Here is a 72,089-nt window from a genome sequence, read left to right as displayed (position 1 = left end):
AAGAATGAGTATTCTGTTGTTTTAGGGTGGAATGTTCTGTATATGTCTATGAGGTCCATCTGGTCCAATGTTTCATTCAATGCTCTTATTTCTTTATTAATTTTCTGCTTCGATGATCTGTCTATTTCTGAGAGAGGCGTATTAAGATCTCCTACTATTATTGTATTCATATCAATATGACTCTTTATCTTGATTAATACTTTTCTTATGTAATTGGGTGCTCCCATATTGGGGGCATAGATATTCACAATTGTTAGATCGTCTTGGCAGAGAGTCCCTTTAAGAATTATGTAGTGTCCTTCTGTATCTCTGACTACAGTCTTTAGTTTAAAATCTAATTTATCTGATATGAGAATCGCTACTCCGGCCTTCTTTTGAGGCCTATTGGCATGAAAGATGCTTCTCCATCCCTTCACTTTCAGTCTGTGTGTATCCTTAGGTTCAAAATGGGTCTCTTGTAGACAACATATGGATGGGTCCTGTCGTTTTATCCAATCTGCAACCCTGTGTCATTTTATGGGCGCATTTAGGCCATTCACATTGAGAGTGATTATTGAGAGATAGGTTTTTATTGACATCGTGTTGCCTTTGAAGTCTTTCTGTCTGTAGATTGTTTCTATATTTCTGTTCAATGATATCCTTAGGATTTTTTCTCTTTTATAGGACCCCCCTTAATATTTCCTGCAGTGTCGGCTTGGTGGTTGCATAGTCTTTTAAGCCTTGCCAGTCTTGGAAACTCTTTATCTCTCCATCCATTTTAAATGTCAGTCTTGCTGGATAGAGTATTCTTGGTTGCATGTTCTTCTCATTTAGTACTCTGAATATATTTTGCCAGCCCTTCCTGGCTTTCCAGGTCTCTGTGGAAAGGTCTGACGTTATTCTAATGGGCTTTCCTCTGTATGTAAGAAGCTTCTTTGTCCTAGCTGCTTTTAAGAGGGTCTCTCTTGAAACATAATTCCCCATTCTAACGATAAGGTGCCGTGAGGACTTTTGAGAATCTAAAATCTTGGGAGGAAATCTTTCTGCCTCTAGTACATGAACATTGTTTCCATTCGTGAGATTGGGAAAATTTTCATAGACAACTTCTTCCACTATATCTTCTAGACTTCTTTCTTTTTCTTCCCCTTCAGGGATTCCAATAATTCTGATGTTGGAACGTTTCATGGCATCGTTTATTTCCCTGATTCTGTTTTCGTGGCTTCTGAGCTGTTTGTTCCAGGCTTCCTCCTGATCCTTTCTCTCTATCTGTTTGTCCTCCAGATCACTAATTCTATCTTCTGTCTCAGTTACCCTAGCTTTTAGAGAATTTAGATTAGATTGGAACTCATTGAGAGCATTTTGAACATCATCCCTGGTGGCTTTCAGTTCTGCCCTAACATTGTGAACATCATCCCTGGTGGCTTTCAGTTCTGCCCTAATCAATTCTGTTTGGTCATCCATGGCTTTCTCCAACCTAGCTATTGCCTGGATAATTGTTAGTCTGAATTCCTTTTCTGACATATTGTCTATGTCGATAGCCATTAGCTCTGTTGCAGAAGGCCCATCCTCTGTATTTTTCTTCTTTTGGGTATTCTTCCTCCTAGTCATTTTGGTAAGAGATGACTAAACAGATGCAGCTGGACTTATCGATTGTGGTGCAGTCAATGTGCACCCTGGAACGCTTCTGTGCAATCAGGATTCCCCACCCAAATGAGAGAAAAAAGAAAAGAAAAAGAAATAGAGAAGAAGAAAGAAAAAAAAGGGGGGAAGAAAAAAGGAAAAAAAAAGAGAGAGAGAGATAGGAAAAAAAGGGAAGATAAAAGAGAAGGCTCAGCCCAAATGGGCCACAAGGTAAGATTTGTGGAGTATACAAACAAAAACAGACAGACAAAAAGAGTAATAAAAGTATATGACAAGAGAAAAAAATATGTATATATAAGCAAAAAAAAAAAAAAGGGGAAGAACCTCATCAGAAAGAATCCCAAGTATAAGGTTTATATATTATCAGGACAAACACAAATTCACAGAAACACTGACAGAAGGAACAATTGGGAGAATGGTTATAGATTCTCAGTATGGGTGAGGAAGGTTATTTTGATTCTTCCTGAAGGTATCTTGATGTTTTTGTTAAGGGACTCAACTTTCCTAAGTTACAGGGGGATTAGAAACTGGTTTGCCTATAGGGGTAGCATTGATTGGGGAAAGGGGATTACCTTGAAGTTTAACTCTATATGTATAGTAGAAAATAAAAATTTAAAAAGAATAAACTAGACTAAACTAAGTTAAAATTAAAAAAGAATTAAAAAAATAGAAAAACAAAAGAAAAACAGAGGTGTATGTATCAAAAAGTTCAGGTTAGAAGGTTATTAAAGAATTTGATGTACTGGACATCTCAGTGTGATGGTAAATAGGTTAAAAAATTATCTGTATGTATAAAAAAAAAAGAACCAGAATATTGGTAAAGAGTTAAAAATAAAAGTTGTATTTATGAAGTAGTGGTGATTGTTCTCTTGTAGTCTTTTTTTTTTTTTTTCTTCCTTCCTGGTTGGTTTTCTGGGGGTGGGGCCTGCCACGTGGGTTTTCAGACAATGATGTTCCCTGAGTTAGGTCCTCCCGCTCTTCTCAAGGGGGTGAGCTCTTTTTTTTCAGGAAAGTGTTTTTTTCAGCCTTTTGTTCTCTGGGGGTTTTTATGTTCTTTCATCTGCTTTCTCTCATCTTGACAGCTTTTGATGGTTTTTGGAGGTTTAGAGGAGAGCAAACAGCACCCCAACCTCCCTCTCAGAGAGAAGCCTCAGACTGTTTTGCAAAAGCTGCTGGCAGAGTTGGTTCTGAGTCACTGTCCCTGGGGATGCAGGAGCTCCTCATTGTACCCAAAACCAGGGCAGCGGTGGCTGTCTAGGCAGCTCCAGACCGCCAGAGAGGTTCGGAGCAGAGATCGCACACTGAGATTTTCCCGCTGTCCTGGGCTGGGAATGTCTGGTTTTTCCAGCTGCCAGAGCTCCAGGCTAGCGCCTATGAGCACCTTTCCCAAGGGAGGGTGTGGGACGCGCGCGTTTCAGGATTGCCGTCTGGCCAGGCTCCCAGCCCCTCACGGGAGCCAGACCCCACTCGTTCTCGGGCGCGCTGGCGTTCAGGTGCACTGGCGGCTCAGGGACGGAGACCTGATTTCTCCGCCACACTCTCTCTGGCTCCGCGCCAGGGGAGGCTGTCCTGGGTCCGGGGACTTAGGTCCCTGACCCTAACCGCCCAGGTTCCCACTATTACCCCCCGCGATCCTTTGCTGTTTGTTTTTTGAGTGCTTTCAACCAGACTCCAAGTTAATGCTGGTCCCCAGACACAGAGCACTCTCGTGTTGGGGTGTTACTTTCCGATCGGTCACCTCTGGTGGCTCCCTCCCCCTTTTGTTTATCTTCCGATATCAGTCGGACGTTCCCAGTCTGCTTTACCTGCCACTGGCGTCTTCTGCTCCTGTAGAGATCCAGACGTGTATAATTCTCATCTCAGGCTGATTTCATGGGTGGTCGGAGTTCTTTGGTAGGTAATCAGCTCACTTTAGGGTACAGGTTGAAATGGTGCCTCCTCCTACTTCCCCGCCATCTTGACTCCCCCAGAGTATAGGTCTTTTACCTCCTTGCTTAAGTTTATTCCTAAGTTTCTTATTATTTTTGGTACGATTATAAATGGGATTGTTTTCCCAATTTTTCTTTCTGTTATATTTTTAGTGTGTGGAGATGCAATGCATTTCTATATATTGGCTTTGTCTTGAATCAGATAGTTTAAATCCTCCTGCTTCATTATTCTTTCTTAAGACTGTTTTAGCTATCCTAGGTCCTTTACATTTTCATAAGAATTTTGGAATCAGCTGGTAAATTTCTCCAAAAAATATCTTCTGGGATTTTGATAAGAATTATATTAAATCAATAAATATAATTAGGAAGAACTGCAATATTGGGTTCTTCCAAGCCATACATGTTGTATTCCTCTCCATTTATTTAACTCTTCTTTAATTTTCTCAGAGTTTTATACTTTTTATTACAGAAATGACACATATTTTATCAGATTTATCTCAAAATATTCAGTAGTCTTGAGCTATTATAAATAGCAATTTAGTTTAAATTTCTGATTGGTTATTGCTAGAGATATTATAGACATAATATTTTAACTGATAACTATTTTATTAAAGTCTTTGTTTTAATCCAATCATATTCCCAAGAGAATTTAAGGTAACATTCTTATAATGGCTTGACTCTGCAATGAATCTGATCAAACTGATTCACTTGTTCCAGTTGATTTATAGAATAAACACTCAAATTCTGGTCTTCAAAAGGATTCTCCTAGTGTGTGGTTGTCCAACTTATATTAAAATTTTAATTCTATTGAATAATAGCTCCTTCAGCTATTCAGCTACTTTAGAGTTGGCAAGTTATTAGCAAGTTATTCATTCTGGCTGGTCCATCAGGTTGAACTGCTACTCAAAACCTAATATCCTGTGCAAGTCCAATCAAGGTTGTCTTTTGGTACCACTGATTGGTAAGACCTGCCTTTAAAATTTGCCAAAGCAACATCTTTTCAAACTTCATGGAATATAACCCTGAAGACTCTATTGTGCCTAGTCATTTGAATAATTTAGAAAAAATGGGCCTTATTTATTTGCCCCCCCACCCCCCAATCTCACATGCAGAGGAGAGTTGGCCTATGGTGTAAGGTTAGAATGCAAATCAGTCTTTCACCTTTTAGAACAGATTGCTGCCTTGACCTTTTTTTTTTTTCCCCCTACACATAAAACTTAGCAATGCTATAAAAAAATCTTGTTGCTTTATGGAACTCAATTTTGAATTGTCTGCTAACTGGCCACTACCATCAAAATACTGTTGGCAAAAATACTATTTAAGAAAAATAGTTTGATGTTTGTGATAACCATATCCTGACATCAGTGTATCTCATCAGCAATTTATTATACTTCCACGTATGAATGTCTTCTGTGAGCTATTATTGAATCTTAAGCTTTGATTTCTAAAATTTGTCTCAAAAACTAGGCCTAGTTTTCTAAACTTTCTATAAAATTGGGCTTGAAGATACCCTTCCTTACATTATGCATTATAAATTATATATTATAAACATAATTTGAGTGGCAAAATTTTGCTGGAATTAAGAGCCAGGAATTCAATATTTGCCTCTATAAACAATAGAATATACTTATTTTTGTTGTTGTTATTATTGTTTTGGGTTTTTTAAAAGTGAGAGTGATTATGTATTTATACTCTCTTTTTGTCATGGTCTGAAAGCCCAGAACCACATTTCATACTCAAAATATCTTCCAATTTTCTGTGATAATAATCTTCTTCTAGTTGGTATTATATACCTCCTTTACTTATCTTTTTTTTTTTAAGATTTTATTTATTTATTTGACAGAGATCACAAGTAGGCAGAGAGGTAGGCAGAGAAAGAGGGGGAAGAAGGTTCCCTGCTGAGCAGAGAGCCCGATGTGGGGCTCAATCCCAGGACTCTGGGATCATGACCTGAGCAGAAGGCAGAGGCTTTAACCCACTGAGCCACCCAGGCACCTTCCTTTACTTATCTTAATGGTAACTATCTTATTGTATATGTTTTTATTGCATGTATCCCAAAATTCTTTTAAGAAATAGGGTATAACCAAAAGAAAATGTTTTAAAAAATCAACTCCAGTTGAGATCCATTTACATTACATCAGAACTTCTATAATATTTTTATTTGTAAATCACAAGTATTTCTTCAAATCTCTCATTACAGAGGCAACTCATGATATTTAAATTGGTAGGGAAAATAAGAAGAGATGGGCATGATCTGATCTTCAATTTGCATTTCCAAAGAGAAAGAGTTTTAATTCTATCACCATATGCTTATGTAACTAAACATTCTTATGTTCACACCAAAGAACCTAAGGCCAGAACCGATGCTAATTAATTTGTAGCTTCCAGAAACCTAGAATACTTTTATGGATGTAAAAGAGGATCAGTAACTTTTCCTGTAACAAATTTATTGTGCTCCTACCACGTGCCAGGCAAAGTTGATTTCTCTGGGATTATACCAGCAAATGAGACAGATGAAGAGTCCAGCTCCCAGACAGCTTACATTTTAGCAGAGGAAAACAGATGGTAGATTGATTAAATAAATACACATAATAGATTTTAAATTAAGCTAATAAGTCAAAAATAGTTTTACATATATTGTTAGAAGATGAAGGGCTATGAAAAGACAGCCCAGGGTAAGTGGGCAGGGAACAGGTGAAAGGAAGGAACACTACAATTTAAAACAGGACAGACTGGGTAGGCTTCATTATGAGGGCAATTTTGATATTTAAGATATTTATTGTTGCTATTTCAAAAGCTTGATAATTTCATAATATTTGCTATTTCTGTGTCTGTTTATTGATTTTTTTTCCTGGTTGAGTTCTATTTTTCTATTTCTCTATAACCTTTGTAGTTGTTAATTAGATGGTAATTTTACACTTTTTTTTCCCAAAGATTTTATTTATTTATTTGACAGACAGAGATCACAAGTAGGCAGAGAGAGAGAGGAGGAAGCAGACACTGCTGAGCAGAGAGCCCAACGTGGGCCTTGATTCTGGAACCTTGAGACCATGACTTGAGCGGAAGGCAGAGGCTTAACCCACTGAGCCACCCAGGCGCCCCAATGTTACACTTTTGAGTGAATTTTGTTGTCCTTTAAAGAGTGTTGAATTTTCCTGCAGACACAGTTAAGTTACTTGGAATAACTTTGATCCTTTTAAGGCTTCTGTTTAAGCTTTGAGAATAAAGGTTCAGCCCATCCTTTATGGTAGGGATTTATTAGCTCCACTACTAAAATGAGACCCTTTCTGAACACGCTACTCAATTATCTCTTGTATTTTGAGATCTTCTCTCTCTAACATTTTGGAATACAGACTATTGCCTGCTCTGTGGGACCTTGGGGATGTTTGACCTTTCCTCTCCTGTGGTTGTTTCCTTTGCCTTCAAGAGTTCCACCTTGCCTATGTGCAGATTCTTTCTCAGCCCAAGACTGGGGAGGACCTTCTTTGCAGAGCAGGTGTTTAGTTGGGTTATTTGTTTCCTTGGTGTGTTTCCAGATCTCCCCTGATCTCCACAGCTTCCTCTTGTGCGGCTCTCCCTCTCCAGCTCTTAGCCATGCACATTCCAAGTGCCTATCCTTCCCTCCACTATCATTTCTGTATCCCCAAGACAGCAAGATCTCCAGCCTGCTTGGATTTCCTCTCCTCCCCATGCCCCAGAAAACTGTGATCAGATGGTGACTTGGGCAGTCCTAGTGCCCAGCTTCTCTTCTGTAAGAAATCACATGTCTGTGTTATGTGGGATCCAGTGTCTGAAAGCAATTACTTCGTTTTTTCCTAGTTTTATAATTGTTTAGAGCAGGAGGGCACTTTCTTTAGAAGTTAATTCTTCGGGGGCGCCTGGGTGGCTCAGTGGGTTAAGCCACTGCCTTCGGCTCAGGTCATGATCTCAGGGTGCTGGGATCGAGTCCCGCATCGGTCTCTCTGCTCAGCAGTGAGCCTGCTTCCCTCTCTCTCTCTCTGCCTGCCTCTCTACTTGTGATCTCTTGCTGTCAAATAAATAAATAAAATCTTTAAAAAAAAAAAAAAAGAAGTTAATTCTTCGTAAGTGGAAACAGAAATCCTTTAGAATGTTTAAGGTAGTAGTTTGAAATTACCAGTATGACAAGATTTTAAAAACACTTCCTAAGCTACTGATGATTGAAACCACGAATTTTTTTCTCAGCATTTTGTGACCTTTTCTTTATTCCTGTATGAATTCTCAAGAAGACCAGAGCACACAGCATTGTGGAATACTTGAGGGAGAAGGGATCTTATTTTTATTTGTGCTGAAAATTGTCTGGATGAAAAATGTGAATATAAATGCTATTATGTGTTTTTTTAATGTGTTGTGTGTTTTTTCATTTACATTTATATTTACATTCAAACCACATCAACATAGGCTCCAAAGGAAAGCCTTTTCTCCCAAGCAAAAGAAAAAAAAAGTGTAACTTTTTCTCTAACTGTAGGAAAGTATTAAATAAATGAAATATTTTGAATGGCTGACTTGTGTCTCGCTAAATTCAAGGACACTCAAATCCTGCCCCAAGCAGTCCAGGCTTTCCCCTCACTTGGGGCTAAGTTCTTTAGACATTAAGAGTTGACTGTATGTGCCTTACCTTGGCAATGATGTCTGCATTTCAGAAGACTGTAAGATGTATTATTTCATAGGGATGCAAATCTTAGAAATCAGGCCATATGATTGTTTTCTTAAAAGCTTACTTTGAAGAATTCTTTTCAGGTTTTTTGGTTTTGTTTTGTTTTGTTTTTTTTCTTTCAGGTTTTAGTGCTTCTGTTTAAGGAACACCACAGGTGACAAGTAATTCCCTGGAACTCCTTCTGACCTTTAGAATAGCACAGAGACCACAGCATTCTATGAGGTGAAACACCGATTTTATCACAATGTTACTCTTTTAGAACTGAGAGAAATTGATTCTTCAGCTTCTTTTTCCAGGTAAGCCCTTTCGATGACATCATTCTGTACAGACAGTGATCATAGACGTCATTTTAAATGGTCAGTGTTTCATGACAAATTAGTATGAGCGTATTCCTCTAGCCAATGAGGAATAAAATATCACTGGTATATGTTGCCTTTTTTTTTTAATGGTTACTCATCATTATAATTCAGTCCCTTTTGTATTTTAAATGTTTCCTTTTTATAATGGTTCTAAAAATCATGGCCATTTAAGAGCTATTTTGAAATATCAATTTCTAATTCATATTAAGAAATTTGAAAAAAGCCTTAAGGATCCACATACAAATAAAGAAACAAATTTCTGGGCATATATACACACATACATAGATGTATGAAACTACACTGTGTTCAAAAAGGTGTACTGAGGGTGCCTGGGTGGCTCAGTCAGTTAAGCAACTGACTTTAGCTCAGGTCATGATCCCAGAGTCCTGGGATCGAATCCCGCATCGGGCTCCCAACTCAATGGGGAGTCTGTTTCTCCCTCTCACCTTCTCCTTGCTCATGCTCTCTCTCACTGTCTCTTTCTCAAGTAAATAAATTTAAAAAATCTTAAAAAAAAAAAAAAAGGTGTACTGAGACGTCCCCCAAAATTAGAAATGTAAAATGCTATTTTACTACTTTCCTAGGGCTATTGCAACAAAGTCCTAAAAACTGAGTGACTTAAAACAGAATTGTTTCTGTTGTGGAGGCTCAAAAGTCTGAAATCAAGGCCATTCTCCCTCTGAAACCTGTAGGAGAATCCTTCCTTGCCCCTTGCTGGCTCTCAGTGGTTTGACTGCAGTCTGTAGCATTCCTTGACTTATAGATCCATCACCCAGTCCTTGGTCTACACAGGGTCTTCCCCCTGTTCATGTCTTTCTCTGGTTCTACATTTTCCATTGCCACTTTTTTATAAGGATACCACTCAGCTTGGACTAGGGCCTATCCTAACAACCTCATATAATATGATTACCTCTCTGAAAACCCTATTTCCAAATAAGGTCGCATTCTCAAGTCCTAGGGCTTAGAACTCCAGCATATCTTTTTTGGGGGACACAATTCAATCCATAACAACTATGAAGTCATTTACACACACACTCACACACACACACACATGCACACACCCCTTTATTTTTTGAAAAAAAGCAACAAATAAGGTGATAAATCTAGGAGTAGTAGTAACATGCATTGAGTATCATTCCACTGAGCAGGAAGTATCCCCCTTAGTTCTATGAGGAAATCAGTGTATATTCTACATTTGATTTCATTGGACAAAACTGATGCATAGGAAAGTTAAATAATGTACTCAAAGTCACATGGCTATTAAGTGATAAAACAGGGAGTCAAATTAATATCTGTCTGAACTAAGAGTTCATGGCATTCTTAAACTACTTTTGTATCGTGAATCCTTTTGGTAGTCTGAGATACCTTTGGAACCTTTTTCAGAAAAATGTTTTTAAAGCATTAAAGGAAATACAAAATGAACAAAAAAAGTGCTATTGAAATACAATTATTAATTTAAAAAATGATAATATATTAGACTGAATCACACACAACTGTCATTTTTTTAGGTAGAAAATGTACAAATATTGACAATTTCATATGGTTCATCTGAATGGTAATATATGTGCTTCTTTACTAATAAGTAAGATCAAGTGATACATTTAATAGCTACCGGAATTTCAAAATAAGTATAATAATTTTTCACTATATTTGCCATAACTGTAATGTGATGTGAAAATATTTATGATTTCTGTTGGTGACAAACTATAGATACTGCTAATGCCATGTTGTAGGTTTTTTCCTGTTTTCATAATTGAAGGCGGTTATCAATTTCAGTTAGAGATAGTGAGATAAAAAGCATATTTTTCCCCTAAAAGTTCAGAGAGCCTTTGGAGGGCAGATGGAAAGTTTATGGAGTGCAGGCTGGGAATCCATACACTAAATTCTAGCCAATTTCAGGACACCCTAAGTGATTTTTGACTTTATAAAAATGCCTGAAAAGGAATTGAAGTGGACTTAAATTTATGTCTGTTTGTTTTTTTTTGGAAGACCAAGTTAAGACTCTTCTGTCTTTGGTTAGCCCGCAACAGCCATTTTTTACCGTATCATTTTGTTTATACCCTATGGAAAAAGTGCTGCATGGGGACTGACTGATGTTTAACTGAATATAGACATATAACTTTCACTGGTAAGATGTAAAGCAAACAAAAGGCTGCTTAAGATGTTTTAAATCCCCAGTATATGTTGTATTTAAGTTTGTAGATTTGCTCAGAGATCTTTACTCAGTAAATATGTGCGTACATAGCAACTCTTTCTCCAACGTTATATTCTTTAATTTGCTAGTGAGGGGGTAGAGGGATAGATGGCAGAGGAAAAGGAGTTATTAACAGAACAAAGACAGTGTGACATTAGGGCATCACAAACATGGTTGCTCATAGGAAGGAGGAGTTTTTTTAGGGGGGGGTCTCTCAACTCACTCCCCCATGGTACTTGTTAATGTTCTTTGACCTTCTTTGAGGTATTGACCCTCCTCTTAGAGAAACTGTCTGCGCAGTCACTGCCAAGTTTGACCGAGGAGAATGAGTGTCTCTTTAAGACACAATTTCATTTCCTCTTATTAAATACATTGGGTAAAGAACAGAATTAACCTAAGAACACTGGTACATTTGCAAGTACAGCCAACTGTAAAAGAAAGTGATAAAACAAGCAGTTTGTAAATTTTCTTTTTACAACACTCTTGTTAAACTAATTTAAGTGTCCTGCCTCCAGGAGCAGCTTAGAGAGGATACACTTTAAGTGATTGTTCCTAAATAGGTTATTATTTTAAATGGAGTCCTTTAAGAGTCACATATGTGGCATTTGGTTAATCCATTACATTTCCAATTAGAAACAAGTGCTTTTTATGGCAGGCAAATTATTTTATGTGCTCCACAGCTGCACTTAGGACAGAAGACTCAGCCCATGACATTCCTCTTGAAAAACATTAAGGGAAGAAATACCCTGTGCCCAAGGGTTATTAAGCTTCTTAAATCACTTCTGATCTGTGACAGAGTAGTCTCTTCTAATCCTATTTCTCTGAAAGAATAAACTTTGTATTCCACATGGGCTTGCAGGACTGAGATCATCTTTGCTACTAGTCTTTACCCATGTGTTTACTTTAATGACCCCTGCTGAACAGTTGAGCAAGCAACCTCTGAACTCTATCATTTAGCTAACTTACACAGCCCTGGCAGGATGTACCCTGAGCTGGGTGCACACTACATTGTTGACACTCAGATTTGATCTACTAATTAGCAATTAGAAAATCTCAAGTTTAGTGCTTTAGATTTTGTCTCGATTCCAATCTGTGTTCTATCACTCGTGGGCTAGATGACCTGCAATAAGTTATGTCCCTAAACTTTAATCTCCTCATGAACAAAATGGAAATAATAACTGTTTCCTTTATAGAATTAACATGAGAAATGAATGAGAATCTCTATGCAAAATGCTTAGAACAAAACCTAGACTCTCGCTGAGTAACTACTACCATTAGTATTATTAAAATATGTATGTAAGCCTACCCAGGCCCCACCTCAAAGTGGGTTGAAGTGACCCTGTTCAGGCTTCTATGAACAGAGCTTGAGGCAAAGAATTTCTACAAGATGCTCAAAACAATATCCGAGGCTTGAATTCCATGTTAAAATCCTTGGAGAGTGTAAGTTAAGCCAGAGAAGTTAAGATCAAACAGAGAAGTAGGCAGGTCCAAAGGGGAAATGCAAGACCAAAACCTAAAGATAGTTTTATCTCAAAATTTAGGTTATAAGACTGGTGGGATTAGAATGTATCTGGTGTGAGTTTAGCAGAAAGGAGTGCTTGGAGAATAGAAAGAAGGTGTCATGATCTGCTCTCATCAGAAACTGGCCAGTCAGTCTGGCTGGCTGGCTCCAGGTGTAAGGTAGAGTGGACAAAGTGGCAGAGTGTACCTAATCAGTATTTACTCACTTTTAAGTGCCTGTAAACTTCCAGGTTTTGATCCTCAGTCTAGAGATACATAGGTTCAAAGACATGGTTTTGGCCTTCGAGTATCTTAGAAGAGGACAGACATCAGTAAAGAAATAAAAACTTCTAACTCTCGGGTCACCTGGGTGGCCCAGTGGGTTAAAGCCTCTGCCTTCAGCTCAGGTCATGATCCCAGGGTCCTGGGATCGAGCCCCACATCGGGCTCTCTGCTCAGCAGGGAGTCTGCTTCCTCCTCTCTCTGCCTGCCTCTCTGCCTAGTTGTGATCTCTCTCTGTGAAATAAATAAAAAAATAAAATAAAAAAACTTCTAACTCTCTTGCCTAGGTGATGAGTAATCACCCAGGTGAGTAACACATTCAGAGGTGCAGATTTGAGAGTCGATAAAGCAGACTGTGTTTGGAAATGTTGAGTGTGAGCTTTCCATTGGTCATTCAGGACTTGCACATTGAGGGCTAAATACCTCACAGGAGCTTTGATGAGAGGCCTCAGTTTGGTGGAGTGTGTGACTCTTGATCTTCGGGTTGTGAGTTTGAGTCACACGTTCTATGTGGAGATTACTTAAAATCTAAAATAAAATAAAATAAAAAAAATTTTAAATGAAAATACATTTGAGCCCCTGCCTAGAAGGAAGTAGGTGAGAAATTTGGCATTGTTTTAGCTACTGATCTACTAGTATCTGGGAATATTTGAAAAGGTTAACACAGAAGCATCTCTTAGACTTATAGTGCATTTTTGAGTACAGATGTATTTATGATCTCATTCATTTTCAAAATCTCCTGAAATGGAGATATTCCTCCCAGCCGTGTGTATAAATTAGAGAATAGACTCAAGTAGATGAAGAGATTTTCCCAGCCTCGTCTAGAGTTTCAAAAAGGAGCAAAGAGAGTAGTTCCCTCATTTCATTCTGCACAACTTTTCCTGAATTTATATGGTTTGCCAAGTACCTGTCCACCCTTCCCAACCCCATCCACCACAGCCCTACCTTCTCTCCCCCCATTGCCCTTCTGTCACTTAGACTTCATCTCTCTCTGGTTTAAGTCTCCTCTCTGCAATGGCAGGAGAGCTGTGACACTCACAGGACACCAGTAGTAACAGTTTCCCTGAAGAGCCTCTGAGCTTAGGGAAAGGGATGTAAAGGTCCTAACTCTCCCTGGCAAGACCAGCTGTCAGTAATCTGTTGCCTGTTCTGTGGCCAGAGACGAACATTCAGACAGTTTTTCATATTACTCATGAGGTCCCTGACCTATGATGCAGTCTCTCTGCTTTATTCGAGCTGCTTTTAAAGTTAGATCATTAATGATATAATGAATATAACTGGGGTCCAGTTGTCATGAGCCATGCCTCATGGTTTGTTCACCATCTCCTGTGCAGGCACAGGGGGATAAATGAAGTAGCTTTGGGTATCCTATCCAGCAGCAGTTCTCAAAGTGGAGTTCCTGGAGAAGCAGTACTAGCTATTGAATTAAAAACTCTGACAGAAGGGTCCAGCAATCTGTGTTTTAATAAGACCTCAGGAGTTACTGATGCATGCTTTAATTTAAGAACCACTGGTACAGAGCTATACAATTCTTTTCCCATACTGTTTGGACAGAAATAGTGTTATGAATGTTCCCAGCAAAAATAGAATCCATCCATCAATGTAATGGTAAATTCAAGCACATTTTTATCCACATTATTACCACTCTGTCTTTATTTATTATCACCTTTATCTGAGGTAGCCTTTGAGATCTCTAATTTAATGTCAAAGCAAGCTCTCAGGACTGGTTAGTGTCATATGAGTAAACACGTAGTCTATATTAATGGCATTGAAAGTTGAACTGTGTGACATTTTGTTCCTCCTAATTTACCCTCATCTTATTGCTGTTTCCAGAAGTATTAAGTATATTTATTGTCTCTTCATGGTTAGAGTATGAAGGAAAAATGCCCAAAATGTTCATATTTATGTTCTAAGTAATAAAATATTGAAGGTTTTTTGAATTCAAAATAGCACCTTTGTTTATACTTTGAGAATTTTACATTACTTATAGCTTAAGGGGAAATTTGTGTTATTTAATGCCTCTTACTGTATTTCATTTCTTTCTAAGAGCAGAAATGATTGGTAGTGTATCAGAAGTTTTGATTAGTGATTTTTGGTAGTTATTTGGCACACATTGTTTTTTCCAAAATAATAACAAGTAGAACACAGAAAGCATTGTCTACTGTGTTGGTCCTAAAATATAAAATGAAGAGAGAGGAAAAACCACTTAGATTTTTAACTTCTATCTTCAGCAAATATTATAAATGATGTCTCTGTGGCCCAATCTTGTTTGTCTTTGCAAACAGTAACTTGGCAAGGAAATATTGTTCTTTCCCACTGATCATTCTTCACGCCCATACAAGTATATATGTGTATTCATGGGTTGAGTTCTAATTTTGGAGTTTCCTTGTGTTTGTAGGGACACGAACGACTGGTCTCTTTGAAGAGGTTGACAAAGGTATTTGTAACATTCGTTTCTTGATGTAGCCACCCTGCTTGCAGAAGTTGTTTATTTCCTTCTGATGACAGCTCACTCCATAGACTGCATCCGTATTAAGTTACATTTCCAGGGCTCCTTCAGGGTATTTTAAAATGCTCTGTTGGAAAACCTATGTTACATAAAAAGCTGGATGGTATACGTGAGGGACGTTTTGGAGCAGTCATGGCTGTCCGTAGATAGCCTGGCTGGAGCTTTTAGGAATCTGTATGAGTAGATAGAACTAACGTTGATGGAATGTGTCCTTAAACAAGTCACCTAGTAGGGCCACATTCGATTCCTTCAAGAACACTTTTAAAAAGGGATGACATCTAAATTAAATTACTTACAACCTGATGAACGGTACTCAGTACTGCAGAGGAAAGTTTGCGAGGAGGAAGGAGGTGCCACCACATGAACATTAAAAACTGAGTTTCAAGAAGAACGAGAGGAATAGGAATATTTATAGAGTCATGGAAGTTTTGGGATAGAACTTTCTAGATCATCTGGTCTAGATCATCTAGATCATCTGGATCATACTCATCCATTGCACACATGAGGAGTCTGAGTGAAAGAGAAGTCAAGTCCCTGCTTATGGTCATTTGCCAGTGACACAGGTTGAACCCGTTGATCCAGGGCATCCATACTCTCAGTTGTTCCCACTACCCCATTGATACAACATAGAACTAAAGATGATGCATGAACAGGAGGCAGAAAATAAGAGTTTATCAAGGAAATTAAGAAAGCTTGGGGCATTGAATTAGGAAAACCTAAAACCGGAATGTAAATTAGAGTGAGACTTACAGTAACAGGTAAAAAGTAGTTTATAATGGGGGTAAAACATAGTTTAAGAGGGTTAGGTGCCTTCTGCTCCCTTCTGCTTAGATCATGATCTCGTGGTCCTGGGACAAAGCCCTGGGTCAGGCTCCCAGCTCAGTAGGGAGTCTGCTCCTCCCTCTGCCTCTTCCCACCCTCCACCCCCCATTTGTGCTTCATCTCTTTCTCTCTCTCAAATAAATAAATAAAATCTTAAAAACATAGGAGTTTCTGGAGGTGGGAATAAACAAAAATCAGAATTGAACAATGCAAATACATAGAGTTGTGTTTATTTAAAGGCACCCCTCCCCTCTCCAGAGTATAGGAGTAGGCTGGAAGGCATCTTTATGGTGCTGAGGACTCAAAGGTTGTGGAAGCTAGGGCTGTGAGCTGTAGGGCAGAGGAACTTAAGCAGAGGGAAAACATCTAGAACATGACTGTGGGATAGAGGAGACTGGGTGGTTGCCAAGAAACCGGCACCATTCCTAGCAGCCAACTTTACTGAGGAGGTCAAAGGGACTCAAGGGAGGAGGTGGGGACAAGATGTTTAAAGAAGCAGCAGCAAGCGCATTTTTAAGTATTTCCTGCTTCTTTGACCCTACTGCAGCTTTCCCGCACTGTGTACTGGCCCAGCTATAGCCCTCTGGTCCAGCCTATTCTCCTACTGGCCATGGCATTCAACACCATTTTGGAACATGCCCTAACAACCTATGAAAGCATCAAGGTCCTCTTCACAGCCAGTCTTTTTCAACGGAATCCCTCAATCCTAAATCAATAAGTATTTGAGCTGGGTATCTGATGCATAGACCTGTAATCCTGATTGGAGTAAAATGATCTAACTTAATTTATTCATGTATGCAAATCATTATGGAAAATATCTCAGTAAAGAATTTTGTATGCAAAGAAATTTTAAAAAACATCAAATCGATAAACCCTATAGTTTCCAAATATGTGTCAGCTTGAAACCCTAAATGTCACTGTACCCAGTTTTTCCTTGACAAAAATCAGGGAGGGGAACCTTGTTTAGCAAAGACCTCATGAAACATTCTACTTGGCAGACCATGTCTCTTTGCAGATACACATCATTGGTTATGTTCTAAGAAGCAAGTTGGACAATATCTTGGAGCTCTTACTGATTTTTTTTTAGTGGTAGCATAACTCACAGAGATATTATGACTTGTTGGGCAGAGCAAGGTGATAGAGAATTAAGGATTAAGAGCAATTTTCTGTCAACTACCATTATCGTAAAGTTGATGAATGATTTAAGTACACTGACACTCCACTAGGCACCATCCAGAAAACACTCTTCTGTAGGAGCCTGTGTGTTCAGAATAAAATAATTTGGATGGTTTCGAGTTCTTAAACCTCTTGAAATTCTTCTGTCTAAGCCAGGAGAGTAAGGACCAAGTTCCTTTGTTCGGATGAATGGGTAAAGGATTTAGAACTGAGAACTCTGATTAGTGGAACTTCTGCCGTGGTCTTATCCCAGGATGAGCAAAGGGCTTGGATAAATGCGTGGCGCTGGTATATCACACTAAGACCCCTTTCCACTAAGTTGAGAACAGGACATTTTTCCTTTCCTTCTGATTTTTATATTTTCAGAAAAACAGATGTTACTAATAATTTCTAGAAGTTAGATGACCTTCTTAAGAAAAAAGAATTATGATCTAAATTTAAAATCTAAAAAGTTGTTTCTTCTCTGGTTCAAATCATGTTCACTGTTGTTTGGGTTGGTTTCCCTATCAGAGGCCCCAGATGAGAGAAATGATTTCTTAAGCCTTGGTTGGCCTCCTACTAGCTTCTAGCCCACAACAACACTTCAGTGGGTTTTACAAGCTTTTGGAAGTTTCTACTTTTAAAATTTGTATGTCACCCCCATTTGTATGGAAAAAAGCTTAGATTGGAAGATTGGAAACTATAGCCACAGTTATTCCATCAACTGTATTATGTGCAAGTGAAAAAAAAGCAAGAGTAATTCACTCTTCATTAGCAATTATTTACCTTTGCTACATTCCTCTTTCCCCTTTCTCTTTCCCCTCTCCTTCTCCTTGTAAGAATTAAAGCACAATTTTCATTACCTATGTGGTGCTTCTTAAAAAGTAAAGCAATGGGGGTGGCTCAGTGGGTTAAAGCCTTTGCCTTTGGCTCAGGTCATGATCCCAGGATCCTGGGATCCAGCCCTGCATCAGGCTCTCTGCTCAGCAGGGAGTCTGCTTCCCCCTCTCTCTGACTGCCTCTCTGCCTACTTGTGATCTCTGTCTGTCAAATAAATACACAAAATCTTTAAAAAAAAAGGGGGGGGCGCCTGGGTGGCTCAGTGGGTTAAGCCGCTGCCTTGGGCTCAGGTCATGATCTCAGGGTCCTGGGATCGAGTCCCGCATCGGGCTCTCTGCTCAGCAGGGAGCCTGCTTCCCTCTCTCTCTCTCTGCCTGCCTCTCTATCTACTTATGATCTCTCCCTGTCAAATAAATAAATAAAATATTAAAAAAAAAGAAAAGAAAAAAGAAAGAGAAGTAAAGCAATAAACCTTCCTTGTATAGCCTGAGTTAAGACTATGTGAATGGTGTCTTCATTGACATTTTACTGAAGTGTTAACTCCTAAAGCTGGGGCTGATAAAGACATCTCTTGGTTCATTTGAATGCAAACTAATGCTGGACACTTAAACTCTGATGAAAAGTAGTAGTCATATAGCAAACCACTAAGTTTTCACAAGGATGCATTTTTTCTTTTTCCTTTTTTTTAATCATTAAAATATACATAACATAAAATTTACCATCTGACCCGCTTTAAGTGTACAGTCCCACTGTATTGAATACATTTACACTGTTGTGCAACTAGCTAATACCATCTATCTCCACAACTCTTTTCCTTTTTTTTATAAAACTGAAACTTTGTACCCATTAAATAATAACTTCCCATTCTCCCTTTCCCCTGGACCCTGATAACTACCATTCTACATTCTATCTTTATGATTTTGACTTTTGACTACTCTTAACTATTTCATATAGGTGGAATCATACAGCGTTTGTCTTTTTATGACTGGCTTATTTCACTTAGCCATAATGTCCTTAAGTTTCATCCATAGTATAGCATGTTACAGAATTTCCTTTCCTATTTTAAATATGAGAATAGCACAATGTTACATTACTTCCAGGTGTACTGACAAAGTGATTTGACAAGATTATGGTTATGCTATGCTCACCGTAAGTGTAGCTACTACCTGTCACCAGGTAACACTTTTACAGTACCATTGACTAAATTCCCTATGCTGAATTTCTGTGACTTATTCCTCCTATAACTAGTAGCCTATATCCCCTCCTCTCCTTCTCCCATTTTGCCTATCTCCTTTCCCCCCTTCCCTCTTGACAATCATCTGTTCTCTGTATTATGGGTATGATTCTGCTTTTTGCTTGTTTTATTTATTTGGTTTGTGGATTCCACATGTAAGTGAAAGCATATGGTATTTATCTTTCTCTACCTGATTTATTTCACTTAGCCACATTGATCTATTTTTATTTTCTTCTTTCCAATGGATGTAGTAAGAAAAGCCAAGAGAGGAAATGTAGAGGAAAATCAAAATCACCTCTGGCAGGAAAATGTCACAACCTCATGCAATGATGAACAGAAATCGTAATAATTAATGATGGTGAAAATTGGCTGCTAAACTTTAAGCCCTTGGGTTAAAGCTAATTGCAAGCCAAAATGTATACAGAGGAACACAAATGTATACAGCTGATCCCTCAACTGTTCATTGACACAAATAAGATGTACAATGCTTTCCTGATGCTGGAATATTCTCATCCTTTTTAAGTCCATTTGACCCAGGACTCTAATGTTACTAATTATTTTCTAAATTCTTATTTGGAAAGTTTTAAAGATTTTCCCATTTTACTGGATACGGTTTTGCAAACTTGATCCACGAAAACTTCTGCAGCAAATAACTATATCCAGACTTTAACTTTTATGTAAGACATATGCCTTTCCTGGTCCTCCCCCAGTCTTTTACAAATCTGTAAATCACAGAATTAGAAGTAACTTCAAGTGGTTCATGTCTAGACTGTAGGTGGAAGTGGCTTGCCGAGATAGAACAGTAAGCCAGGATCAGGAAGGAGAAGACTAAAAATAAATGTCAGACACCATACAAAGAGCATGACCAGACTTTGAGTGAAAAGACAAGGTTTTATAGTCAGGTAGCAGTGTAGAATCAGGATAACAACAAAGATGAGGCAAGACACTAAGTGAGAAACTAGACAGGGTTTATCTGCTTCTATTATTCTGTGACCATTGCTTAATTCAGCTGTATTTCATAGTTCACTGTCTGCCATTTGAAATCAAGGACTTTGCTTATCCAAATTGGTAAGACTTAGGGCATGCTTTATATTACTGTATAAAATGGGAACAAAGTAAATATTGAATGAAGGACTGTGTCAAAAGTCAACTACAGGTATGGGCTCTTTATGCAGGTATAAAAATAAAGCACTATATTAAACAAGAACACATTCTCTTTATTACAAAACATTTTCTAAAGGAAAATCTCAACAATGAGGATTTTCTACTTTTTCACTTTATTAGCCTATCAGAGTTCAAAAATGCACAGCTGAAAATGGAGATTACTCTTTCCCAGTGGTTTTCATCCTTGGTGGAGGAAGAGTGGGATTCCTCATAGCTACATGAATCTCAATGAAGTAATAATAAAAACTTGTATAGGATTCTAACTTCTCCAAAGCAGAAACTGTATTGTATAATAAACTTGGCACACTAAACTCATATTGCTGAGGCCACTACTGATGAGTCTTCAAAAGCTTTCTGATTTATTTGAAGAGAAGTTGTCAGTCTTGGCAGAGTCTCTCTGATATCAGGAGGCAGGGTTCAAAGCCTACATTTAAGCTTAGAAAGGACTAGAAAGGACACCAAAAAAAGTCCAGGCAAGTTGTTTCAGTGTTTTCTGACCTAGTCTTAGCATTTCTTATAGTTAGAAAGCCATGTTTTACTGGAATGCTCTATTATTCCTGTGGTGACATAGCGCCAAACATGGAACCAGCAGGAAGATAGGGCTGGAAAGGATGGTTTTAAGTTCCTTCTCTCAAAAGTTAACTCACCAGAGTGATGTCAGTGGATTATTCTCAAAGGTTTGTGGAAACAAACGTGACTTTATATGTGGCAAATATGAGGAAAAAGGAGTAGTCTGGATACTGATATAATTGGCATATAATTTGTCAAATATTTATGCTATTAAAAAAAGATACATGGTTTCAAATACTGAACCCAATACATGATGCTTACAAAACAAATTTCACAGTGTTTTCAAATGAATAGAGTTCTTAAAAAAACAAATTCAGTAATTTTTGTGTTGGTAAAAGGTAGTCTCGTTTTTATTTTAAATTCCTTTTTCCCAAAAGTTTTAAATTCAAATACGATTGAGGAGTACTCAATCAAATAAGATTGAGGAGTAATTAAAATAAAATAAAATAAAATGTTGTTTAATTTTATTTTAAGATTTTATTTGTTTTTTTAAGAGAGAGAGAATGCGTGTTCGAGAGAGAGAGCATGAGCAGAGGGGGAAGGGCAGAGGGAGAAGCAGACTCCCTGCCGATCAGGAATCCCAACACAGGACTTGATCTCAGGACTCTGGGATCATGACCTGACCTGAAGGCAGAGGCCTAATCAACTGTGCCACCCAGGCACCCAAGAAGAATTTTTAATATAGACCATTAGGTGACCCTGTACATATGATAACAGAATTGGAGTTACACAAGAAATTTTCCATTTTTTTTTAATAAATCTGTATTGAAGTCCTTTTACCAAAGGACATGTTACAGAGATTTGTTATAAAATACTTCAGAAAAAAATTGGAGGGAGAACAGATAAAGCAAGTGAGGCAAAATCATGAAAACTGTTGAATTTTTGATAGTTTTCTGAGAATGTGGTTTATTTTTCTCTCTCCATTTGTATGTTTAAGTTTTTTTGGTAGTTTTTACTTAAGTGAAGGTCATATGACACCCATAAAAATTGAATGGCTTTAAGCAAGCCTAGTATGTGGCACAAAGTGGCTGTTTCATCTGTGTGCATAAACTGAATAAACTAATCTTTGACACAAATTGATATAAACACTTTGCTGTACTGGTTTAATAAAATCAACTGTTGTTTAAAAATATTTTCCAATGTTAGGGGCGCCTGGGTGGCTCAGTGGGTTAAAGCCTCTGCCTTTGGCTCAGGTCATGATCCCAGGGTTCTTGGATCAAGCCCTGCATCGGGCTCTCTGCTCCGCAGGGAGCCTGCTTCCTCCTCTCTCTCTGCCTGCCTCTCTGCCTACTTGTGATCTGTGTCTGTCAAATAAATAAATAAATCTTTTAAAAAAAAATTTCCAATGTTAGCTTAGTAAATAGACATAATTTATTTTTTCCTTCTCATCCATTTTTAAAACATACTTTTTCTTTAACCAAAACTCTTAATTACCTTCTAAGTCACTGAGATACTGAAACTGATGGCAAATCTTGGGCTTACAATTTGTGTATAAAAAATCATGAAACGTATGGGAATTAGGAAGAGCTCTAATCGGGTTAGGTCTTCACAGTGTGGCTTCATTTTGGAATGTTCTAAATTCCTAAAATATGAAAGATGTTCAAATAAAACATAAATGCAAAAATATTTAAAAAAACAAATGCATTCAAATAATCCTCCCCTTGGCCTTCCTATACTAACAGGTATAGGTTTTAACTCCTGACATAATTATTTTCTGGCACACTCACCTTAGATCTTTTCTGTAAGAACAAGATAAAGTATACAGATAAATAATAAAATAAATGTTTTGGCCAGCTAAGTTTGATATGTGATTATCAAATATTCCAGAACCATTGTCCAATTTCGAAGGTAGTGTTTCTCCTGTGGTAGTGTTCTTTTTCTTTTTATTTTTTTTTTAAAGATTTTATTTATTTATTTGACAGAGAGAAATCACAAGAGAAGCAGGCAGAGAGAGAGGAAGGGAAGCAGGCTCCCTGCTGAGCAGAGAGCCCGATGTGGGACTGGATCCCAGGACCCTGAGATCATGACCTGAGCCGAAGGCAGCAGCTTAACCCACTGAGCCACCCAGGCGCCCCCCCTGTGGTAGTGTTCTTATGCACTTTCACACCTCCTCTGACCTGTGGTTGTCACCTCTGTGGCGGTGACCTCTGTTCTGCTCAGTGGATTAGGTGTCTGTACTGTTACAATACATTGGCTTTGATCCTGAGATGCAAATGTTCTTGGCTAGGCACCATCCCTCTCTGTCTCAGAGTCTGATCCTTTGTTAGCAGCAAACACTCACTGCGGGCTTGTCACAATGATTTAGGAAAGGCATATTTTACCCAAATAAGAAGCTCAGTGGTGTAGCTGGAACTGATCAAAAGCCATCAGCAAGCTGACAGATTGCTTTTTATGCGAGATTGGCCTTTGGGTCTTTTGGAGGAAGAATCCTCTACATATACATGATGAAAGCCAATGCTTGGTCACAAAACTATGATCGTCAACAGAAAGGAAAAATGTTTATCCAAGTAGAAAGGTACATAGATGGGAATAAATGAATGTCCCATGATGAACAAATGATCCTTATAGATCCTCCCATTGAATATTCCATTTGTCCCCCACCTTTGGTCATTTATTCATTTACTTATTTATTCTTTCATTCTCTCTAATGGGAATTATGCAACATGCTGGGAAAAAAACAGAGTAAGAGAGATACTCCCTCTGCCCGCATAGAATTTACATTACAATGGTAGATATTGACAAGTAATCAGGCATCAGGTAAAAGGGAGGTACAGAGAGTAATAACTCACTCACTCTTCACTGTTATCCCATCTATTTAGAGCTGGAGCAATTCGGAAGGCAATATATTTTCCGGATGCTTAGGGGGCAACTTCTGCCTTTGCACTTCTATAATTAGTGGGAGAAATAGCTTCAAGGAGATCAGCCTTGTGAGCGGAAACCAAAGAGATGATCCAGGCATTCTCAGTAAATGTGGTCTAGTGTTGGTGTTGAGGCATGGAAAAGTTATGAAGGAAAATATGGGGTGGTCAGATTGGGTCCCTTTAGATACAGTTAAGATACCTATCTAAGAATTGGTTGGTTGATTGGTATTCTTTCTGGAACCCTGATCCCTCAACTGCGCCAGGGCACCTTGTCACCCCCATCCTGGGAGTGCTCCCTCTGCCTTCTTATTCCACTTGAAGTTCTGCAAACTTGCTTTTTTTGAGAGTCAGAGTGTCACAATACAAGATGCTGTTACCGTTTATTAATTATTACTTCAGCATGTGTTCTCACCGTCTGCTTTATTTTATTCTACAATGACATGGCTATTTCTAGGAGAGGCAGAATCTTTTGGGCTTCGTGGTATCTTTGTTGCCCCTCTCATCATTCTTTAATCCTCCATATGTATTATAAAAATTCCTGTCTTATCATTCCCTAACAGCAAAAAGATACTGTCAATTGATCAGAAGACCTGACCAATACATAGTAATGGACAGGCAAAGGACAGATATTTGGGAATAGGAAGGCAAGGAGGAAGAAGGGAGAGGAGCAAAAAATGGAGTGAAACAAAGAACTTAGGTTACATAGATCCAAGAAATGTTCACCTTACTGCTGCCGAATTCAAATCTGTCATCTCAGAACAAGGTAGAAGTCTATAAAGTACATAGAATAAAACATGTAATATCCATAATAGTTCATTTCATGTGAGAAAGTTGGTTATTTTGGGTGAGGGAAATGAGGAAGAAGTTAGAAAACCACACTTTATTGGAAATCTATAGTTATTAACCTGGTTTGGCTCCTAGTTTTCTGTGTGGTCTTGTGATAATCACCTAACCTGTTTGGTCTATAAGACCTCATTTATAAAATAAGGCTGACAACAATTCTGAGGAAGAAATTCAAGCAAATTCAAGCAAAAATTCTAAGTACCTAAGAGAATTTTGAAGAGTTGGATGAGAGAATTTGATTGCTTATTGTGTCTATTGGTTAAGATTTATTAATTCGTTTTTCAGGTAGTTTAATCTTGTTTGCCAAAATAAACCATAATAGCTCTAATGAACTAGGGGGAGGATCCTGGTGGTGTCATTTTAGGGGCGGAGGTGGGGGGGATTTTAGAGCCTGACACCAGTCATCTGTAAAAATGACCTCTAGCTTCCTTAGGTGTGGGTGTAAGACGCTTTGGCAACTGCTATTTGGTGGGTGGTGTGAAAGCTCTCTCTCATTCTTTCCCTTGATATTGACCCCCTGGTTCTGTGACAGTGAGGTTAACACTTTGGAATCCTACATATTGCTCCAAGGCAAAGAAAACTTTCTGCTACCACTTGTTTGGTTCATTTCCCGTATGAGAGAAGAAAACCCAGTGCTGCAGGAAATGTGTTATTTCTGTCTGAACTCAGTTTTTATTCATTCAGAGATGTTGAGGAGACAATCCAGCTACATCTCCCTGCCCTACCCTCATTTACATAGAAGTAAGCTTTGCCTGTCAAATTCGTTTTGCTTGAAAGCCCCGAAGGCCAAGAGCAACACATTCCCACAGACTTCTGTCTTGCTGGAGCTCTATGGGCTAACCTGAAAGAGGACCAGAACTTCAGAATCTATTTGAATGGGCCATGTACTGACAGTCCAACCATAGCCGTTAAGGCTCATGTTTCCAGTGGATCGTAGAGCAGATTCTCCAAACTGCAAAGCAACATCTGCTGCTTTAGTCCTAATTATATGCCAATTACTGTGAAAGAGATTTCTGTCCGGGCAGATGCAGTTCCTATGATTACATTCATCTGTGCATTTCTTCTATGCAGCCCATTGTCTGTCTAAGGGCCCTTAGCCAGCTCGGAAGGGTGAATGGAGCCCAGTGCAACACTGGGCTATAATGATGCCATTCGTCAGCTTGCTAAATCTTGTAAAAGAATACAATTCAGTAATTTTCTAAAAATTCAATCTTCCTCCTCCCCCTGCCCCCATCACAACCAGTCTTGGAGGTAGTCATCCCATCAATTATTTTATACTTTTTTTGTTTTGTTTTGTTTTTAATCATCTCTCCAGTTTAGGACTAATAGCGATTGTCCCTGAAAGGAGGGCTCCTCAAGAAGATGCTAGAGGACCAAAGATAACTCACAGTGTGCTGAGAAGCTTAGGGCAGCTTCTTCTAAGTAATGAGAAAATCTTTTGAGAACAGAAAATGCAATTATAGTCATTCTTAAAAGAGATAGGCTCTATGGTAATGTAGGCACAGTGAAGTGTATGAGACAACTGTAAGTTTGTTTTGATTTGGGAAGCCTTGTAGTTTCATGTCAGGTGGCTCTTACTTGGGGCTTCTATGCTGTTTTGGTTTTTATCTCTCCCTTCCATAAGAATTTATTATGTGCCTCCCGTGTGCTGGTCATTATGGAAATAAAAATGAAAGAAGTCACTCTTTTCAAGATGTTTACAATTCTATTTATACCCAAAACTTACAAAACAAACAAATTATGAAAAATGCTATAATTGAGAAATATGCAGGGTCCTGCTGGGGTAACAACATTGATAAAAGTTATTTGCTGAAAGTGTCCGCTTATATTGGTACAGTTTAAAAAAAAACCACCAACAACCTATAACAGTCCTCCAAAGTGGCTCAATTGTGTACAATCTTCCCTCCTACTGTGAAAATCAGGCCTAACCTACAGATTGTAAATGTGCAATGAGATAGACTGGATATTTACCCCAGATTTGATCGGTGATGAGGAAATTGGATGTCTGAAAATTGCTTTGGATCTTTGAAGAACCCATAGAAAACGTGCTCATAAGAAAGCCCATGTGAAGCATTTTCAGAATTGACCGGATAATATTTGTAGAGAATTTGCCGACATTTCATTGATGAAAATGTTGACAAATTCACACAATCAAGCCTACATCCCTCAGGGAGGAAAGAAGGCTTATTATGTTCAGGAGAGGAGGAAAAGAATTCTAACAAACCCGGGGTTTGTGCTGTTGTGTAATTGGGCGGGTGTGGCAGAGGGAGGGCTTGTTGTCCTCAGTGTTGCTGCTGGAGAACCCCACTGTGCCCTGTGTTCTGAGACTACAGGGAAAATGGACAAGAGGGAAGGAGTTAGCCGCAGGCTACAGCAATGACCGGTTCAGGTTCCTCTCTGAGTCAGATACTGAGAGCAACACCTTGAGAGAATTTTCTTCCCTTCTCAGTCCTAAAGGGTTTATTATATTTGGGCCATAGCCAGAAGGAGAGACTAAGGCAGATTGTGTTATTTATAGAGAATAGTTGCTGGTTTATTTTCCAAACAAATGACTAAGATCCTGTGGAAAACAACATTAAAACAACATTTGTAAACCAGCTTGCAAATAGGAAACTCCATGTACAACAGGATATTCTGGCTGTTTGGTTTTAATCATCTCTGACTAAATGTTTCTGGAAGTAGCTTAAGCTAAAGTTGTATCTATTTTATTTATATACCTACCTTATTCCTTTTGAGGATATACCTGAATGTGTGACACAGGGACAAATGTAGAGTTTGGGTCCCTTCTCGGGCAGGTCCAAAAATGTTTTCTTTCTACTCCTATCCTGAAATAAAATTCTAAATCACCTAGGATACATCAGGTCAGAAAAAAAAAAAAAAAAGTGGATTAAGTGCACATCATAATAAACCAACCTCCCACCCAGAAGCCCAAATGTTTGGAAGGGCTTCAAAGTGCCCCCTGCAGCCTTTGACCAAAGCCTGGCAGCTCTGAAGAGGAACTCAGTAATAGGGACAAAGACTGCCAGCTGCACAGCGTGCCGAAGCCAGCCAAAGTGAGCTGGCAGAAGGAGCAGCCAGCGGGCCCACATTGCCAAGACATAGAGGCCAGGGTGACGGGAGGCAGGGGACAGTTTCCAAGGGAGCAGAATTGTTTTTAATTACTTGCTGTAGTGCTATTCTCAGCCTTGCTCTTTGTAATTGTACGTGGGTTGTTTCAATCCTACATCCATCATTCTCCCTGACAAGGTTATTGAGCCAGAGAATGTGAAGTGACTTATTTTCAAACAGGGTGGGGACAGGCATCGACAGGAGAGTGAGACAACCATGTCAGGCTGGGCTGGAAAACCCACATTTCTCCAAATGATGCATCCCCACAGAGACAAGGTTTCTCACTGCACTAAATTCGAGCAACTGGTAATGAAGTGTGTCTAAGAAGTAATTTAAGAAGCCAGTGCCAACCCTTCCATTTATTCCGGTTAATTTCTTTATTCCTCATTCTCTACCTTCTGTTTCCAAATCCTCTTGCACTATTTCTTAGAACAGGGCAGTCCTTATAACCACCTGGATAGAATGGCCAATCTCAGTAGGAGTGACAACAGTGGGAATAGCCACTCTATATTATTCAGCCGCGACATTGCATGTTCTGCACCCGGTGTTCAGTCATTGTAACCACCATAGGTATCATCATCCCTGTTTTACAGATTAACGTCTGCAGGAGATTAGAGTTTAAAAGAGATACCAACAGGTCAACAGGCAAAAATACAGCAGAGACAAACGCTTCGATGGCGGAGAACGGCAAGCTGTCGAGGTCGTCTAGCATGAATTCCAGGGAGGTGCTGAGGAAATGACTTGGGGGGGATGTCACTGGAGGAAGTCCCATTTGCAGTGAGTAATGAGATAATGAAGAATGCAGAATATGTAAGAATAATGAAGAATAAATAAGAATTAGCCAGTCAGTGAGAGTGGGAAGGGTTTCTAAGAGAAAGGGACCCTTGTATGTCAGGCTTCAAACAAAAAAGATCACACCAGTTTAAAGAGGCTAGAACACAGAGCATGAAAGTAGTATAAATGAGAGGTAAGACAGAAACGAAGTTTTCCTAATTCATGCAGAGAAGTTTAAATTTATTCTTAGAGAGATGAAAATATTCAAATGATTTAAAGATCTGCAGTTCAGAAAATAGATAGCAGAGAGGAGAAGTGGAAGGCAGAATGCCCCCAGATAGGGGGCAATTCTGATTTTATCTAGGTGATGCTCTGAATAAGGAAAGATCTTGAAAATGAATCCATGGGCGTGATGATTGAATGTGGGTGGTAGAATGGGGAAAGACAGCAGTTTCTGCCTACACTATGGTCTTGAAAAATTGTGTGGACAAAAATATTGTTCACTTTTATAAAAGAGGAACAACAGGAAAAGGAAAAGGAGTGTGTGTGTGTGTGTGTGTGTGTGTGTGTGTGTGTGTTCTGTAGTGTTGATGAAGAATGGTTAGGCGATGAATCCTGGCTGGGGACACATTAATATGGAGATGTGTGATAATTTAGGTAAGCCTGGCATGTGAGGCCCATCAAATCTGAAACTAAGAATTCTAAAACTAGGGGCGCCTGGGTGACTCAGTTGTTAAGTGTCTGCCTTTGGCTCAGGTCATGATCCCAGGGTCCTAGAATCGAGCCCCACATTGGGCTTCCAGTTCAGGGGGGAGCCTGCTTCTCCCTCTCCCTCTACCTGCTGCTTCCCCTGCTTGTGCTCACTGTCTGTCTGTCCAATAAATAAAATCTTGAAAAAAAAAAAAGAATTCTAAAACTAATATCTTTATCTTAGCAAACTTAGTAAACAGGCAGAGGAAAGGCCAGTAGGACCTTCAGCATTCTCACTTTTGAAAAAGGTATAAGGCCCTTATCTTGCTCATCTGCTTGCCCATCATCTCTAATGCCAGGCTTGTGTAGAAACCTGTGCTGTTCTCCTTGCTTTGTCTCTATCTAGGTTGAGGGGATACTGACCACCTTTGCAACAAGGTCTGTTCCTGAACTTGACAATCTAAGAGGGTAGATGAGTTTATCAATGGAATGTGAGACTGAGAAGATAGCAGTCCCAGAAAAAAAAAAAAGAAGAAGAAGAAGAAGAAGAAGACTATTTCTCCCTTAATTATAATTTCAATCTTCTTAACTCATAGCAGATCACTAACCTGGCTCTAGATTACCTAGTAATTCTCTGGGTTACTGAATATACAGTTGGTAAATGTATCTTTTGCCTTATAGCCATGGTCAATTTGTTCTGTTTGTAAATTAAAAACCAGCCCAGTTTGAACCTAAAACTCTTATCTGGGAAACTAGAACAAAGAAAACTAGATGTAGATGTTTGACTATTCAAAACCTAAGGAAATTGAACAGAGCTTGAGTAATATCAGATCTCTGTGTTCTTATTAATAGAATTCTTCAACAAAACTCCATACTTCTAATAACATCTTGATGTTTGTTTGCATTGTGTTTGCACACCCAGTGCACCCATCTTGGACGTGCTCCTTGGTGTCTCATTTCTGCGGTATGCTCCTAATTGGTCTCCACTGTCCTTCATTTACCTTGTTGACCACTTCTGGATAATTTTCCAAAATGCCTCTCTTCACACACACTCCACCTTTCTGCTAGTTTCTGCATAGGACTTCCGTTCCTGTAAGAACCAATCAAAATTTCTTAGCTTATCATTTGTCTCTCCAATATCTGGAAACATGTGATTGCTCCATTTAACCACCGCCATTTTCTCAATACGCAACTCTCCACACATACATGCAACATCACTTCTACTGTTTTACTTTCCTGTAGTTCTCTAGAACTTGATATTCTCTCTGGGCATCAGTCCAAATACGGCATTTTCTTAAAACCCGTTTTGAACCCTTTCCCATTTTAAAATCAAATAAGCAACATTTTTATTTTATTTTTTATTTTTTTTTTAAACATTTATTTGACAGAGACAGATCACAAGTAGATAGAGAGGCAGGCAGAGAGAGAGAGAGAGGGAAGCAGGCTCCCTTCTGAGCAGAGAGCCCTATGTGGGACTTGATCCCAGGACCCCGAGATCATGACCTGAGCCGAAGGCAGCGGCTTAACCCACTGAGCCACCCAGGCGCCCTAAGCAACATTTTTAAATTAGCCACTACTTTTTTCCTTTTCTTACTATCTGGAGTACCTACTGTGTAAATGCAGAAATTTGAAGAGATCCTAAAATCATTTGGACCAAATGTCTCATCAAACCGATATGTAAACTGAGCCCTCCTGAATAAAACTGACTCTGCCAGTCTATTCTATGCAATCTTGTCCCTTATCTTACACTGATTACTAGGCTTGCAGTCTTTATTCCTGCATTAGAGTGAAAACTTCTCAACCCTATCTGCCACATTTTTGTATCTTCCTCAATGCCCAGTGCCCCATTGAACTCAATTCAACTGAATCAAGTTGTATTTTAAAATTCACTTGGGCTTATGTATTCAAGAAAACTAATGTTATGTTATTTGAAGATTTAAATATCCACTTTTTAATTTTGTTTTCCAAACTTGGATTTTCATGTGTCCTATTTTTTTCTAAGTGGGTACAACTGGTCAAAATAGATTGAGAATATGTCCATTTTATTAGGCAGAGTACCTTGACTGCTAAAATTCTGCTGAACTATTCCCGGCTCAGAGAGGGGAAAAGGCATAGGTTATCACTTGGTTTACAGGCTTCTGAACATGAATCGGATGCCCATGGGTCTTTAGAATTGGATATTTAGCCACTGTGAAGCTTCACAGCATGACAGCACCTTACTCCCCTCCTGAGATAACCTATACCAAGAATTACTGGTTGCCTAGAGGGTTAAGAAGAGAGTGTAGTCCTTTCATCATTGATGATAAAAGTGAAATCAAAACATAAATAAGCAAAATAATGTGAGACTTTTTATAGAACTTCTCCTATATAAAGCAGTATCCATATGCCATTTGTTTTTCAAGTCTTATCGACTCACTAGAACTAATATTTACTTTTTTCAGTATTAGGATAAAACTTTTTGAAATCCCATTCCATCTACATTACCTATAATTGTTGGTGTGGTAGTAAAAAAAATACCATCTCCAAGTCCCAGATGTTGCATTATAATTTATTTATTACTGATTTAGTGTATTCTTAGAGTGTTTTTAATCAAAATTTATTTATATAGGAGATATTTCAAACCGAGTCATTTATCTCTTTTGGTATATAGAGTCATAGCCAACCACAGCAGTAAATGTCAGCTCCTCGACCAACAACTCACACATGCTCGATACAAATGTTATAAATAAGTATATAAAGTTTTAGAGTGTTTAATAAAAGCTTAATAGTTTGCTGACATGCTTATTTCCAATTTCTTGGTGTAGTTCATTGCCAGAATATCTGGACACATGTGGAAATGATGCCCTTTAAACATTGCCAACTTTTTATATCCACTGCACATAACTTGTCTGAGCTATTAAGGAAAAAAAAAAAAAAAAAACCCTGTAAATCAAGATGACATGAAGGAGGACAAATAAGCTTTATGTAACAGGAAAACAATTTGTCCTTCCCACCAAAATATTCTAAACAAACAGCTAAAGAAACAGCTCTGGAAAAGAAAATATTGTTCGAAGTTTTCATCTTTGAAATAATGTTGCTTAAAATAATTTCCACATAAATGATATTCAGCATGTATGAAGATTGTGCAAAGATTCAATTCTTGATATTGTGGTTGAGATTTATAGACCTTAAAACCTTGAAGCTATTGGGCATTCATACTGAACTCATTTGGAATAACATGGCAGGTTGTAGGTCACAGTAAAAAGTGGATAAACCTCTACACATCTGGTCTTCACTCTACAATGGAGCACACAGTTTAGACCCAAATGAGCAGCCTCACTAGTCAAATAGAGTTAAAACCACCTGAGCAGATCAAACCAGGGAAATGATCCCCTCTTGTACAAGCAATTCAAGATAGAATTGGAGGCACTAAGGTTCAGCAACCCAAGAGTACCGATGAAGCAGAGAAAATGGGATCACACCTCTACAACAATCTGCTTCTAGTGTGAAACTTGTAGCCTAAATGAAGAGAAAAATGGGGTGGATGCTCTGTCTCAGAGCACAGGGAAAAGACGAGTCACAGGACAAGTTTATCTCAGTTAATTTTGTAGACTTAATCTTTTACTTAGGATATGAAAAATATGCAAAATCCACACAAAAAAAAATGCCACTGAGTAGGTGAAAGTCATACAAAAACTGTAATAATTATCTCCTAAATACAAAAAAATAAGGTATTTGGGGGGGTATGGTTTTAGGGCTTTATGCCTCTCATGCACAATAATACTTCATTAAAGACAATGTTAATCTGAGTAAGTGGGAAAAGTAAATGAAAAAGAGGCATAGGCAAACCAGGTAGATATGCTTAGTAGCTGTATCAGTTTGTTAGCGCTATGATAAATATCACACACCGTGTGACTTAAACAATAGAAATTGACTTTCTCACAGTTTTGGAGGCTAGAAGTCCAATATCAAAGTATGAACAGGTTTGGTTTCTTTTGAGGCTCTCTCCTTGGCTTGCAGATGGCCATCCTCTCTGTCTCCATATGCTCTGTCCTCTCTCTGTGTGTTATCTGTGTCCAAATTTCCTCTTCTTATAAGCACAAAAATCGTATTGGATTAGACCTCACTTGTATGAACTCATTTTACCTTAATGATTTCTTTTTTTTTAAATTTTTTTAAAAGATTTTATTTATTTATTTGACCAACAGAGATCACAAGTAGGCAGAGAGACAGGGGTAGGGGGAAGCAGACTCCCCACTGAGCAGAGAGCCTGAAGCAGGGCTCAATCCCAGGACCCTGAGATCATGACCTGAGCCGAAGGCAGTGGCTTAAACCACTGAGACACCCAGGCGCCCCTAAAGGCCCTATCTTTTTTTTTTTTTAAAGATTTTATTTATTTATTTGACAGACAGAGATCACAAGTAGGGAGAGAGGCAGGCATAGAGAGAGAGAGGAGGAAGCAGGCTCCCCGCCAAGCAGAGAGCCCAATGCGGGGCTCGATCCCAGGACCCTAGGATCATGACCTGAGCGAAAGGCAGAGGCTTTAACCCACTGAGCCACCCAGGCGCCCCAAAGGCCCTGTCTTTAAATTCAGTCACATTCTCAGGTCCTGGGGGTTAGGACATCAACATATGATTGGGGGAACAATTTAGCTCATAACAGTAGTGCTATAGATAAAAATTGAAGTAGAGACTTGAAATAGCCTCATATAGATAATGTAAGTCAAATATATTTTTGTTTACTGCTTCACAAAACTCAAGGCAAATGTGCAGGTTGAGAGCTTGACTATCTAACACCCTCACATTTTGTTTCTCTGCAAGTATTCTCACATTCTTTCCAGCTTTGTTTATGTCTATTTACTTTCATTTTTGTACTCTACAAGATTGTATGCTTCTTGATACTGAAACTACATAAATGCTCTTAAGTGACTAGAATCCTGATTTTTCAATCTGTGGAATTCAACCTATGAGTAGGTTGTTAAATAATTCAGTGAGTGGTAATCATTATTTCAACAAAAGAGACTGAAAATATTACAGCGTGTAAAAAAAAAATGAGGGTTGGGGTGAATATAGCAGAGTAAGAGTGTCCATAAAAGCTATAGAAACAAGGGCAAAATAGAGTCAATTTTTTCAGAACTCAGCAAATTAAACAAAGGCTTTCAGCAAACTGAGGAGCTGGCTGGATCTTTGTAAAAATGTGTCATTTTGTAGCATTTTACCTTACCCTATTCCTATCTCCTATGGTAGACTTGTAGGACCACAGCTGCAATCATAGTGAATCCAGCAGACTGGTGACCACTGGAGGGAGTCCAAGAAGGATGGAGCTTTTTCATACCAAATCCCCAGAGAATTGTCATTACTTGACCTGACTGGTGGTTTCCTGGAAGAATCCACTGAAAAAGTTAAAAACAGCTTTTTCTCTAGGCACTTGTTAAAAACAATTAGAGGCAACTGTTGAACATCACAGGTGCGTGATGCAATAAATAAAACTGGGACAAACAGTTGGCTAAAACTTAAAAGAAAAATCTGAGAAACGATGTCCATTGGAAACTTTGCCAAGTTCTGATACATTTCTTGGAATCTAAAAGGCCAGATGCATACAGAGGACTATGCATGTGTCCAAGTCTGGGCATACGCTCAGGAAAGATCTGAGAAGGCCCTAGTCTCTCACCTCCAGCTGAAATCAGATCTCTGCACAAGAAGGAAGTTTTATATCCCAAGACACAGGCTCCCTCCAAAAACTACTGAGCTGTATACTTTAAAATAGTAAATTTTATTGTATATGAATTAAATCTCAATTTTAAAATATATTGGTCTATATCTGAAATTAAATAAAAATGAGAGTAGGTAGCATTGACATAATATTGATAGGAAAGAGCCAGACACTCTATTCACATGAAATTCAAAAATGGGCAAAACTACCATTTATTAATAAAGTTCCAGATAGTGGTTACCTCTTTGGGGAATGTTTTGTGTAAGGGGATATGAGGGAGACTTCTTGGGGCCTAGGAAAATTCTATCATGATTGAGACTGTGGTAACATGAAGGGCATTACACCTCCATGTATAAATTCATCAAGTTGCACACGTAGGATATGTGTGCTTCACTGTAGGAGTTCTACCTCCATAAAAATAAAAAATAGATATATAAGGAGAGTAGCTGTTGTCATATCAACATTTTGCTGTAGTTGAATATACATGTATGTATATACTAGCTCATGATGTAAAATACATTTATTTCTGTGGGCATAATCAAAATGTTTGAAAATCCTGAACTAGAATGCTAGAATTCTGTGGAAAAACTTGACCTGCTTTGAGATAGGAACAATTTGAGTTTATCAGGCACATTTCTGAGAATACAATGAAAATAGAGTACAAGTTGCAGCAAGTTTCTAACTAATAAATCAACCTCACAGTGATTTAGATTTAGTCATTACAACACCCTGGCCTTAGCTTTCGCTGTACTTTTTTCATGAACCTTCTTCCACACCAAAGCCAAAAATGACCTCCTTTTTTTCTGAAGCTTACATTTTTGATTGGCATCTCCGTTCTAGTATATGCAAACATCTGACATTGACCTAGCATAGTGTTTATGTACTGTTTTTCTTTCCTAATTGTAAAACCCTAGATTCTAGTAATTATATCATTCTTTTCCTCTTTCTCCATAAAACTCAGCATAAGTAGTTTGCCCTTGATACTGCATAGAAGAATAAACACATTAAGAAACCAATTAATATAATAATCTTTGAAATGTATGCCTTACTAAAATTTACAACACAGAAAATAACAAAAGTTGGTGAGGATGCAGAGAAAAGGGAACCCTCTTAGGCTGTTGGTGGGAAGGCAAACTGGTGCAGCTACTCTGGAAAACAGTATGGAGTTTCCTCAGATTGCTACAAATAGGACTATCCTACAACCCAGCAATTGCATTACTAGGTATTACCAAAAGGATACAAAAATACCGACTCAAAGAGATACATGTCCCCCTAGTGTTCATAGCAGCATTGTCAACAATAACCAAATTATGAAAAGAGCCCAAATGTCCATCAACTGATGAATAGATAACCAAGAGGTAGGGGGTGTGTGTCTATGGAATATATACTTAGCCATAAATTGACTGATGGAATGGAATCAATTCCATTTGGAATGGAATGGATTATGGAATATTGGAATAATGAAATATTACTCAGCCATAAAAACAAATGAAATGTTGCCATTTGCAACCATGTGGTTGGAGCTAGTGTGTATTGTGTTAAGCAAAAACAAGTCAAAGAAGACAAATAACATATGACTTCACTCATGTGTGGAATTTAAAGAAAGAAAACAGATGAACATAGGAGAAAGATAAAAAGAAGAAGAGAGGGAGGCAAACCATAAGACTCTTAACTGTAGAGAACAAACTGAGGGTTACTGGAGAGGAAGTAGGCAGTAGTTGGGGTAAATGGGTGATGGGTATTAAGGAGAGCACTTGTTATGATGACCACTGGCTGTTATATGTAAGTGATGAATTACTAATGAAACTATTATTAGACTGTATGTTAACTAACTAGAATTTAAATAAAAACTTAAAACATTAAAAAAATGAAATATATGCCTCAGAAGTTCAAAGTAGATGTATAATAAGAATAAAAATATAATATTTACATACAAATAAAAGCTGATCAAACAATATAGGAGTAAAAGAAAGTGTGTACATAAATGTATGTATATATGTATCGATGTTTGTATTATACAGTCTATTGAGTATGTATCTGGAGACTTAAAATTATCATTCTTTAGTAGGTCAATGTGATTACTCCTTCAGAGCTCACAAGTCCCCTTTTCCACTCTGTACCTCATATACAGGCTGCTAAACCAAGTTCATAGTTCACTAGTATCAGGGAAAGCTGGCGAAAATAAGAAATGACAGATCACCCCAGAACTATAGTAAAGGATTTTTGACTCTTCAGTAAACAAGGCAATCATTTATCATCACTTGGCTTAGAGATACCCAGGAAAATTTGGAGATAGAGCTGAGCCATATTCCTCAATCAAACAATTTATTTACTTACATATCTTCAAGAAAACAATGTAAACAAAATCTGTCTCTTTAATTGAATCTTATTCTTTATGTGATATTTTTGATGAAGACAAAAATCATAGAAGCCAGATAGGAATCAAATATGTATTTCTTCAGGCCTGCGCCTTTCAGAGCCAGCTTATGGGTTGGCAGTTCGAACTGTATGTGATCTCTCCTGTTGGTAACTGCTGCTACTCTTCGCTGATTGACTGTCGTTGATTGACCAGTGGGTGGTGAACAGCAGGAGAGAAAGACCACACAGCCTGAACAGCAATGAGGAAGCACTTAAGACATTTTTCAAGGCCTCAAGTTGTCTGGTGTTTATTTTCTTTCAAAGGCACACATGTAATGAACAGTTCAATCTTAGCTCTAAGAAGAGCAATTGCTGTTGAAAAGCAGAGTTCTTACAAAAATATAAGCCTCGTTAAAATCCAGGTATTACTAAATTCTCATTTTATTATAATCCTCTCCATGTCTCAATTTAAGCATCTGAAATAAGGTGTGTGAATCTTAAATTAATTTTAAAAAAATTTTTAAATGAATTTAAACATCTTAAAATAAGGTGTGTGAACCTACTGCTTAGCTGAATTCTTTACCACTAATTTTGAGTAAATAATAATAGAACAGCTATCCCCAACTTCAGGATCTCTCTTTCATAATCATAGAATTTGAAATTTAGAAAATGTAGGATCTGACATTCATAGACAATTCTCTTTAGTGTGCATAACACCTTATTGTTAGCTTATTTTAAAAAAAGGGGGATGGCAAAATAAAAGCAGTTTTCATTAACTTTAACACTTTTGTATTGAGTCAGGCTTAGGCATTTACGTCAAATTCCCTTCTCTTGCAGTTAGGAAAGCTTCAACCACCTAGATTTCAGATCAGTAACCTAAGAATAGAAAGTTGCAATTAAATCATAAATTGTCATGTCTGAGATTTTATTTTACCCTTCTTACAAACTAATAAATTTGTTATTGTTGTGTGGATTCCGGTAGAAGACACAAGACTCCTGGTTCAGAGACAAAGGATTTTATTACAGCAGGGCAAGCCATGTGAGCATCAGCATGATGTGTTGGTTCCCTTTGTTTCAACTCCTATGGGGGTGAAGCAGAGACCTGGATGGATGCTGTGTCCACAGTGGGTTTGTGTGCAGTTAGAGAAAAGAAGGAATCATCATGTCCAGGAGTGGTCAAGGAGAACCCTGAATTTTCAAAATATATCAACATAACCCCAACTCTTTTCCTACTGATGAGTATCCAGAAGTCAATCAAAATATATACATATACTTTTCTGAGGACCGTGGCCTTCAGGGACCAAACTACCTTGCTCAGGTGTGTAGACCAGAAGGAGGTAGGGAGAGTCAAATATTTTTTAACTGATTTTTAAAGAAGACTTTTCAGATGCTCAGCAATACTTGATTTTTCAAGATGGTAGTGAATGTGGGATATCCATCAAATACCTTAATATTTGGCTCATTTTGAACCAGCCTTTGTGACAAAAGACATGTTATTTTTGAACTCTAAATAGATTGAAAAGCTGAAAACATGACATAGTTTAATCTCAAGACCAACAGTGCTGTGGCCAGAGTTGGCTGACTAGATAGGAAAGTGAAAAAGTTTCAACAATGGTAAGCTAGCAGTAGCCCCAAGAGGGGGTCAAGTTGGTGTATTGAATTTGTCAGGAGTAAACAGCATCAGTTTCCCAATCCGTGTGTCTTCCTTCTCTGCAATACAAACAGTTCACGTTTGGTAGCAATCACAGGTCTAACAAATGGGGGTGCCTTCTGCATCTGAAACATAAAATCATTTACTGAGTATCTGGTCTACGATGGCATGTCTGTTACCGCATATTGTGTGCCAATGAGTCCAGGTAGTGATGGCAGTGGCCAGGGTGATGTAGGATTTATCTTCTTCTTCTGCTGCTGCTGCTTCTTCTTCTTCTTCTTCTTCTTCTTCTTCTTCTTCTTCTTCTTCTTCTTCTTCTTCTTCTTCTTCTTCTTCTTTTTTAAAGATTTTATTTATTTATTTGAGATAGGGGGCAGGGCAGTGCACAAGCAGGGGAGCAGCAGGCAGAGGGGGAAGCAGGCTCTCCACTGAGCAGGGAGCCTGATGTGGAGCTCGATCCCAGGACTCCGGAATCATGACCTGAGGTGAAGGCAGATGCTTAGCCAACTGAGCCATTCAGGCATCCCAAACTCCTTGATTCTCTTTGGTCCCATCAGAGAATGGGCCAGTACAATGGCACTAAAGAGGAGTATCTTTGGTCTGCCAGTGTGAGATTTTCGAAGTGGCAGCCAGATGACTAGGTCACTAACAATTAACAGCCCAGGAGGATTGAGAGCCATCTGCTTTTGGTTTTTTTTGTTTTGTTTTGTTTCAGGTAGCACTGAAACAGGTAGTTTTCAGGTAGCACATTGTCATGGTAACATTCTTTCCTCTTCTTGCCTGGAAGACAGAGAGTAATAACCAAGGCGCCTTTTGGGTGGATGTTTTCAATATTACTTCTCACCACCCACCTCATTAATAGATAGGGTAGGGAGAGACCCATACTCTGTCCAGCACCCTCCATTCTTGCCCATGGCTTGGGCAAGAGCACTTGCTGTTAGATTCCAGGGAGTCCTTCATATCTCTGAACCTGACCTTTAGGGTTTTGTCCTCCTTTACCAGCAAGCCATATGTCTCTTTCACTATCTTATCCTTGTCACCAGAACTACTGAGTCTGAGAGTTTTTTCTTTACAAGCTAATAAGTTAACCTGTAACTGTTTCAAGGATATGAGCACACTGGCAGAAGATACAAGACTTCTGGGTCAGAGACAAAAGAATGTATTACTTACAGCCCAGCAAGTGGCACGAGCATCAACATGTTTGCTTTGGTTCTCTTTGACCCCAAGTTCCATGGGAGTGCTATAGAAGACCCGGATGAATGCTGCATGTACAAATTGGGTTTGCATTGCAGCTGAGGAACATTTGTGGAACCTCGTGTTTGAGGGCAAGCAGCAAGCAAGCCTGCTCTTTTTCCTGAAGGGAGACTCAGGGTCATTCCTGCAAATTGACCTGCATAAGCAACGGTCAGTATCATGTATTCTAGATACACTCTGGAAGAAGGACAGGGATATTCAGGGCCCATGGTGATTGCCTCTCCCAAAATTAACATCATACACTGATTTTACCCCGGATATTCTGCTAGTACTTTTCCATCTTATTTCATTTAATCTTTATAACACCTTTGAGTCAGGTACCATTAATATCACCCTCATTTAATGGATGAGAAAACTGACATTCATAGAGTCTAACTGGCCAAATTTGTTTGATCGTAAGGGGAAAAACTAATACTGAAACCCAAGTCTGACATCAAAGTGCGTTCTCTTATCCACTGTGACAAATGTCTCTCAAGCAGTAGATATGAAGTATTGTATTCTTCAGAGTATTTTAATAAATGTAGACTTTTAAGGTGTGGACGCTTCCATAAAGACAGTTTAATAACTAACAAGTTTAAATACACATGTTAGGGGAACACAACAGATTTCTGATGAAATTACCATGATAGTAGTTGTGTTCTCTTATAGATGCCAACAAAATGTTCATATACATCTTGAAAGGTAAACACTTGCCTTGGTTTCTACCAGACTGTCCTAGTCTATACCTGTAGTTCCGTTGTATTCATTAATAGTGCTCCCACAGGATATCAAAATAATTGATCCTCATGATTTTTAATCTGAGGGTAGTTTTCTTCAGAAGTTAATGAAAACATAAAGGGAAAACACTCATTGGAAATGTTATATATCAGAGGAGCAGTTTGAAGCTTTATATGTAAGAGCAGTCTTTTCAAAACAATTAGTTTGGAAATTTATCTACTAAACCCAGTAGCAGCTTAATCAACAGTTTCTAATGTGCATCATTGCTCTTCTGTTCATTCCTACTTTGTTTTCCCATTTTCTGATGACTCAGATCCCCATCTATATCCAGCGGATAAACTCTGGTCAATGTATACAGAAGACAAATCTGATAGGAAGGAATAGAGGCCAGTTTCTAACTTTGAAACTTAGTTCTACATTCTAAAATAACATTTAACAAATATTTTAACTAATCACTGGCTGTGTGCATGCCGTTGAAAGCTCTAAATAGGAGAACTAAGCTTTAAATCCATTTCCACCTATGCATGCAGTACCTAGCAACATCCCTACGTATATCTGAAACATTACAGTGAAACATTCAGAGGAATAAGAGCATGAGTTCTAGTTGAACTTATAGTTCAAATATACACATGTGTGAATATATAGGTGAAATGAAAATATAAGGTAAATGCAAAAGAATTAAATTTTTGATAATTTCATTATTGGTAAAATTGCATCAGTTTGTAAAAGTGGCAAGAATGATAAGGGAGTTGAGGGAAATTGGAGGGGGAAATGAACCACGAGAGACTATGGACTCTGAAAAACAATCTGAGGGTTTTGGAAGGGTGTGGGGTGGGAGGTTGGGAGAGCCTGGTGGTGGGTATTAAGGAGGGCACATATTGCATGGAGCACTGGGTATGGTGCATAAACAATGAATTCTGTTACACTGAAAAGAAATTAAATTTTAAAAAACGGTAAAAAAAAAATAATGATAATACAGACAGCAATAAAAATGGCAGGCACTACTTCCAGGAGTTTTCACCTAATCAAGGAGAGAAGATACTCTCAAGGAAACTTATATAGGTTTCTCCTACCCAAAAATAGAGCGTTCCTATGAAATCTTTCATAAGCCTAAAGGGCATAAAGCAAAGAAGCAGTTACCATTAATTTGCATGGAAAAATTTCAAATGTTCCTAGATGCAAAAAAAAAAAAAATAACCTGTTAGGCTTTTCTGATGTCTTAGGACATAATTTGCTAATGGACACTCAAAACAAATCAGTGTAAAACACTGATGCTCACAGATATTTCAAAGCTATGGCCACTTGATATGGAAATGCTGAGTGGTTCCTGGGGAAAGAGTTTGATGAGGTCCCCTTTTTTTTTTTTTTTTAAGAGAGAGAGAGTGTGTGAGCACAAGCAGGGGGAGGGGTAGAGGGAGAAGCCCACTCCTCACTGAGGAGGGAGCCCAACGTGGGACTGGAGCCCAGTACTGCGGGATCATGGCCTGCACTGAAGGCAGTTGCTAAACCGACTGAGCAACCCAGGGACCCCAGTGGCGTCACTTTTGCTGCTCAGACTGCACACCACCTCTAAAACCGTGCTCCCTGCAAAACAAAGGCCAAACGTTATTTTCACTTCTCACCTCATAAAGTGAAAATCTTCTTTGGATTTCTTTCAGTTAGTGAAAACAGGTATAACATATGTCTTTCATAAAAACGAAGTGGCATAATGTGAACTTTAGAAAGGTGGGGTGTACTGATGTTATCAAATTGTTGTTTCTCACCAACGTGACCGGAAGTTCGCACCTCTGTTTAATAGAACATTCTCTGTTGCATAGAGAAAACAGTATGGAAAGAGCCCCGAGTGAGAAAAGAGCTGGAAAGTGAAAGTTGTGTTCAGTCTGGACATCTGTAAGGAGAGAGTTAATGTATGCACAGCCTGTGGGAAGAGAGATGTGGTTTGAAAGGTGTTAAAAGCCATTTACTTTTAGCGGATTAGACCACCCGCTGCACAGCAATATCCTGAGGGAATAGAGGACAGCTCAGTTTTGATGAGAGAAGGAGGAGAGACCAAATCATGGACGTTATTTGGATAACAACTCAAATCTATGAGTTGGATGCCTCAGGAGGGAGCCCTTGATATTAAAGAGGTTCCAGCATGGGGATCTGGAGTTCCTGGGGAGGAAGAATGGAGAGAGAATAAAAACAGAGCTGTAGGGACTTAGGCAGATGAGGAGTAGAGTTTGTATAGTTCCCATGCTCAGAATATCATGATTTAATCCTGGAGAGAATATCTAGCCCCCAGTCATTCTTGTACCAACATGACATGCCTTCTATTTGCCATGTTTTAGAGATAATCATTCAGAATTCAAACCCCTATGAATCTCCTTAGGCTCCCTCTAAAGGGTTACCCTTCTGAGGGATGAAAAGTGAGCAACTTTAAGATGCACCCCATTTAATTGCTACAATTAAAGTAGCAAATATGCAAGTAGGTAAACTCACAGTTAGAAGTAAGCCAGAAGTTCTACGGTATCTGGACTCATTCCAGTTAGCTCTTGGGCAAGTCACCTGACCTCTTTACCTGAATTTTTCCCATAGTTAAAACAGGGCAGATCACTTCTCTCCTACCATGTTTCATAGGAATATATACTGGATTCTTTTTAAAGAATGGGGGAGAGTTCAGTATTATACTGAACATAGGGAATCTTCCTACATGAACTTCAAAATATTCCATTATTTTTGTTTCAAAAAACGTAAAATTCCACTTCAGTTACCCTTTGTACCATCTTCCTCACGATGTTATCATTGTACATTTTCTGAAATTAACAGACATACTTCCTACTGAAGCACTGACAGCAGATAAAACAGGGTTATGGGCTCTAAAAAGAACAAAGTCCTATACACAAAAGAATTTTTTCTCCCAGAGTTAAGAAAATTCAGCTTGAAGGATTGGCAAACACCCAAGACATTATTCAGCATACCTGTATATTACCTGGGTCCATGCTGGCAAGCCAGCTAAATGGGGAGAGGTGCTCTCCGGAGATTAATTCTGTTTCCTTTCATTTTCCACACTGGAGTCTCTCTTGTTATAATTTACTTCCAGAACTTCAGTTTCCAGGTTACATGCAATACTAAAAGCAGGGGATTCACACTTCTAAATTGCTCTTCTTCCCCATTCTCATGCTTCTTTTCAGAAAACACACCAAAACAATGACCAGCTAATTGAAACAACCATATAATTTACAGATGGAGGTTCTGTAGTGCCATCATGGGAGACTTTTGCCCTCCTCATTGCTAATCTAATTCTGTTAGGATCATCAAAAGAAGGTAAACTTCTCAAAAAGAATGATTGATAATCTCCCAGGACAAAGAGAATGGAAAACAATGGAAACAGGGCCTCCTCTCATTTTTAGTCATCCAGGCTTTAATTTTGAAATCCAGGACTGTGGGGGTTGAGAACATAATACCTTTTAAGAGAGAGAAAAAGAAAATGATATACTCGTGGCATAATTTTGTTCCAATTTATAATGATTTCTTCGAAAAGATGTTGTAATTATGTAATTTTATATTTATATAATTCTGTTAAGACTTGAAATGGCTTTGAATCACCACTCCCTGACCCCACCAAAGACCAAAGTAGTTTTAAATGAGGCTGCTCTTCCCACAGAGAAAAAATTTCTACAATCATCTGATTGATGCCCTGTGATAGATTATTTGGATGATGCGCTTCTCTGTCCTCAAACTTTAAGTCACTTGATAAACTTATGAATATCCCCAGATATGACATATACTCCTCTGCCTTCTTTGCCAAGTCTTCAGGAATTCCTTCAAATGTCTACGAGGAGACCCCTCAACTTTGTGTGTCTGAGTGCTGCACCCGTTTCTCATGTTAGTGCTAAATGGAGTCAGAGGGTATTTCCGGTCTAGAGCCACAAATTTTATGTTCATATTTTTATAGAATCAAGGGAGAAAAGCTAAAATAAGATGGATGACAAAAAGGAGAAAAAGAAAATGATCCAACTTTCATGTATAGATAGTGAAATCTTGGAAGCCATATTCCACTAATCCTTTCTCTTGCCGCAACATCAAAGCAAAAGCATGCATATAAGAACCAAAAGTAAATGCCCTCCAATTATAGCGCTGTTTGGTTAAAAATAGAGAATAAAATGTAATAGTTAGATTCAACCTGGAGTCTGATATCTAATCCTGTTCTAAGCCTGTTCTGCCCTTGTTATAACTTTGGAAAATTTCTTAAACTCCAAATTCTTGAGTTTACTCATTTGTAAAATGGGGAGTTTTACCTACATCATAAGTCTACATTGAGAATTAAATCAACTGCACGTATACAACATTTAGCTCAGTTTCTAGCAAGAGGTATAGGACTCAGTTACATTAGCTGTTAGCTACAAGCATGCCTATCTTCAGTTCTTCATGGTCCAGCCCTAATATTTTCATCAGACCAACGGAAAGAATCAGGGAAGTTAACAAATCCCATTTCTTCATGAAAAAAAAAAATTTTCTAATTGGCTTAAATTTTTAAAATAGTACTCATACTTTCTGCCCTGAAACTTGGTTAACCTTGGTGGTAATCAGAATACATGTTTACTCCCTTTTATCTTTTTGTTATTATCAAGCTTAGCAGTTAGTCTCTTTGCTACAGAATTACTACATTCATCTCTTCCACCCTTTAAATCAACTGACCTAAAGTAAAGTCAAACAATGAACCAATTGCCATACATTGTCATAAGAACAATGGGTCTACTACTGAAATTGTGACTAAAACATGATTTCAGGATCACATGGAAAATTAATCCTGAGAGAAATTAAATTTTAAAATGGTGACACCGTGGTGTACTGCAGGGAGATAGGAGGAATGTGGGAAAAAAATAAAGGTAGCTGATCAGAGAATATGTGACATGAACATCAGAGGTTTGGGAATTTAGAGGGAGAGAAAGGGAAATAGCAGGTGACTTATATTCTTATGAAGTTTGTAATTCTGTAGTGACCTGTGGATTTCCATTAGTGACAGGCATATTATCAGTTACTTTCCCACGTGGTATCTGTCACGAATACTTTAAGTTGGTTCACTCAACCCCATTGCAATTCCCTTTGAGTATATCTTCTTATAATAAAGACTGAAACACTAAAGACTACATTTTCACACTCCCTTACAGTTAAGAATTTGTAGATGTATAGTTGGGAGTATTTTCTGGCTTCATTGTTCCTGGCTCTATAGCATTCCATATTTTTCCCTTGACTTCCTGGAGCTTCTTTATCTTATCTAATACTCTGTAATACATAGCTTTCTGGTTAAACTAGTGTGTTAGGGTTCTCCAGAGAAATAGTTCCAAAGGGATAAATATAGAGAGATTTACTTGAAGAAACTGGATCTTGCAATTGTGCAGGCTTGGCAAAACCAAAATGTGCATTGTAGGCCAGCAGGATGGAGACATTTGTATTTCCAGTCCCAAGGTCTTCTGCTGGCAAAATCCCCTCTTCAGGGAGGTCAGTCTTTTTCTATTAAGATTTTCTACTGACTGGATGTGGTCCATCACATTATGGAGAGTAATTCACTTCATTCAAAGTTTGTTAATTTAAATGTTAATCTCACCTTTTAAAAAAGCCTTCACAGGAAGACCTGGAATGTTTGACCTAGTATCTAGCTACCCTGGCCTAGCCAAATTGACACATAAAACTACCTACCATAGCTCATTAGAGTGGATTTTGTGGTCCATGATGAAAAACTCTAATATCATATCGTTTCACATAACCCCCACAGTAAACCTGAAGGTTAAGAATTGCAGTCCTTACTTTATCGATAAAGAAACCAGTTTAGGAAAATGTTTTGCACTGTTCTATGAAGTTAAAAAGCTGAAGATGTTTTGAAGCCAGAACTCAAGATCCCAAATCCAGTTTGATTACAGTTCTATTGCCAATAAATCCATTTACAAAGATGAAACTAACCACAAGGGAAAATTAAGAGCTAATAAACAAGCAAGTACTAACCCGAAATGTAAAAAGATGTTATATGTCTGTTATATATCTACAGTTTGGGTCTGGAGTAGAATTTTAAGGAAAAAGTGGATTTTAAGGTGGATAAGATTTGTGTATATGCTAAGCAAAGAAAGAAAACGTTCCAGATAAAGGAAACAGAACGAAACAAATGCACGGGGTAGATATATGCATGAATATTTGGAGGCTGGTTAGGTGTCTGGGCCAACTAGGAAAGTAGAGAGGGAAGAAATTTGATATCTAGACTGGGACAGAATATGACAATGTTAAAATTGATAACATAGGTAACCATTACAAGTTCTTGGGCTGAGAAGCATCTTGATGAATATGGGGGTCAGCTATTCTAGTGGTTCCCAGTCTTCATTTCCAGTCCTGGCACACCTACCCTGTATTTCCACCTGATCCCAAAACATGTTTTATATCCACCTCAAATCTCTCATTCCCAATGTCAACTATTTTATTCCCAGAGAGGCTCTTTTTTTAAACAATGGTATTGCTATTTCTTCCAGTCTTCCAAACTACATCTTTTATGTTTCCTTCTTTTTGTCCCCTAGATCTAATGTTCAACAGGGCATCATTTCTTCATTTCAATTGTCACCTGAGAGCCTGGTAAGATTTAATGCATCTCCATGTGCCCAGATTAGAAGAATAGCTTCCTAACTGATGTCTCTGTTTCTAGCATAAAGAACGGTTGTAGAAAAATATGCTTATGTTCTCAACACAGTGACTGGCTCTCCAAATTTTAAGCGTTATTTACAGCTTAGGTAGTAAAAAGTCTACCTCTGCTCGAAAGATTTGGCATAATTCTTAGAAAGAGGTGAGTGTATTAGATATATTCCCCAACCCCTGCCCCCAGGCAGAATTAATTATTCCCACAGGACTCTAAACTTGCCTAAAGATGGGATATATCACACTGTTTTATAGTTAATTATTTATATGCCTGTCTACCTCCAAAGAGTAAGATTTTTAATCCAGCACCATACCACTTTTTCACCATTAAGCCCTACCCTCCAACCTGTCATACCTTCACTTCTGTGTAGCAAATTTAGAGCTTAATATTATAATTACCGTCACAGACAATTATTTCTCATATCTCTTCCTCCATCTTTCTCGGCAAAGCCCCATGTCTGATTAAATTCACCTGTCTTGCCCTTCCATGCCTGCGTCCAAACAACTGAACTCTGCTGGAGAGTAATACAGAATCAGGCTAACGGATCGCACTATAAATGCATGAACACAAATATAAAACGATCACTCAACACAACATAGCAATATTTTCATACTTCTTATTTTTGTTTTACCGCTCTCTAAATTGACTAGCTCACACCCTGAACTCTCTCCTGGAACCACCTGTATTCCCCCACTTCCTATCCAGCTGATGATTTTACTTCAGACTTAAAGTTTTTAATAGAAGCCATCCAATCGGTAGTCTCTCCCCTACCCTCCACACATCTGCCAATAAATCCTCCATTTGAAGAGATACTTCTGCTTCCTTCCTGCAAGTGTGCATGAACCGTCCTTGCTGGAGTCCACTTGTATTCTGGATTCCAGATACCATTTTCTTCTCAGGATCTTTGTTCCTGAACTTTCTCTACACCGTTAGTTTTCTCTTTTCTCATCTCTTAATCTCGTTTCCTTCCCCAACCTCTCCCCATGCTGGTTATATCTATCATCTCTCTTTTTTTTAAAAAAGTATTTTCATTGACTCTAGATCCTCCTCCAGTGAACACCCATTTTTATCCTCTTTTTTTTAAAGATTTTATTTATTTATTTGACAGACAGAGATCTCAAGTAGGCAGAGAGGCAGGCAGAGAGAGAGGAGGAAGCAGGGTCCCTGCTGAGCGGAGAGCCGGATGCGGGACTCAGATCCCAGGACCCCGGGATCATGACCTGAGCTGAAGGCAGAGGCTTAACCCACTGAGCCACCCAGGCGCCCCCATTTTTATCCTCTTCATAGTGAAAGTCGCACTTCCACTTTTTCACCTCAGTCTCTTCTCAACTCCCTCCAATTAGGCTTCTCTTTCTACCCAGAGAGAGAGAGAGAACACAAGAGTGGTGGGGGAAAGGGAGCAGGGGAAAGAGAGAAGTAGACTCCACACTGAGGGAGGAGTCCCGTACCCCAGGACCCTCAGATTGTGACCTGAGCTAAAGTCAGAGGCCTGATTGAGCCACCCAGGTGCCCCAAACTGATTGCTTCTTGAAAGACTTTCACTTCCTAGTTTCAGTGAAGGATTACTTTCATACTACTCGTCACTCTATCTCAGTGTCCTGCTTGCTCCTCTTCAGATCACTAAATTTTGGAGTGATGTGGGACTCCCTGCTGGGTAACTTTTTCTTCTTTTTCTACACACTTTAGATAGATTAGCCTATTTAGTACTATGGTTTTAAATATCTAGTTAACAAGTTGTTCCATATTTATATGTCTAAACTGAATCTAGTATCCAAACTCTTGCATCTAACTGCATTTTTCTCACATCTCTATTTGGATGTCTACTGTGCATCTAAAAGCTGACATTAATTACCACCACGGAACTCCTTATTCCTATCCCATTCACCCTCACAAACTTGCTTTTCTCCCCAGTTTTCCCCCATCTTAGTGCTAATTTCCTATCTAAATAGGTGTTCAAGCCAAAAATACTAAGATTCATCTTTATTTCTATTCCTGATTCATCTCTATTTCTATATCCCCCCATTTAATCCATTAGTAGGATCTGTAGACCTTCCTGAAAACATATTTCATATCTGTCTACTTTCTGCTTCCTCTCTTGCCCCTTCACACTCCATTTCTACACAACACCCAGTAGGAGCTCATAAAACTACAAAACAGCTTGTACTGTTTCAATGTTCCACCCTTCACCTTCACACCAAATAGAACAAAATGCAAAAGTTTTCCCTGGCTTACCCTTACCATTTGTCCTATAACACTCTTTCCCTCAGTCATCATGCTTCCTCTACACTTACCTTCTTTCTTCTCAAGCCCAAGAGATGTGTTTCTACCTTGGAATTATTACACTCCTGCACTCTCTGCTTTGAGTGTTCCTCCCAATCTTCATGGGACCAGTTCTTCTTTTTTTTTTTTCTGTATTTGTTTTTATTAATTATTTTTATGAACATGTAATGTATTATTTGCCCCAGGGGTACAGGTCTGTGAATCATCAGGCTTACACATTTCACAGCGTTCACCATAGCACATACCCTCCCCAATGTCCATAACCCAACCACCTTTTCCTTACCCCCACCTGCCCCCCAGCAACCCTCAGTTTGTTTTGCAAGATTAAGAGTCTCTTATGATTTGCCTCCCTCCCGACATGGGACCAGTTCTTAATCGCTAGTCAGGTCTTGTTTCGAATGTCACCTTCTCAGATTTTTTTTTCTGTTTATCAGTCTAAAGTACTCATAAATTACATCTTATGAGATTGCCCTTTTGCAAATTTTGGCATAATTAACATTTGATTTTTCTTCTTTTTTTTTAAAGATTTTATTTATTTGACAGAGAGAGACACAGCAAGCGAAGGAACACAAGCAGGGGGAGTGGGAGAGGAAGAAATAGGCTTCCCGCCAAGCAGAATATTTGATTTTTCTTATTAAATAATTTATCCATTTATTCATTCTTTCTGTGTTTTTTTTTTTTTTCATTATCTATCACATTAGAATACAGCCATCATGGAAATTTATTCCATAACTGGCTTGTTCCCTGATATATCTATAGTGCCCAGAAAAGTGATTTGGTAGCTTATAAGAATTCAATAATTGAAGTGAATAAAAATGAGATCTATGGTAGTCATTAGTGACCCTGATGAATTAAACGTCTTAGATCTTTGTAGCTGGCTATGGCCATCTAACTAGTTTTGGCCAAAAAGTTGTGAGCAGAAGTGATTTGTTCACTTCTGGGTATGAACATTTAATGTCACCGCAAGAACCTACAGAGTTCCCTTTCTCTCTGGCATGTGAGTATTTGGAAAATCCATCAGCCTGTCCTGCAGTGAGGGCAATGATGACATGGGAATAGAGCTTCCAGCCAACTCACAATAGACAGATACATGAGCAAGAAATAACTGTCTGTTGTTTTTAGTTATTGAGATATTGAGCTTTTATGTTACATAGCACAATCCAGGATATCCTGATAAATAAAAGAGCTATCTTTACATCTTTATCAAATTGTTTTGTATAAGTATGCCATATACTTTTCAGAATATTTGTCAGAGTTAATGTAAACTAAAGATAATATTTATTGAACACTTATATATGCCACTCAGAATGCTAGCTAAGTTCTTGGTATATAAATGTCTTGCAGAATTCTTGCAACAGCATTTTAAGTCATATTCTGTTACTCTGTCCATTTTACAGATTAAGAAACTGAGCTGCAGAAAGATTATTTAACTTGCCTAAGCTCACACAGGTAGTAAGTAGCAGAGTTGGGACTTAGAATCCAAACTTAAGCAATGTCTCAAAATCTAGTTGTTTTGAAAAAGATAAGGTATATATGGGGTGCCTGGGTGGTTTAGTCAGTAAAGGGACCAACTCTTGATTTCAGTTCAGGTCATTATTTCAGGGTTATGGGATCAAGCCTTGTGTGGCATTCTGCATAGGCTCTGCACTGGGCTCCCTGATAGGCTGCATGCTGGGCATGGTGCCTGCTTAAGATTCCCTCTCTCGCTCTCCCCCATCTCTCTCTTTCTCTTTAATAAAAAAAGAAGAAAAGATAAGAACATAAAACAGTGTGGCACCTGGGTGGCTCAGAGGGTTAAGCCTCTGCCTTCAACTCGGGTCATGGTCTCAGGGTCCTGGGATCAAGCCCCACATTGGGCTCTCTGCTCACTGGGGAGCCTGCTTCCCCCCACCCCCTGTCTCTCTACCTGCCTCTCTGCCTACTTGTGATCTCTCCCTCTCTGTGTCAAATAAATAAATAAAATCTTAAAAAAAAAGAATATAAAACAGTTATCAAATTTCCTATCACACATTATTTTCTCAATTGATAACTATAATTTAACAACATATTAAATCTATAGAGAATGACACAAATGCAAAGTGTTTGTTTTTGTTATCTTTAAGACTTTGTCTTTTCTCAACACTTAGTAAGAAATGTCTAAAAAGCTGTATTTACAGAAGACTAGAGTAAGAATTGGTATTTACCTGGTTACTCTGATCAACATAGACAACCACATTGACAATCCAGGAGGTTTATTTTAGGAGGCCTAATATAAACTTTAAATATGTGTCTTTTAAAGAAATTTAATCAGTATGGATACAGTGGGAAAGTATTTACTAACTTCCCAGTAGTATATTTGGCATTGTGGGATCAAGTTAGGACTGAAACTTGAGAACAAATAAAATTGTTAAAGAATAGTATAGATCTTCATTTTTAAATGTCATTCAATAGAGATAGACAGTAATTCTAGTGAAAGTTCAAAGGAGAGAGATCACTAGATTGCTATATTTAGAAGTTTGATACGGATGTTTCTAACTTTACACAGTTATGTCACCATTCAATTAATGTGGAAATCAAGCTACATTTTAAATGAATTCTACTTGATCACTAAAAGGATTCCAAGTATACTAAAATCCAAATATTAAACAAGCATAAAAGAGACTTGATACATGCTTGTTGTCAGAATGATGTATAACTTTATATACTTTAGGCTCTATTTGCGAGAAATGTAACTATAACTTTTTATATAAGTATTTCATTCATTATAAGTTCTGAATGTTAAAACCTAAATATTCCTAATTGAAAATTCCCTAGAATGATCAGATAAATGTCATGGAAAAGATGCAGTAAGTTTAGCAAATTCTCTCAGGGAAAAGGAACTCTATGTAGTTAGCCCCATAAATACATTGAAACTGAATTGGACAAAGATTACTCTTGCTGTCAAACTGTATGGAAGACACTTAAGGGAGGAGTTGCTGTTGGTTGTGTTTATCTTAACTACATAAATCCAACTGCACTCTAGGTATTAAGTTGTGAAAGCGCTGTTGTTAAATTTCAAACAGAAGTAGGATATTTGACTGCTAGAATTTTACTACTTTTTTTTAAAGATTTTATTTATTTATTTGACAGACAGAGATCACAAGTAGGCAGAGAGGCAGGCAGAGAGAGAGGTGGAAGCAGGCTCCCTGCTGAGCAGAGAGCCTGATGCGGGGCTTGATCCCAGGACCCTGGGATCATGACCTAAGCTGAAAGCAAAGGCTTTAACCCACTGAGCCACCCAGGCTCCCCAATTTACTACTTTTTTTTTAAATGATGGAAGCCTGTCATATGTATGAATTTCTGAGAACTTAAGACAGCTGAATATTTGAGTGAGTTTAACTAAAACAGTTTTCCATTCTTTAAGAATGAATTGCACTGGGATAGGCAAAACAGTATTAGGCTTGAGACGTGAAATTTATAGATGAAGGAGAAGATAAGCTAAGTCAGGAAGAAAGCATAGAAAGGAGGAAAGGAAAATGAAAGAAAGAAGAAAAATGGCTGGAATAAATATGGCCTTTGATAAATAGTTTGTTAATCATTCTTATGTATCTTGATTTGATGACTTAGAAATATTCAATTCTCTATACCAGTTCCTTAAACTTGGGGAAAAAAAGTGCCTTTCTTTTGAGAGAGACAATTTGGAGGGTTCTATCAGCATATCAGAGAATAGGTCTGCCTCTCTCATCTCTCCTTTCCATGATATATTGTAATGATTCACTCTCTAGTGCAAGGATGCTGTGAAAATATTGTTTATGCATATGGAAAACTGGTCTGTTTAAAAATAGGAAGTTATTTCCAAATTCCAAAATGTATATAAAGCATGAATTCTCCATTGAAATTTCTTAAAATAATAACAGGGAAAGGACTTAACTAAAAATGTTAAGTACATATTGAATGGTAAAACAGCTAATAAAATATTATAATATTACAATTATTAATATAATATATATATTTATAATATATTGTCAAGGCAAGGGACCCTGAGTACAGAGGCAAAGGCAAAAAGCATGTGGAGATGATGGGGCTCTGGAGAGAGACTTCTTTCAATCCAGGCTCTGGCCAACACTGCATAATAAATTAGTGAAAATAAAGTTTGAACAAGCCACCTGGCAGTTAAGCCTTTCTATAGACCTTGGTATTCCTTTAGAAGTATCACTGTTGCCTCAATCCCCGTTACAGCTCAGCTCATGAGCCAAGGAAGTTTCACTGACTATTCCTGCCACCCATGGGAAGTTGCATTTCTTTATCAACCTAAACAAGCTAAGAACTAGGAGAGAGTTTTCTTTCTTAAATCTTTTGGGTAAATAGAGAAAGAAAGAAGAAAATATCTTTTAAAAATTCAAAGCTTTGGGGCACCTGGGTGGCTCAGTGGGTTAAAGCCTCTGCCTTCAGCTCAGGTCATGATCCCAGGGTCCTGGGATCAAGCCCCGCATTGGGCTCTCTGCTCAGCAGGGAGCCTGCTTCCTCCTCTCTCTCTGCCTGCTTCTCTGCCTGCTTGTGAACTCTGTCCGTCAAATAAATAAATAAAATCTTAAAAAAGAAAAAAAAAAATCAAAGCTTTGTTCTTGGTTTGTCCCTACATAGGATTAAGGTATATTTGACTCTTAGGGAGAAAGTTAATAAAGCTAGATTGTGGTTTGAAATAAAATCCAAAATCAAGTCTTTAAAAAAAAAAAATGCTTGAGAAGCACTGCTTTAGGCTGCTAAAGACCTCACATGGCATTTCTCTGGAGAACCAAAGGCGTATTTCTGATAATAGAGAAAGGGCAATGTGCTAGTTACAAGACTGATTTCTTACAATGACAAGATAGTTACGTGAGTTGTATGAAGTCTCTCAGAGTTCCAGGTAAAATTTCAACCCCAAACTCTGGTCCTCAGTAGCATCTCTGCATAAACTACCTACTTCCCTACAACCAGGCAGCATTGCATCGATTATGAGTGCTCTGACAGAAGAAAGGAAAGGGTCTAGGCCAAATCTTTTACTTCCCATGGGAAATTTCCTTAGTGAAAGCAGTAGCTGGTTGAAGATTAAGTCCATGCCTAAATATCACTTGTGCCTAGAAGCATCCTAGAAAATTCCATTACAGCAAGACCAAATATCGATGTGGCCACCACTGAAAGCTGTCTGTTAAAGCCTTGTAATGTCGCACACGTAACATGTTTTTCCCCCAGAGCGGGGAAACCATTTTATAAATGCTCCACCCTGTAGAAAAGATCGGCGGTCACATAGATTTTATAGTCTCTATTGATTTCTTGAGCGGAAATAACAGACGCTGTTAATGAAACTTCTTGTGGGTATACATGCCACGTAACCTATCACATCTCCCTCAGAGGTGAAACGTAAGTTCTGCTGGTCTGAAGTTAAGCTCATTTGTGCCTGCCAATAGCAACTGGGTGCATGCAGTCATTTAAAGTTTACCTCTGGGGAAAATTTTATCTCTTAGGGAAAATATTTGCTTTCAACCACTACTACCTCCTTCAAAGTAGAGAGAGATTTAAGACTTTTTAAAAATCTGTGAGAGAGAGCACGTAGAGAACACAATAAGAGACAGAGGGAAAATAAGCACGTAAATTAATGATATGTCTCCTTCCCTAATAGACCTTATCACCAAATAAAAATCTTGTTAGCACCATTTGCCTTAAAAATCTGGTATCATCCCCTATGGTTTGTAAAAAGATAAACCTAGGTAGCTTTTAGTAAATATAAATTACTACTGCTTTGATCCAAAGGGCCTTAAAATACTCAAAGTACCATAGTTAATTATTTTTTAGAACATAGATGAACTAAAAGCTTTTGTCTGATTTAAAACCTGAAAAAAAAATTGGTAAAGATGAAACATTGCCTTCCTTGATCCTCTGGAGTACTCTTTAAAGATATTCTCTAGTCAATTTTCATAGATTAAACATGTCATGAGCAACGATTTTTCCCTAAACCCATTTTTTAATTAATTTAAGGAAATGGTTAGAACAAGTTAGGGTTTATTTAATGCAGAGGAGAGAAGATTGAGACTAATATCATTAAAAATATGTTCATGTATATGGAGCATAGTTCTTCAAGGTACCAATGCTTGCTATTTAATATTCCATATATCAGAGATTAAGGCAGTATCTAAAAATTACAGCACACACACACACACACAAACATGATAACAAGAATTTCAACAAAATGACAGAAGAGGAGAGCTCCATTTCACTTTTGTGGGAGCCTTGGGATCTAGTTAGGAGATTGTAAAACCCTGGTTGAAGCCCAGTATCAACAGTGCTGTTTTAGGAAGGCAGACTGCACCCTGCTGGTAGGCTAAACAAACATGCTCCCACCTGCCTCCTTACAGCATCCCTGATCCCTTCCGGACTTGGCTCTAGCCCTGCTTGGTCATGGTCCTGCAACCAGTACTATCCATCAAGAGACCCAGAGGGGCATAAGTCTCTGTGGCCTGAGTAACAGGCTTTCCAGCTACAGACCCAATAGTGGACTCGAATACAACCCTGTGACCCAGCTGCAGCCCTGCTCTACCACCAGCCCAGAATCAATCCTACTCTCACAGATACCTAGTAGGAGACATACCTATCCGTACCTTCCACCTGCACCCTGCCCTCCCCGTCCCAGTAATGGACCAGCCAACCTCAATCTTGACTGCAAATCCTAAAGCAGCCCTGTGTCTTGGCTCCAGCTCCCTCAACCACAGTCCTGCAAGCTGTCCTGCCTACCAAGACACCCAAGAGAAACCCAGAAGGAGCCACCTCAGGAACCCAGTGGAACTCATCTATTCCCCTGACAATAGACCCACTGTCAATCAGAAGTGACCTTGTAACCTGACCCCACCATGCTCAAAAAGGTCCCAAAGGCAACCCTGTCCATGTCAGGATCTGGCAGGAACTGTACCTGCCCACATTTATGATAATAGGCCTGCCAACCACAGACCCAGAAACAGCCATGTGACAGGGTTCTAGGCCCTCGTGAGTAAAATCCTGGAAGCATTCCCATCAGTCTGCAGACAAAGCAGAAGGACTTTACCTGCCAAAACCAGTCTGTAAACACAAGAAAAAGTATTTGCCCCTCACATGCATAGACATCATCAATTCAAGGCTACATGGGTGGTGAGTAATCAGTCAAACACGGCACTGCCAAAAACTAATAAACCTCCTGTAACCAATCCCATGTGGGGAGAATTTTTATCATGAGTGAGTGTTGAACTTTATCAAATGCTTTTTCTGCATTTATTGAGATTTGACAAAACTTAGCATCCATTCAGTAAGGTTACAGGGTGTAAAATCAACCTGTGAAAATCAGTTGCATTTCTATATTAATTTCTAAATTATCTGAGATATTAAAAACCCATTTACAACTGCATCAAAAATAATAAGATACTTAGGAATGAATTTTACCAAGGAGATAAAAGACCTATATGCTGAAACTGTAAGACATTGATGAAAGAAATTGAAGAAGACAGAAATATATGGAAAGATTCAACATGTCCATAAATTGGAAGATGAATGCTGCTAAAATAGCCATTCTTCCAATCAAATAGATGAACATGGGGGAAAGAAAGAAGCAAACAAAGAAACAGACTCTTTTTTAAAAAACCATTTGTTTGTTTGTTTGTTCGTTTATTTGACACAGAGAGAAAACACAAGCAGGGGGGAGTGGCAGGTAGAGGGAGAGGGAGAAGCAGGCAGATGCAGAGATCTCAGGATCCTGGGATCATGACCTGAGCCGAAGGCAGACACTTTACCTACTGAGCCATCCAGGCGCCCCAGGAAACAGACTCTTAACTATAGAGAACAAACTGATGGTTACTGAAGGGGAAGTGAATGGCGGGGTGGGGGGGATAGGTGATGGGTATTAAGGAGGGTACTTGTGATGAGACCTGGATGTTGTATGTAAGTGACGAATCACTGATTTCTACACAAGAAACCAATATTATACTGCATGTTAACTAACCAGAATTTAAATAAAAACTTGGAGGAAAAAAAAAAAAGAACAAAACCAACGATACAAACAAAAATATCCATTCTATGCAAAGCCATGTATTGATTCAATGCAATCCCTATCAAAATTCCAATGACTTTTTTCACAGAAGAAAAAAATAATTCTAAAATTTGCATGAAACTATAAAAGACCCTGAATAGCCAAAACAGTCCTGAGAAAGAACAAAGCTGGAGGCATCATTCTTTCTGATTTCAAACTGCATTACAAAAACATCAAAACAGTATGGTAAAGGCATAAAAGCAGACACTTAGACCATTACAACAGAGTTGAAAGCCTGGAAATAAATCCATGCATACGTGGTCAAGTAATAATATTTGACAAGGAGCCAAAATTACTCAAAGGGGGCAGAATATTCCTTTCAATAAATAGTCTTTGGGAAACTATATTCACATGCAAAGAATGAAATTGGGCCACTATCTTACACCACTGACAAAATTCAACTCAAAATGTAATAAGGACTTGTGTTTTTTAGCACATATTTTTCTAGAGAAGACCTATTTCTCCAAATTCTTTCTATAATTTTCCAAAATACTTTAGATCTATATTTTATCCAAAAATACCACTGTAGTCTAATAGCATTAACATGTATGTTACATATATTTCCTAGTAGATATGATAAATCACTGATTTACAAGCATACTTTTAAATTAAAAGCTATTTCTGGTTTTGTGTGTGTGTTTTCCCTGTAATAGAAAAGTAACTTCATTTAGAGCAGAAGGCCATGAGTTTTGAGTCAGACTCTTCTATTATATTACCTGTGCAATCTTGAGCAAGTCGTTTAACCTATGTCTTGGTATTCTTTTTTTTTTTTTAAGATTTTTTGTTTATTTATTTGACAGACAGATCACAAGTATACAGAGAGGCACAGAGAGAGAGAGAGAGGGGGAAGCAGGCTCCCTGCCAAGCAGAGAGCCCAACGCAGGGCTCGATCCCAGGATCCTGGGATCATGACCTGAGCTGAAGGCAGAGGCTTTAGCCCACTGAGCCACCCAGGCACCCAAAGTCTTGGTATTCTTAATGGGTTAATAATCATAATGGCTATTCTGCCATTTCACATAATTGCTGTACAAAGAAAACACAATGACTGATGGAGAAGTGCTTTGCAGTCTGCCACCATATATGAATATAAAGTCATATTTAAAAATATGAAGTTCACTGGTATAGTCAATAAATCTTGTCCTAATTGATTCATGTTTTTAATTTAAGATCTTCTAAGCCTTCAACAATTGTCAAATTATCTAGAGATTATAAATTTTTAAAGTATATGGTAGCTAATGACACAAATGAACACAAAAGAGGTTAGAAATTACTTTATACTTTTTAATAAATTGTATTTTACTTTTTTTCCTTAACAGTTCACCATATTATTTATTTTCCACTGGAATCACTAACAAATCAAAGGAAGTTCTTTAGTTGAGGATGACAACATTATATTTTGTTCTCAAAATTATATCTGAGAGACAATGAAACTTGATGTCATATATTCTAATACACAGCTGTATTAAAGTACACATACAGGGGTGCCTAGGTAGCTCACTGGTTAAGCATCTGCTTTCAGCTCAGGTCACAATCCCAGCGTCCTGGGATCAAGCCCCACATTGGGCTCTCTGCTCAGCAGGAGCCTGCTTCTCCCTCTCCCTGCTGCTCCCCCTTACTTGTACTCTCTCTCTCTGTCAAATAAATAAATAAAAATCTTAAAAAATACAAAATAAAATAAAATACGCATACACACACTTTTTTTCCTCCTCTCAGTTAACAATCTGAGGCTCCAGTTTTCCCCATCATTACCCCCCCAATATCCAGTCCTTTATAAGTCTTGCTGGTTCTGCCTCCAAATTCCTTCCATACCCAACTACCCTCTCTCAGTCTCCTTTGTCTCCAGCCTGTTCACAGCACCATCATGGCCCAGCCAGACTACTGTTAACAGTCCCAACCGATATCTTTGATTTCTCTTGGGCACACTTCAATCTTTTCCTCATAGAGCAGAATAAATAAACATAAGTAAAATCACATTACCCATCTATTTAAAACCCTCCAACTCTCTGCACTCAGAATAAAAAAAAAAAACAACACATATATCTTAATTTGGCCTAGCCCCAATCCTCCACATGATCTGCTGCCTCTCTCCTTCTTGACTTCATTTCACCTCTTCTCACACCACTCTTCTTCCAAACTCCAGTCACAGTAGTGCATTCCTGCCTTGTGAATGCTGCATTTGTGACGTCTTCTTTCCCAGAGAGCAGCACGAAGGGATCTTACTCATCCAACACTGAATGAGGGCTTTAACCTCATCGTATTTTTTTATTAATCTGTTTCTACCACCTAACTAAAATAAATAGACATGCAGTCTGACTAAAACAAGTATGCTTGTTATGCAATGAGAGATGCCAGGAACTCTCTTGGTTTTCCTCTTAAAGAGTAAGTCAAGCAAGGAAAGTCAATTATCGTATGGTTTCACTTACTTGTGGAGCATAAGGAATAACATGGAGGACATAAGGAGAAGGAAAGGAAAAGTGAATTGGGGGAAATTGGAAGGGGAGATGAACCATGAGAAACTGTGGACTCTGAGAAACAAACTGAGGGTTTTGGGGGGGAGGCGGGAGGGGGATGGGTGAACCTGGTGGTGGGTATTAAGGAGGGCACGTATTGCATGGAGCGCTGGGTGTAGTACTTAAACAATGAATGCTGGAACACTGAAAAAATAAAATTCAATTTAAAAAAAAGAGTGAATCCTTAACATCTTCCTATATAAACATTCTGAAGCTACCTTCCACGGCCTTTGTTTAAAACAAAATCTCCCCTCAGACCTTTTCATCGCTCCATTGTATCAGATCTTAGCTCGAATCTCATCTCCTCAGGAAGGCCTTTACTGACCACCCAATCTGAATATTGTCAGCAATTTTTCTTGATTACAGCCACTGCCAATCACACAATAGGTATTCAGTGAATGTAAGTTGAATGAACGATGGCATTTTAGTTTGCGTGCATGTGTAAGAACTTGACAGGTACATAAGCAGCATGTGAAAAGTCATTTCATATTTTCATAAGCAAATCTCTCTTTCTGAAGTTTTCTTTAACAGAATCAAAGCTAATTAGTTAATGTATTCTATTTCTCTACGGACATGAAGAGAGGAGAAAGAAAAGCCAACTAACTCCCCAAATGCTTCTTAGCCGTTATTTTTTTTCCACTCATCATTTTATTTTGGCTTTTTTATTTTAACTTATTTTTTCAGATAAAGACAAGCTGTCAGCTATATGAGTCTTTGAGAATACTATCACTCACTTGGAATATCTTAAGGCCAATTAAAAGGAAAACAATAACAACTGCCAGGCTTTGTTTGCCAAAGTGACAGGTCATGGTTCTGTGTTGTATTATGATGTATATAGTGGATATCTACATATATTTTTAGTTTTAAAACAGTAAGTCTTAAAGACCAGTTTTCTAAATCCATTATGCTTACTATGAATTTGTGTCAATACTTTAACTCAAAGTTACCCAAAATATTAAATAGCAATTTGAGATTTCATAGTAAGGTTTTTAAATGTTAGGATTTCTGCTAATATGCAAGCAGGTTTGCACATCAAGATAAGCTTCAGGTCACATTGCTTGACAAGCAGGCTTCATAGTTTCAGTTATTTTATGATTCAGCTTGGCATTTGCAGCAAGAAATCCAAGCTATCACCAGGCATTCACTCTCTACTGTCTCAGCACCGTTTACAGTTCAATGAGGCAATCTGAGGAAATGTTCTGCATCTCTGTTTTATCTCTCAGCTGCCCTTGTCCTTCTCTACCTTGGGATATGATTTTGGAAAATCCAATATGACATATTCTTTAAGCTTCTTGAGAATGAAGAATAGAGGAATGAAAACCACTGTATCTTATTTTAAATCTGATTTAAACAGTCTGACATTCCTGTTTTACATTAATTTTCTTAGCAGTGATTAGTAAGAGTACTTAACTTTTCTGAGAAAAAACAAAAACCAAGAAAAAAACCTTTACCCAGCTTACAAAGACAGCAAGGAAAATGTTCATTCATTCCAAAACATACTGATACACTTATTAAGAGATTGCAATGTGCTCAGTGCTGTGGGGAATACAGCTGGGATTCTTGTATCTTCTAATATTGTTTTCCATATTGTTTCTTTATTACTTTATTGTATAGAGGAAAAACGAGACATGTAAATATTTAACTATACTGTAAAGTAAAAAGCAATCTGATTTCTTCTGCGTCTTTCCAGATGCAGTCGAATGTGAAGAAGAAGAAAATCGCAGAATCAAATTGAAAAGTTTCCATTTCAAATCTCAATTGGGCACACGACAGTACCCCATGAAATTTTAGCTGCTTCTGCTATAAGCTCACTTCCCCATTTTCAGAGGCAACTCTTAAAAATTCTCCTCTCTCCTCCAGTAGTCAGGCCTATGTTCTGCAGTTGCCGTGCTGGAAGGCCTTAACCAGCACTTCACTGACAAAATGGCAGCTCTCTGCTTACCAGCTCTCACAACCCCACAACGAAATCCGTACTCGACCTGCCCCTGCATCTATCTTCTCTTCTTCATAATAAAATGGAGGACTGCCATTTCTGTGACCAAAGGCCAGGGCCTCTCTTCCTTATCCCTTGAATCAAATCCCTAGAGTCTTTCTAAAAAATCTTCCACTTCTTCATCTTGTGTCTCCAGTCTTCTCTTCTCCACCGGATCAGACCTAGTAATGGACATATTCTTCCATAGTCAAGAAGGGGAACCTGCCTCAACACCGCATTGTCTAATAAGTTCTGCCCTATTTTTCAGCTTTTATCTATTGTTATACTTCTTAATTTTTTTCTCTATTTCCTGAACTTCAGTTCATAATTCTACCGGTAACAATCTTGCTTATACTCCAAACATTTCACGATCAAAGCTCTTGTCAAAGTTCCAGATAATTTCCGTGTTGCCAAAATCAGTGGATATTTTCCCACATTTTCTTAGCATCTAAGGCACTAGTTAACAGTCCTTCCTTCTGCAAAACCAAATCCTTCTTTCTTTTTGCCTTTCTGGCAATTTCAGAGTCCTCTTCTCTCTGCGTATCTCCCCAGGTAACTGCCTCTATTCTCATGGCTTTTAAAGGTACTTTTAATGTACTTTTAATGACCGTATTCATAATTTCAGCCTTGACTCTCCTCTGAGATCCAGACTTGTGTCTAGTTCCTTTTTGTCCCATCAGTTTGGGTCTCTAATACACATTTCAAACTTAATTTTCTGTATCTGATTCATGAGGAAGACCAATTACTTCTACTTTCAAAATATATATATGTATACACACACACACACACATTTATATACAGTCTGCCCATTTCTCTCCTTTTCCATTGATTTTACTCTGTTTCAGGTTACCATTGTCTCTTCCTTAGATTATTCCAAGAGCCTCACAACTGCTCTACTTCTGTTCTTAAGCCCCTTCGCACAACAGGAAGAATAGCATTTTTCTACTCTTACTTAAATTATTTCCCTCCTCCAAGACAGAACAATGGTGGACAAGGAAAAGTCGTTTATTTTATTTTTTAAGAAGATTTTATTTATTTATTTGATAGAGAGAGATAGAGAGAGAGCACAAGCAGGGGGAGCAGGAGAGGGAGAAGCAGGCGAAGAGGGCCTCCATCTCAGGAACCTGGGATCATGATCTTAACTGAAGACAGACTTAACTGGCTGAACCACCCAGGTGCCCCAGGAAAAGACATTTAAAGGGGACTTAAAACATAGTTAAAATTTTGGCTGTGGAAATTTAGAAAAAAAAAAAAAAATGTTTTCCAGAACAACAGACCAGCAATAGCAAAGACGTGGAAGTGAACAAATGTAAGAGAGGACATACAGATGAGTAAGTGGTTCTATTTGGTTATATCAGAGAGCACATTAAATAAGTAGTAAATATGAAGTTCAGGATTGAAGCCTGCTAGCCTCTGATATACTAGGTGTTTGGAACTTGTTTGGTAATTTTATTTTATGGTCAACATTGAAAAATGAATGAAGCAATTTTCTGTTGGTGATTAACAAGTGAATTAATAGATTAATGTAAACTATACAGAGATAATGTACTTAAAGTGATAAACAAGTCATATGAACCTGTCTCAAGTATATGTCTTTACCTCATAAATCATTACACTGTATTTTGCTTCTTTTGGGATTAGTAGATGGCAAGATAAAGGTAAATATTGGTTTGACCCATCTGTTTCTTTAAGAGAAGAAGAAAATATTACTTCTTGAAAAACCCACAGCCAGCCTACTTCTCCTGCATTTTTTTTCTTCTCTGAGATACTTCTTTTAATTAGAAATTGTCATAGCAGTTATATACCCTTCATTCTATCCACTTTTAATAAACAAATACCTTTAAAATAACTTTTTAATGATCCAAAAATCAACTTCTTGTTTTAAGGCTCAGGATACCTGGTCAATGTTTAAAACTGCTTATGGATTGCACTCTTGCCCTGTCCACAATGTCTAGAAGGACAGAAGGAATTCTAGAAGTGAAAGAAATGCAAACATCTCCCAAATTTCATTCAAAACTTTATTTATCAGCATTGCTTCTAGGGCTTATGCTCAACATATATCACTATTGACCACCATCACCCTCGCTTTCCAGATTTCAAGGTGTTTGCAAAAGGGCAAGTCATTTCACATTAAAATAAATATTGGGGCTAATTAAGGCAGACATTCTGAACTGAACACCAGGGCGTCTGTGATTGTTGTGTAATAATGTGTGATGTAAATATATTGTAAATGAATAACTGAGTCAGGCGTCTAGTCAATTCACAACCTTTTGGTCCTTAGAGCTTTGGGCAGTAAAGCAGTTAGCACTTCGGAGGTTTGTGGTCAAGAGGTGGCCTTTGGGAGACAGGCAATCAATAGGGCTATGAGTCTGCTGAGCAATTTAAGGATTCCAATTAAACATTTCAGAGAAAGTCAGTTTAATTCCAAATAACTGTATTGGCAAGACTAGGTGTATGCAAGCTGCCAAAGTCAATATATTTTATGCCATGAGGCAATTTTTACAATTCCAAGAACATATATAAAAAGAAAAAGACTGTTTTCTCTCTAACCTGAGGTTAGTAAATATACACCCTCCCTCACCAAAATACTTTCTTTAAAGTTTAATATAAAGTTTTTCCAGGACATAAGATTTAATTTATCCTCTTATATCCAAGCTTTATACATCTATTTTGAATACATATATAGCTACAGATCATGTATATATATTTTTTTAAATTTTTATTTATTTGACAGAGAGAGATCACAAGTAGACAGAGAGGCAGGCAGAGAGAGAGAGAGGGAAGCAGGCTCCCTGCCGAGCAGAGAGCCCGATGCGGGACTCGATCCCAGGACCCTGAGATCATGACCTGAGCCGAAGGCAGCGGCTTAACCCACTGAGCCACCCAGGCGCCCCTATTTTTAAAAAATATTTTATTTATTCATTTGAGAGGGGAGCTGGAAAACATGAGTGGGAGAGGGGCAGAGGGAAAAGCAGACTTCTGTTGAGTGGAGAGCCTTACTTGGGATCAATCCCAGGACCCTAAAATCATGACCTGAGCAGAAGACAGACACTTAACTGGCTAAGCCACCAGGTGCTCCAGATAATATGTATTTTAATTTGATGTAGATGGATTTCACTTTACTGATTCCATGTTCCTGCAAAGATGAAAGGGAAAACAAGAGGAGAGTAGGTATATCAACTAACTGTAGCTATAATATTTGCATTTGCTGCTTGTTCTTGCCATCCTTTAGGGATTTTATAAGCAAATTGTTGGCCTAGTCCTAGATATTTAAACTATCCATTGGGGTCATACAAGACCACAACTAGCATTCTGCCAGTGGCATGCCATTGGTGGTATATCATTGGTATACCACTGCCACAATCAAAGTGTCCTAAGTAAATAAGAACTTCTAGAGCATGGTTATGGTGCAAACTATTCAGAACAGTGAAGGTCCTGAGATCTTCCCCTACTTGCCAATGAACAAGGTAGCCTGCCAGAGATTCATGAATGCTGACAGAAGATATAAGAAAGCTGAGTTTGAGGCAAAGGCTTTGTCATTCTCTACAGTAGCAGTAGTCACAGAATCACCATTTCCATGTATGAGTTTCCTGAATCCCAATGCCCACAGCATGCTGTGAAGAGGACCATCTCATGGCCACAGGCACATGCAATGGGTTGTGTATAGGACAGAAACCCTAAGGAAACCTGAACCTTTTATAAGGCATCATAGGCATGCATTTTGCTGTAGAAGGGCATACTAACTCAGCTTTCAATGACTCTACCTTTTCAATAAAAACATCTTTGAAAATATAGATAAGAATAAAGCTGTCAGTATTGCACTTGCAAGATTTATAGAAATACAAGAGACCCATGGAAAAATACTTCCTCATGTTGACCAGACACTGAGACCTATCTTTGGCTCTCACTTAAAAAGGCTGTAAAATCTTACATACCAATGTATGTGCCTTTTCTTGAGAACTTTGGCCCAGATTGCATTCTTAGAACACTTGTTGTTAAATTGGACTGTTGGACATTTCACTAAATTTGGCATAAATTTACTGAAAGGCTTTGGGTAAGACCTCAGGCTCAGTATTTTAGTAGCTACAAAAATGAATTAAGATACGGTTTGTGCCTTCTAACTACTCATAATCTACTGGCAGACACCGGCATCTAAGACCCAACATAAATGAAGTTAGAGAAAATTATGGGATAATAGAAGAAATACCTATCTCAACTTAAGGTAGAATTTGAGAAATAAAAAAAAAAGAATAGATCTTAAAGGGGATGGATGTGTGGATTGATGTGGGGCAGTAGAGAAATATGAGTCTAAAGTAAATCACTCCAGCAAAAATATAAACAGGGGAAAAGACTAGAGACAAAGAGGTATCTCCAACTATAGTCCCAGGGAAAGCCTCAATGACAATTTGAATTCAGGCAACATCAGTACCAGTAGAAAGGAAGGAATTGACTATTGAGGTAAAAGAAAGAATTGTGCCTCTCTGCATATGTAAGGATGAAAGAAAGAAAACAATTGAAAATAATCTAGGGCAGATCAGTTACATTAACAAATCACCCTGTATGTGAGTACATGACCTGAATTGACCATTCTTCCCCTGGTCCAGTGTTTGATTTAGAGGTGGGTCTCTAGTACAAGTCATTCTGTTACACTCAAATCCAGAACTTTGACATGAACTGTTAGAAACAGAATTTCCCTTTGTGCTGACCGTGGAGATATTTGGATGTAATACGGGACACCTGAGTGGTACCTCAAAGAGAAAGGAAATTCATGTGGAAAAAAAACAGGATTAAGAGGTGAAGAGAGAAGGTAATATACTTTGAGACCTTCACACTACTCATGTTTGCAAATGAGAAACAGTGATGAAATTTTCAGTTTTAGGAACCAGTTCTCCTTGTTTGAGCTGTGTTTCGTCCATTTGCACTTGAAAACACTTTAACTGAATCAAGACTGCCTTACTTGAAAAGTACTGAATTTTTTTTAAATTAACATATAATGTATTATTTGTTTCAGGGATACAGCTCTGTGATTCATCGGTCTTACACAATTCACAGCACTCACCATAGCACATACCCTCCCCAATGTCCATCACTCAGCTACCTCATTCCTCCTACCCCCTGCCCTCCAGCAACCCTGTTTGTTTTCTGAGATTAAGAATCTCTTATAATTTGTCTCCCTCTCTGTTTTCATCTTGTTTCATTTTTCCCTCCCTTCTCTAAGATCCTCTGTCTTGTTTCTTAAATTCCTCATATCACTGAGATCATGTGGTAATTGTCTTTCTCTGACTGACTTACTTTGCTTAGCACGATACCCTCTAGTTCTATCCACGTCATTGCAAATAACAAGATTTCATTTGTCTTCTTTATGGCTGCATAATATTCCATTGTATATCTATACCACATCTTCTTTATCCAGTCATCTGTTGATGGACATCTAGGCTCTTGCCATAGTTTGGCTATTGTGGACATTAATGCTATAAACATTGGGGTGCACAGGCCCCTTCGGATCACTAGGTTTGTATCTTTAGGGTAAATATCCAGTAGTGCAATTGCTGGGTCACAGAGTAGCTCTATTTTCAACCTTTTGAGGAACCTCCATACTGTTTTCCAGAGTGGCTGCACCAGCTTGCATTCCCATCAACAGTGTGGGAGGGTTTCCCTTTCTTCGTATCCTCACCAACACCTGTCATTTCCTGACTGGTTAATTGTAGCCATTCTGACTGGTGTGAAGGGGTATCTCACTGTGGTTTTGATTTGGATTTCCCTGATGCTAAGTGATGTTGAGCACTTTTTCATGTGTCTGTTGGCCATTTGAATATCTTCTTTGCAGAAATGTCTTCATGTCCTCTGCCCATTTCTTGATTGGATAATTTGTACTTTGGGTGTTGAGTTTGAGAAGTTCTTTATAGATTTAGGATACTAGCTCTTTATCTGATATGTCGTTTGCAAATATCTTCTCCCATTCTGTCAGTTGTCTTTTGGTTTTGTTGACTGTTTCCTTTGCTGTGCAAAAGCTTTTTTATCTTGATGAAGTCCCAATAGTTTGGAATGTACTGAATTTTAGAGTCTCCAACAGAGATGCTCTTGAAAGTGCTGCTTCAGTGAGGACAAGGTTGGACTGTATGATGTTTAAAGTCCCTTCTGGTTTCAAGTATCTACAGAAGACTCAATTTTAAAGGAACATACAGGAGTATAGGAATTTATTTGCATTAATTGTGCATCTATGGAACATAATTTTGGAAACACCTTTGCACTCCCTTTGGCATATTTCAATACAGTAAAATCTTTCCCATAGAATGTATATAAATGCTTCTCTGCATTCTCTTAGTTATATAACAGAATGAAAGAATGTTTAAGAAAAAAAAGCAACAATAATGATGAAACACCATCAGCATAATGCAATAAGAAATATAGTCAACCCCTTTTATATACACATCAATCATGGCAGAACCAGAAATGGATATACAGCCTTGTTTGGATGTATCTTACAAAATTGCTTTAGAACACTGAGGCATAAAGCTCTTAGCTTAATGAGTTGGTAACATTTTGCAGATTTGCTTAAAACACATTGCTTTCCAGACTGTATCAACAGACTCCAACAGTTCTTGCCAACACACTCGTCCTAAACAATTACATTAAGATCCATAAGGCCGTGTTTACAGTTCTGAGAAGCAAATGTATTATTAATGGGCCATAAACTATCCTCTGACTCAATGGCTTGGCTTTTTGAAATTTGTGTAATAGTCAACGGAAAATTTCCAACATCTACTTGGCATGGAAGCGGAATTAGCTTCAGCGATATAAAACTGAATGCTGAGAAGCATCCCTTCCACACATTTCCAATCTGACATGCTTCTTATATAGAATAAAACAATTTACAAAAATTTTGAAGGAAGATCATTGCCATAGTTTAGAATAGTTATATGTTATAACAAAAAAGTAAATAATCACGATGAACCATAAAAAAAAGTCCTGTGTGTACAATATCCTCAATTTTCTCTCAAATACTTTTGCAAATCTCTTGTGAAATAGCTGCATCAGTGAGTCACAAATAGTCTGTGAACAGACATTCAGTGCAGCTTCCTGCTTGTCGCGCCTGCTATTTTTTTTCTGGTTGCCAAAAACCCAGTTGTTTCAATCTACAGTTTTTATCTTCCTATAAAACTCTATGACTGCTTCTCATACCTGTTTTCCATCTTCCCATCTTTCTTGCCACTTTCTATTCCTTTTTTCTATATTTCTGCTTCATTCCCTTCTCACTCCAGGCATCCTTCTTGTTTTAGGCTAATGTCTCTCAGTTTCTTTTTTCCAGATGGTTCCACATCCTCTTGCTGATAATTTCCATTTGTCTCACTGTATTTTTTAAATTAACCAAATCAGGCTTTGCAAGCTTTATTCCCTATGCAGTTTTATTCTTTCAATTCCAGCCTTCTTCCCATCTTTGTAATCTTTCAATGATTCCATGGTCAAACATTTATATGTTTATATGTGGCATACTTATATATATTAATCTGCAACTTTGAGCAAAGAATTATTCTAGATGCTGTACAAATACCAAGATGTCTGGATTCAAGCACCAAGGAGTTTGGCAACTCTGAGAAAAATCACATGGCAAGAATACCCTTAGTATAAACAAATACTGTTCTCTTTTTGGGTCTCCTAGGTGACGGGTGGCAAATACAGAGGAAAGATTTTGTCTCTCTCACTTTTGGAGCCCATCAGAAGTTTAGAAGGAAGGGAAAACAGTCTTTGATCTTTTTGCTGCAGTGTGTTCCTGTTGCAAAATAATGAGGAAGGTGATATGGCATTGAAGGTCGTTAGGTTGAGAGAGCAGCCCCAAAGCCAGCCCTTGCAGTGCCGGTCCCTGGCACACTTCTTGTCCTGAGGCTGCCCCTACAGGCAGTCCAGCTAATATCCAATCTCTACAAACTGCGCGTTAGGCCCAGTTCCAAGCATGCTGCTCATAAGTAGGTATCTCATTTATACAACAACTTGTAAGGCCAATTCATTACCCCCACTTCAGGGATTAGGACAACTAGGCATCAAAGATTAAGTCACTTTTTTGAAGCGGTGGGTTTGGAGTTCCGATCCAGCCAGTTTGGGTCTGAAACACACACTCTCACCCCCAGAATCAAATAATAGGACATAGGGAATTCCCTGAATCCACTATCCTCTCCTTCATCTGTGTGCTTTATCCCATCCTGCCACAGTATCACTTACTCAAAAGGGCTGCACTGATTAACCCACTTAAAACTGCGGCACTCCTGACCACCAAAATTTCTGATTGCTTACTCTGACCCTTTAGAACCCTGAGTGAATCATTTACATTCTGGGCATCTCAAGCCTCAACTTTCTCATTGAAAACTTCTTCTGGGCTTATCCTAAGTGAGTTACACTGTCTTCAGCAGAGTTGCTGGTCTCCATGATACCTGGCTTGTATATTCTTGTGATACTTTTGGACTATAAGCGTATTTTCTGTCTCTCTGGGAACCATGTGAATCTGCTAGGGGCACTATTTAGGTTGGACTGTTGAACGAGAAGTTAATCTTCATGCACAAATGGTGTAATGTAAACCTCATAAAAGGATGGGTGACTTATGATTAAAAAAAAAATCCGGTGTCCTATGCTCAGATATACAAACTCTGTTCTAGGTTGATCTTAATAACTTTCTAATGAAATCACTACATTTTTGATACCTGATATGGAAACACTATCTACCCCAAAGCAAGAAATCTTGACTTTGGATAAGAAGATGCTAATACTTTTTTTTGTAAGATTTTATTTATTTATTTGAGGAGTGAGGGGCAGGGGGAGAGAGAGAGAGAATCTTAGCAGACTCTGCACTGAGCACAGAGCCCCATGTGGGGCTCAGTCCCACAACACCGGGATCATGACCAGAGCTGAAATCAAGAGCCACTCAACCGATTGAGCCACCCAGGCAACAAACATACTAGTACTTTTATGGTATTTGTATTATTTATGGAATTGTTATAGTAGAATATTACCCTCGGTATCAAACTCCTGGGTTCTGTAAATAACTTTAGTGCCAAGAATTGTGTGACCTAAGACAAGTCATTTTTCTTATGTGACCTTCAAATTTCTCTTCTATAAATTGGGTAACTCAGCTAGATGATATCTCTAAGCTCTTTAGGAATTTTCATGTTTTTTAATAATCTGAAAGGCTGAAGAAACTAAAAATCATGACAACTGTGTGGGGTTTCAGTATTCATGCAGCTATGGGTGAATTATAAGTAGGATAATTCTATGTTCTTTGCTCAGGAGAGTCCCAATTTGCAACATCCCTCCATAATTATAAACAACACCTCCATTTTATAGCTTGTGCTATCTGTATTATTCTTCACTAATTTTCACCTTATGTTAATGCACATCTCTAAGTTTTGAAAGTTAATTTCTATTGTCACTTTTTCCAGTTTTATTGAGATATAATTGCTGTATTATATTGATGCTATATATGTATTGAGATATAATTGCTGTATATATAAGAGATTATTGAGATATAATCTCTGTATATATCTGATATAGCACTGTATAAGTTTATTTTTTATACATTTTTCTAAGTTTTTATCTAAATTCCAGTTAGTTAACATACAGTGTATCATGTACAATATAGTGATTCGGCAATTCCATACATCATCCTGTGCTCATTACAACAAGTGTATCCTTAGTCCCCATCACTCATTTAACCCATCCCCTCACCCACCTCCCCTCTCGTAACCACCAGTATGTTCTGTATAGTTAAGAGTCTCTTTCTTGGTTTGCCTCCCTCTCTCTTTTTGTTTTCCCTCTGCTTGTTTGTTTTGTT

The sequence above is a fragment of the Meles meles genome, chromosome 3 (genome assembly GCF_922984935.1).
Source record: "Meles meles chromosome 3, mMelMel3.1 paternal haplotype, whole genome shotgun sequence".
NCBI lineage: Eukaryota > Metazoa > Chordata > Mammalia > Carnivora > Mustelidae > Meles > Meles meles.
Note: the sequence above shows the minus strand (reverse complement) of the source record.